This window comes from Alosa pseudoharengus, unplaced genomic scaffold (assembly GCF_046254945.1).
Source record: "Alosa pseudoharengus isolate Yale_2024_CS ecotype anadromous, Long Island Sound unplaced genomic scaffold, YU_APseudo_1.1 YU_APseudo_1.1_scf_10, whole genome shotgun sequence".
Taxonomy (NCBI): domain Eukaryota; kingdom Metazoa; phylum Chordata; class Actinopteri; order Clupeiformes; family Clupeidae; genus Alosa; species Alosa pseudoharengus.
In genome coordinates, this window is record NW_027468565.1 from 4,736,500 (window position 1) to 4,808,588 (window position 72,089).

At 40.9% G+C, this 72,089-nt stretch overlaps 3 protein-coding genes across 4 annotated transcripts; all 3 read left to right on the forward strand.

Moving 5' to 3' along the window:
• Window positions 1–13,093: 13,093 nt before the first annotated feature.
• On the forward strand, window positions 13,094–16,496 carry LOC143139150 (stonustoxin subunit beta-like). Its single transcript, XM_076299754.1, has 3 exons — window positions 13,094–13,970; window positions 14,453–14,499; window positions 14,742–16,496. The coding sequence occupies exons 1-3, from the start codon at window positions 13,951–13,953 to the stop codon at window positions 15,296–15,298; spliced, it is 624 nt and encodes a 207-aa protein (XP_076155869.1). The 5' UTR covers window positions 13,094–13,950; the 3' UTR covers window positions 15,299–16,496.
• Window positions 16,497–16,587: 91 nt separating this feature from the next.
• On the forward strand, window positions 16,588–33,694 carry LOC143109718 (B-cadherin-like). Its single transcript, XM_076272530.1, has 12 exons — window positions 16,588–16,593; window positions 24,721–24,876; window positions 25,306–25,459; window positions 25,834–26,006; window positions 28,102–28,230; window positions 29,514–29,627; window positions 30,040–30,284; window positions 30,841–30,983; window positions 31,970–32,194; window positions 32,477–32,701; window positions 33,238–33,348; window positions 33,690–33,694. Exons 1-12 carry the CDS (start codon window positions 16,588–16,590, stop codon window positions 33,692–33,694), a joined length of 1,686 nt encoding a protein of 561 aa, XP_076128645.1.
• Window positions 33,644–55,959, forward strand: LOC143142588 (B-cadherin-like). Of its 2 annotated transcripts, XM_076303583.1 has the most exons (17): window positions 33,644–33,735; window positions 33,938–34,187; window positions 38,877–38,994; window positions 41,792–42,009; window positions 42,616–42,756; window positions 43,620–43,775; window positions 44,525–44,678; window positions 44,996–45,165; window positions 46,083–46,211; window positions 46,446–46,631; window positions 47,970–48,214; window positions 48,647–48,789; window positions 49,851–50,090; window positions 50,380–50,598; window positions 50,975–51,108; window positions 52,232–52,375; window positions 54,292–55,959. In XM_076303583.1, the coding sequence occupies exons 1-17, from the start codon at window positions 33,731–33,733 to the stop codon at window positions 54,505–54,507; spliced, it is 2,868 nt and encodes a 955-aa protein (XP_076159698.1). In that variant the 5' UTR covers window positions 33,644–33,730; the 3' UTR covers window positions 54,508–55,959. The 2 variants fall into 2 exon arrangements, with proteins under 2 accessions (XP_076159698.1, XP_076159707.1); XM_076303592.1 differs by lacking the exons at window positions 50,975–51,108; window positions 54,292–55,959 and having other exon boundaries at window positions 52,232–52,305.
• Window positions 55,960–72,089: the final 16,130 nt, after the last annotated feature.

The window sequence follows — 72,089 nt, forward strand, 5'->3', positions numbered from 1 at the left end:
CATCAAAGACACTCATGGCCCATTGTTCATGGACTGTTTGGACTGACACAAGGGTGCACGCCGAACGCGGCCTGCCATGCACACCCTTTGCACTCGCATACACTTACACTGAAACAATGCAGACATATTCAAGTTTCATAAGAGGACCCTTCAACGGAAGAGAAACGCAAGAAAGGATGTATGCTGAACGCTGCTTTCCTTGCTCACACACACACTTACATTGATTATGGACTGATTATGGACTTTATAAAAAAAAAAAAAATTGTAAAATTGTTCAAGAATGCTCATGTTTATGGAATCTTATGTTAAAATTCAAGTCATTCAGACTTGAAAAGGGGGAATTGATAGCAATACATTTATGGTTAAAATGGATAATAATTTAACTTCAAGACTACTTTTAGTTAGCCATGTAACCCTTCATGGTTTTAAACAAAGACACCATCCCCTCCCCCAATGGAATGCTAATGTGCTGGTTAGTTACACAGGACAAAGGATATTACCTTGATATAATGTATCCATGTGTCATGAAATGTAAATGTATTCATGTTTGGTATCATTCTGATAGTCTCAGTACAAGGATTGTAATGATTTTATTGTGAGAATGTTTGGAACATTCTATAAGTGATATTTCTGATATATAAGATCTCTCCTCATGCTATTCAGATAGGTGTGAAGTGGGTGTGAGTAGGTGTGTCTGATGCCAACTGGAGAACCAATCATGTGGGCTTGTTCATGGCGCCATTTTCTTCTTTGTTTAAAGCATTTAAAAGTAACTAAACTGCAAGGTTTGTCAGATTTAGATTTTGGATTGTCAGACTAAGGATGTAGAGCGGAAGAGAGGAGGAGTTGGCTACAGGCCAACCTAGGCCTTTCAGGCCTGGGCTAGGCCTACATAGACCACAGACCATTTTTTGTACCCTCACTGCTTGTAATAGAATAAACTTGATTCCTGAGTTTTTCCTGAAGTTCTCCAGTCTAAGATTAATTTTAAGTAATTATTCACCACAATTACTTTCACTACCATACACCACAACATCAATATCAAATTTGACTCCCTGTCTGTTTCACCTACCAGGACTGCAAGAAATCTAGGAGTCGTTCTCGACAACCAACTAAGCTTCTCAGATCATGTTGCCTCAGTCGCCCGGTCATGCCGTTTTGCACTCTACAACATACGGAAAATCAGGACTTACTTGACTCAAGATGCTACCCAACTCCTGGTTCAGGCGATAGTCATCTCACGACTCGACTACTGCAACGCCCTCCTGACAGGTCTCCCAGCCTGCGCAGTGAAACCCCTTCAGATGATCCAGAACGCGGCAGCCAAATGTAATGCAATGTAATGTAATCTTAAAGTTGGCTATAAAGAGCATTCATAGCCTAGAGAAAACGATACATTTTTCTTTATCTGCAATGTTCCAGGAAGAAAGGCTTACATTTATAGGCTGTCCCTGTTTGATCACAGCAGGTCCAAGAAAACGAGTGGATATAGCCTAACGTCAATGCATTCTAGTTATGTTTCATGTACTTTATTTCATGTTGAGTTTTGCTTCCCAGCATGCATTGCGATTCATTTAGTATTTTTGGCTATTATTAGTTTTTAATATTTTGAAACGATATGGTTTGAACAATTTATCTTAGGCTAGCCTAGGCCTACTTTGATGATGTTTTGAACAATATCAATATATTGAATATGCTACGGGATATGCCCATTAAAACGTCGTATTAGTTTATTAAGAAAATGACACCGTAGATGTGAAAGCAGCACATCCTAGCCCGGTATAAATGTCCATGTCTACTCATCATTAGTGTAATGCATTCGGAGGACGTGATTTCATACATGTGTGAAAATATGAGGTGAGTGAAGATGATTGTGTAGTTGTAGAGCAAGTCATTAATGCGTGTTCATGTTCCGTCTACCTCTCTCCTAGCAACGCTGAGATTTACAGGATGTAATACCATACCAAATCGCGCTTCATGTTATTTTTTTTTTTTTACCATCACGGAAATATAAACGTCGCGTGCATAACGTCGCGGTGACCATTACAGGACGTCCTCTCAAAGTCTCGTGGACGTCTTTTAGACCTCCCGAACAGAGGTCCGCGGGACGTAAAGGGAACCCTACACAATGTCGAGTAGGTGACGTTCGCCAGGGGACCTTTAGGGGACGTCGCCAGGACTTTATTTTGTTTACTGGGAAGTCATCTGCTTTAGCCACTACACCATTTATCACTGCTGTTATAAGGGTCTGTGAAGACAGTGTCTTAATCAAAATTAAGTCAAGTCAAGTCAAGTCAATTTTATTTTTATAGCGCATTTAACATGCACAGAGTGCAACACAAAGCGCTCCACAAAACAAGACACATAACAAAAAGACAAAAGATGCCGGACGGAGCGGCGTAGTCGCCAGCGTTCCCGCGACATCAAGACAAACAAACAAATTTACAAAATAACAAAGATGCCTGATGGAGCGGCGTAATCGCCAGCGTACCCGAGACACCTTTTAAGACACAAAATTAAGCTACGGGATAGATCAATCATTGAGTCACGAGATAAACATCCACTTTGCAATTTTTGGTTAGGCGCTCCGGACACCAGGAACTACCAAGGAACGACACAAGTGCGACTGCCTAGGGGCAGTAGTCCAAACGACCAAACTTTGCGTCCTTGTTTGCGATTGAGAGTTCGAACTACCCTTTCTAGAAACACCAAATCCAAAAACGATGGAGCGAACTACCAAGGTTGTGACGCAAGTTAGCAAACGATGCTTTCTAGAAACGACCCGTTCCGACAGCCGAAATTACTCCTTTTGAAACAATGAGTGCCACGCGTTTGTATGGTTATATTGCTTGACAGGGGGAGGATCCCAAGCAGCTTTCAGCCATAGGGCTACTTTGAGAACATTTCCTAATTCACCCGACACTAATATTAAAAATGTTGAAAACTATTTCGGCATAGCCTATAAGCAGTTTAATTAAATGTAATGTTAGTTGTAAACAAATGGGCTACTTGATGAGGCTTGGCCTCACAGATGCGCTTGTGCCTTAGATGACAAGAAAAATCTTCATGATATAGGCCTATTAAATGACCACCCGATTCACGTTGGCTGGGGGGCAGGGGGGGCCATCAGTCATTTGTGCCCAGTTAATCCGGCCCTGCCCCCAACAAATCACACCTTCCCACCAGCTGTGACAGCTTAAAGTCAAGTCAAGTCAGTTTTATTTGTATAGCGCATTTAACGTGCACAGAGTGCAACCCAAAGCGCTCCACATATAAGCTAAGACATTGTCATTGACACATAGACTAACAAAGACAATAGCGGACGGAGCGGCGTAGTCGCCAGCGTACCCGTGACACCAAGACATAGAACTACATTTAAGAAATAACAAACGCAAAAGATGCCGGACGGAGCGGCGTAGTCGCCAGCGTACCCGTGACACCGAGACATACAAGAAGTCAAGAGGACTGCTAACTCACAGACCTATTCACAAACCGGTTTTGTGGCATTTCGCCTGTTTTGAAATCCTATGCGGCTACAGGAGCTTCCAATCGTGAGGAAGCAATTTTGCATTGTAGGCATAACTAACATGCAATAACGCCGCCAACCAAAACTAGGCTAATCATTGTCAACACCAAAGATTCTATAGTATAACCAGAGACGGTTGATAAAGCGAGACGATTCATAAGAGGGTAAATTCTGGCACGTTGTGACGTGGGGTTCGAAGCTGTCACGCCCATTTAGGAGTCTAGCGGGAGGTCCAGTGTGTATGTATTCCTATGGGAGAAATGAACATTTTCACGGAATATGACCAATCCCTTACGGCTCCCACACACAGCTGCGTGCATCGCGTTGCTGGAGACGCATCCCGTTCACTTTAAATGGGCTCACGTGATCCGTTGCCGAACTGAATTGTGGGTCCGTCGCGTCGCGTTTCTCCCGCTGCCCGCGTTGAGGAGTTCAGCTGTTGCTGCACCGACAGACGGCACCGGCCAATCAAGCCAATCTACGGACGGCACCAACCAATCACATTACGGTTTTACTTCAAGTAATTTACCGTCGGGAACACCCACTGGAATGCGTTGACGGAACGCAGCTGGGTGTGGGAGCCGTTAGCCCTACATTCAGCGATGTAAGTTTTGAACCCGTTTTCTAGAAGCCACATGTCTCCCTAACATTCCGACATTGAAATTGTATTTTCCAACGAAACAAATAAAGACAAAAATAGCTTTGTTCGTGATCTGTCACTGTCTCCTCAAAGCTCTTGTGCACAGCCACCTGTTCTCAGAGGCTCTAAACTCAGAGATGGTTGATAAACTAACCTAACATATTTTTTGCTAGAACTAGTAGACTACCACAAAGTTGCTGAACATATGTTACTTCAGGTTTGTTTGCAACAATATATAAGTTTAACCAAAGTTCTTAGCTGCTAGCTAGCTAGCGAACATTCCCATTCACTTTCCGTTTACTGTGCTAACGTTAGCTAGCTAGCTAGCTAGCTCGGTTAACGGGGCAAAATGAAATGATTCATTCCGTGTCCGAAAGAGTGTTTCATTGGCATCACACACAAACAATGACTGTAAAATAGTATACAAAATTATATGTATATGTTATTATTGCTTATTCAGAGAAAAGTTTATGTTTTGACACGCCTATTTAGGAGTCCGGAACTAGTGCCATTTCGTTCCATTGGTGAATCGTCTTATGATTCATCTTAGTTAACTATAGAATCTTTGGTATAACGCCACCAACAACAACCAAAACTAGGCTACTCATTGTCAACATGTAAATTAAATGTAACATTATTGTGGATCAAATTAAAATGTTGTCTTTTGCAAACGTAGGCATAGGCATAGTAACAGATTCATTTAATAATGTTACAAAGATACTACATCAATCAGGGATGGATTACTGCACGGGCCTACCGGGCCCAGGGGCCCAAGGGGTCAGGGGGCCCTAAAGCCCTGAAGCCCAAGCCTTTGCATGGAATCATTGCCTCAATATCAACAAATCAGGATGTAGGCTACGAATCTGATTGAATTTAGTATTGGCCATCCCCAAATTGCACCAGAATACAGGAAATCACATCAAACAAATTTAAAAAAAAATTGGGGGAGGACCCCCAAGCCCCCCCTCTCACATATATAACAACAAGAGGGGGGCCCTTAATACATCTGGGCCCAGGGGCCCGAAAGTTCATAATCCGCCCATGACATCAATCCGTATGTTTTATTAGGCTACTAGGCTATTTGTTTGGCCTTACTCTTGATTCATTTAGGCTAGGCCTTTTTATTCAGTTATTCATCATCTTCCGTCCTTGTGTAGCGCACGCATTCTCAGACCTGTCACCTGCCACTCATCGTAAGGGAGATGTTTGGAATCATTCCAGCGTTACAATCATCAGCCACTCAAGGTGGTCACTTCAGTCAAGCTTGTGCATGAGTAATAACGTCATCCATAGCAACGAAGACTCACTCACTCTTAGTCAAAGATTCTAGAGCGCTCAGCTCCAGAATCTGTTCAGGAGTTGTAATTTTTCCTTACTATATGCTAAGAGTAGGTCTGAAATAACTTAATAAGAGAAACTCCTAGCTAAAATCTTTTATTGCTATTTAGGAGTAGCCTACTCCTAGTGGTAAGATAAATGGCTTTGTGAATATGGCCCCTGGTGTCTAACCCAATGCATAGCCCATTTACACAAAATAATGGTAGAATATTAGGCTACTGATGATCATTGCTATTTAAGAACATGCAGTGCGCGTAGGGCACCAAAAGCTCGTAAAAAATCATCATACCGCACATTGTAGCGGGTCTGTAATTTAACCTACTTACTGTAGGCTGCGCAAAACACAGGCCTTTATTTTGGGCAAGCCTGCATTCGAGGCAGGCCTTCTGTTGAAGAATTTTATATAAAGCCTGCGCTAACAGTAATCCTCCTGCCCCCGATACCACAGCTGTGGATAGTGTGGAATGTTCAAGTAATAACACAATCCAATGTGTGTCTCAATTGTCCCCCGCTGACCACCTCACACATTTCTCTAGATTTTGCAACGACCTTACATGACACAATGCCATAAAATGCCAGTTTTTAGGACACAGAATAATATTTGTAATGATACCAGTTAGGCCTACGTTCAACAGTAACATAAGTGTAACGAGCTATTCATTGTCGAAGGTGCATGGTGAAGTGAAATTCTTACTTTGGAAAACAAACATTTGCCGATATCATTGGATAGGGGATAGGCCTACTTGTTTATTTTTTACGTAGCCTACAATAGCCAGTTCAGACAAAGCCGAAATTACTCATTTTGAAACATTTGTATGGTCATATTGCTTGACTTAAATCCCAGAGAGTAGGCTACCGCACCCCACAGTGATGGGCCTAGTGGTCTTACGCGTTCAGTGTGGGGTATAAACAAGCTAAGAATTTAGCGGTGTCACGTCTGCCTGTCACAGACGTGGGGAGCTGAAGCTTGGGATACAGTTACAGTAACAGTATTTTATTTTACCTTTTTATGGAATATTATTATTTTTTCACTTTTATAAAGGCTTTGTTTGAATGCTGTTGGAACAAATAGTAGTTGATTATAAAGGCAACTTTCTGTTGCAATATTCTGTGTGTTCTGGACTGCAGGCAACTTGTTAAGCCAGTGGTTCTCAAACTTTTTCTTTCATTCCCCACTTTGATCATTGACTGATGATAGTGGAGATAACGTGTTATCCCGAGGCCTTTGCAAGTCAGCATCTCCGACGGTAGTCTACCCTATTAAAAATATAAGTTTTCGATGTCCCAAACGGAGCCATACTTTATTGTTTTAACGATCTCTATGCTACTCACCAAAATACGGAAGCTTATTGCTGCCACACTAAAATAATTAAAAAGGCTCAGTATTATGTAATTACGTGAAAAGTTTCTTGTTATAACAATATCTTTTTCATGTTTTAACAAGATATTTATCACGTTATTACATGAAACTATCACGTTATTTCATGATACTGATATTTTCACGTGATAACGTGAAAATATCATGTTATTTCAAGATATGATATTTTTACGTTTTAACAAGATATTTATCACGTTATTACATGAAATTATCACGTTATTTCATGATACTGATTAGATACTGATATTTTGACCCTTCCCCACAGCCTTAGAAATGACAGCGATGACCTGATATGCAGGCTACCGAGCCAGAGCGGTCTATACATTCACCCACATTGCGTGAAGATTTGCATATTTATCAAAGCCCTTTCTCCCTCTTGTGTCAAGTTAGCGAAAGTTTTATTTATTGTGTTGATAAGAAGATAAAGCAGAACTATCAGGCTGTGTGAGCCATATATATACAGTCTATGGTGTGAGCAGGCTATCCTTCATAGAACCTCTCTATCGGCCTCCTTTTCAGCAGCTCTCTGCCGATACACACACATCCCTCTTCGCTGCTCCTCAGTCAGCTGGGAATTGACCACACACACAGCCTACACACTCATACACACATGCACAAAAACAAACACTCATCAAGCAGCACTGTAATAGCAGTCAGGGTTCAAGTTCATAGACACTAGTTATTATTTATGCCAGCCATGAGCTCTCGTGGCCTTGTTTCGTTTAGTTTCGTTATTTTGAAATAACGTGATCATTTCATGTAAAAACGTGATAAATATCTTGTAAAAACGTGAAAAAATCATATCTTGAAATAACATGATATTTTCATGTTATAACGTAAAAATATCATTATCATGAAATAACGTGATAATTTCATGTAATAACGTGATACATATCTTGTTAAAACGTGAAAAAGATATTGTTATAACAAGAAACTTTTCACGTAATTACATAATACTGAGCCATTTTATTTCTTTTAGTGTGGCAGCAATAAGCTTCCGTACCAAAATGTAGGCTTGGGAACATGATGAAGTATCCAACTGTCGTGTGTTAAATTATTGTGATTACGAGCCAGTGGTTTTCAAACATTATGCGTGACTCGGACATCTAACGAAATGCAACAGACTCATATCGTCCTCGCATTCGCAAAATGAGGACATACAGACTGCTCAGATAACAGGTGTACCTCCAGTTATGCACGGTTTTAGTCAAGTCATTTAAATGTGCTGGTGAAACGGTTGGGTACTCTATTGTTATTTAGGCTATCCCCTATTCACCTACGCCGTCAATTCTGTGGCGCAGTGCGTTAAGGCTGGCTGATGACAGCCGCCTTTACGCAGCAGTTATCCCCTCTCCAAGAGTTCGAATCTGGGTTAAGCCCATATTTTGAGAAATGCTGAATAGACCACAACCAATTTCAATTCTTCAACACGGTCACCGTTAGACTAGAGGGGAGAAAGAATGGGAAAAGATCTGGGCACAGTTCTTCCAGAGCTTCGTGCCAAGTAATAAGCGTTGTCGAGATGTTTGTGTGAATGAAACGAAGCGTATAGGCCATAGTGTGACATGCGTAAACCAATGGTGTAGAGAGGATGCCACAGCGTTTGTATATAGGCAATGTATATTCACAATACTTAGGCCTACTAAAATAAATAGTATTTTATTTGTATTGGTTGTTTAGAGTAAAAAAAAATCGGTCGGTCTTAACGCAAGTTTACAACCGGCAAGTCGGTCGGACTAAAAGGGGAAAAAAAGAAATATTTGGGTCGGTTCTAAATCGACAGGGTCGGTCGGGTTACGGCAAACGAAAATATTTTTAAGGATGGCCTGGCAGTGTTTTTTTGCGCGTCTGCAGAAGTCAGCCAAATATTAATGTAATTCTGCGGCATAAAGCAGATGTATTTGTTTATTGTACAGAAAAATACAAATGACATGTCAAGCAGTCAATTGACTACATTGCAGTCAAGAAGTAGGGCTAATTAATTTAAAACATTAAAGTTAAAAACGTCGCCAGATAGTATTAAATCGGCAACAACATTGTTTTCTGTAGAAGCCTACCCAAGGCTACAGATTAATTCTGAACAGTTATTTCTCTACTGGCTCAATTATCACACAAGACACTGTTTTGATTTGCGTAGTTGCGCTACACCCAACACTGACAATAATGTAGACAGCAAATTTTAGATTTCGATTTTCGTTACCACCGTGTAGTCAAGCCTTAAGCCATACCCAAGTAGCCTAAATCGAGGTAATGTTTAATTATGCATGATTTATTTTGTTATTGAATTCGTAGGCTGGGATTACTCTCGGCAACAATTATGTCTAATGGTAACATCCTGCTTTTTCAGAAGGGGCTGCAGGCAGAGCGATGTACAGTGGCAGAGCGACGCACAGTGGCTGAAAGTGGTACTAAAGCTTCACGCCTAGTAAAGGGCGACTGAAGTGGTCATTTGAAAGCGATGCCCACTGTACATATGCTCATTGGATACTAAACCCACAACATTGACGTTGTTAGCATCTTGCTTGCTGCAACAGTTGAGCTGATCTATGTACCTTGAAAGACCTTAAAAGTAAAGATAATGTGATACTTCCTCCCTCTGCAGTTTTGTCTGCTGTGGACTGACATCTGAGACTTGTGAGAGCCTAAACCAAGCTCTGCAAACAAAGGACTCACGTGTCCGAGAACTCGACATCAGCAACAATGACCTCGGTGAACCCTCTCCTTGGCCCTGGCTAACTTGAACTGCAAGCTACAGACACTGAGGTAGTAGAACATCAGCAAAGGGCCATTCTGGATTGATGGATACTTGTTTGCACTCAGTCACAGTTTATATAATCTTTAAATTATGGTTAAATACTGAACCTGAAGCTGATAATTCAAATAGATCTAATGAAGCATTAAAGTGTTTAAAAGCTATCACACTAACCACTAGAGATTATTAAAAAAAAATTATCGAAACATTTATAGTTTTTTTGACCAGGTTCACAATATTACATAATAATATTATTATGCCCATGTAAATCACAGGAGGAAATGGGAGGTTGTAAACCCATCTATATTTAAACTTGATCCATATGCTGCTCCCTATGAAAAGTAAAATGCTATTTAACTGTATGTTACTGCTATGTAAAATAGCTTACAAATGAGGCGGAGAGACTCATATCTTCAATCCAAAGTTACTGTATACCTATGTACTAGCCTGATAGCCTGGTGGAGATGGCAAATGTTAAGCCTGTTCACAAATGCTAATGCTAAATGCAAATGCGATGTTATAGAAATCATCTGTCCAAAAAGCATGCTTTAGCAACAGTAAAAATCTAGCTTAGCTGACATAATGTATGTAGCCATACAGTTGTGTTCTTTGTTTTCAGACTTGCCTGCTGTCAGCTCACATCAACGGCCTGTGAGGATCTCAACTTAAGTCTGCAGTCAGCTGATTCAAGTCTGAAACATCTGGACTTGAGTTTCAATGACATTCAGGACTCAGGTGTTCAACAACTTTTTGCTGGTGTAACAAAACTTAAGACCCTGAGGTGAGATCAGTGGTTTTTGTCTGAGTAAAGTCTTGAGGTGTTATTAAGGCCTTTTCTAATTGAAGACATTATCTATCTCATCTATCTAGATCTATCTATCTATCTATCTATCTATCTATCTATCTATCTATCTAACCTTGAAGTATTGTGATACAATAAGATATTGTCACATGTGACAGAGATAGATAGATAGATAGATAGATAGATAGATAGCTTGTTTTTCAATGCAAGGACATCCATGTTCCTTTGAAGAACACATGCTTTTCAAAAATCAGAAATACTGATTATTATTGTTATTATATACAGTAGGCTAGTAGATTAACAGTCTGTAACACTGATTGATCTTACTGCAGACTGACCTCCTGCAACCTTACAGAAGGGAGTGGCCAGTATATTGGTGAGCTTCTGCAGTCTCAAACCCTGAAAGAGTTGGATTTGACCAACAACAACCTAAAGGACTCCGGAGTGGAGCAGCTCCTCTCTAGAGGCTTGACCAGTGCAGACTGCACACTGGAGAAGTTAATGTAAGTCAGTGAACATCTGATGGAAGTATCTAAGTCAGGAAGTCTTGGGATATTATGTAGGTCTAAACATTACATCACTTGAGAGGGACGTACTGTAATTCTCAATCCTAATGGGAAAAACTATATTGATAAAAGCACAAGTGCAAAGCTTTAAGATGTTTTTTGAGAAGATATATGGGGCTTGTGTCCATGCATCATTGTCGTGCCTGAATAATATGCATACTGTATCTTTCTTAGCTTTACATATTGAGATAATAGTTTAATTTACCACACAAAATGTCCTGTAACCGCAATTTCAAATTCCATGTAGATTAAAGAAATGTGGGATCACGCTGAAAGATGAGAGCTGCTCTAAAGTTGTGTCAAATGCACATTTCATTTCATGACAGATATGTGTTCATCACCTAGTAGATGACTAGATGATATGAACAGAGATCAACATCTTCTAGATATATTACACACTTCTGGTCAAATGCTTGGGGTCACTTAGACCTTTCCATTCCACTCCATTATAGACAGAATACCAGCTAGATCAGTTGCATTGTTTTTTTTTAATCAGGGCAGCAGTTTTCAGATTGCATTATGTGCTTACATAATGCAAAAGGGTTTTCCAATGTTTTCTCAGTTAGCCTTTTAAAATGACATCAGATTAGTAAAAAGAATGTGCTATTGCAACATTGGATGAATGGTTGCTGATAAGGGGAAATGTAGATATTGCATTAAAGACCCGCCCTTTTTTTCTACAACAGCCGAGAACACTTTTACAATTATGTAATCTGAAAACTGTTGCCCTGATTAAAAAAACTATGCAATTCATCTCAGCTGGTATTCTGTCTATAATGGAGTGGAATGGAAATTTCTAAGTGAGCCCAAACTGTTGATCGGTAGTGTATAAGTACACATACGTGTGTGTTTATGTGTGTGTGTACAATATGCAGCATGGCATGTGTGGTGTAAATTTAAAGTAGAACAAAAGTCATAGTTGTCACTTGTATGTAAAATAGTCCATCTTGGTGAATTACACACTATGGTCTAATACTGTAGCTAAGGAGTAGTATGCAGCATCTGCGAAGCGTCTAGCATCACCTTTGTATATTTCTTTGTCAATTTAGCCCAATGCTGTCTCATTCTTTCTCCATTGCCTGTCTCTGCAGTCTTGCATGTTGCGCACTGACAGAGAAGACCTGTGAGCTCATCTCCTCTGAGCTGAAGGTAGAAAACCTGGCGACCTCCTGCTTGAGAGAGATCGATCTGAGTGACAATAGCCTAGGGTCCACTGGAGGGATTGCACTCAGCAGTGTGTTAAAGAACACCAACTGCAAGTGGGAGAAACTCTGGTAAGTGACTAGTAACTGTAAACGCCCAATATGAACACTCTTATCACAACAGGTTTGTAAGGTTAAACATCACTTAAAGTCTGGCATGGTAGCTGGCATAACCTTTCCAATAGGTGTTACAATGTGGCCAATTTGGTTAATATTACAGTACATGATAACTGATTACTGTAATACTAACCAATACATTATGATAATAACACAATGATGATGACACTCGGCGACACTAATTATCACTAGATGCTATGAGAGATTTTACAGTTTGCTGCTGTCACAAGGTCGGTTTGTTCGCCGCTCACGGGCCTCGAACCCGCCACCTTGACACACACACCAGCATGGGAGATGAACGCTCTAACCACTGAGCTAAAAGCCCAGGCTTCCAACTCAGCGGTTAGAAGCGTTCTTAAGGTTAGGGCTGTGAGGATTTACACGGGCAACTAGCACGCTAGCTCAGTCTGCCTCTGTTACACTGCTCTAACAGCTTATGACCATGTGACATTGACTGAAACATTGATTGAAATGAAAACATTGAGATGATGAACATTGATGACACTGTCAAATCAGACATCTACTGACTGAAGCATGATGCAATTTTGTTGATTCCTGATGTGCATATGGGCCTATTTTTGGGATTTTGCCCGAAATTGCACAGCGTCTATTGAAATAGCTCCTGTGTCCTCATACTGTGACCTATCATCAAATGCCTGGTATCCCCTGAAAGCTGAGACCTTGTAGAATTTTTAGAAACTGTCAGAATGACTCTGTTATGTACTGTCAAGGTGCTACAGTAGCTGGAATATTGCTTTCTCTTTCAGGCGGTTATGTAAATCCCTGGAAATGGCCACATTTCAGATGTGAAAGTCCCTAAAAGGGCCACTGAAACACATCAGAGGCCCACTCCCAGGTGTTGTGAAGATAAATATCTAAGGAAATGTTTGTACAATGAAGTATGACCCCTTTAGAGCCATTTTTGTGTGGAAATGCTCAGCTGGTTCAACCTCCACGTTCTTCTTCTTTGCCTGTCTTTTCGGCATGTTTTCTGCTTTCTTCTTCTTCAAAAGATCCAAATGATCCTTGAATTTACCCTTGGGGATCAATAAAGTATCTATCTATCTATCTAACTGTAAAAATTGCGACTGTATTCCTCTGACGAGCCGGTCGTACTAGTAAGCTATCGTTATGCACAACGAAGGTGGACTCAATTTCCCAGAGTTCCCCTCACCGGAGGTGGTTGTACCATACGTCATTCGAAAGGTCTACTCGTTGGCTACAAGACGATCTTTGAACCATCCTCGTAGCTTGTCATAGGCCAGAGCTATTGTCAATCAAAGCTAACTTATCCATTAGGCAGCTCGCATGGCTATCATGCTTCTAACACGTGTTTCTCGACAACGGTACGTCACACAAAGTTGTCACTGGTGTCTACGTACTCAGGAGAGCTTCCTGAACACGCTGAGTGGTGTGAATCCCGGCGATACATAGGATAAGCATACGAACTATGTGGTTTTCTGTCAGAGAAAAGTTATCGTTTGTTTTTTTACAAACTAAACGGTACTGTTTGGGTGGAATTATGCATCTTCTAAACGTAATGTCGACAAAACACGGTGGATATTCGGATTCTCGTGCTTCTTGTGAACAGTATGACACCAAGCATGTTGGGGTAGCCTGAAGCCCGGGATGTACACAAAGGCTGTAATGTGAGGAGACACGGTGGTGGTGGGGGCATTTGGAAACGTGACTAGTGATACAAATTGTAGGTTTTAGCCGTTCGGGATGGGTTTCATTCAGTCGACACGGATCTCATGAATCCTGAGGCTCGTGGCTTTCCAATGGTGTATGCCATGACTATGTAGCTAGCACAATGACTCGGCTACGATATACTTTACATTGAGATTAGTGATTGAACGAGTGATTTGGGTCGATACCGACCCTGTGCTATACTAAAAATTAAACCATGACTAACCTGATTTCCTCTAGTGCACTGTTGGAGTTATTCAGTTCTCCAGGGTGGTTGAATCTCAGGTCAAGATGTTTCATGTGGGATGGGTTTCTTCTCAGGGCGTTAGCCAGACCTGTACAACCATCTTCTTTAAAATTTAGTTTAGTCATTTCCTTCTATCTCTACCATTTCATTTTCATCTTGTGAATATTTCTGTCTGCTTGTTTTTTTCTTCTACAGGATCGAAGAGGGTGGAGAGTTTCGTTTGAGAAAAGGAGAAGACAGATGTACGTCTAAAATGTCATTGTTTACAGAGAAAAAAAAACGTTATCTTACATTATAACAGTAACCACTAGCAGGACACATACAGTACATTGTAAGAGCATCAATTATACCGGTAGTAAAAAAAAAGGCTAATAGCCTAATAAATGAATAAATGAATGAATTGATTAATTAATGAATGATAGATTTCAAAGCTAGATGATCTATAAAGTGATTCTAACAGCCTCACCTTTCCTTGTGTGCACAGATGAGTGTACACTTACCCCGGACGAAGACACCGCCCACCAGCGGCTCTTCCTGAAGGAGAAGAAGATCAGGTGGGGGGAGTGGGAGATCCCAGTCCCTCAGCTCTCCGACAGGTTTGACTGCCGGACGCAGGTGCTATGCAAAGAGTCGCTGACCGGCCGCTGCTACTGGGAGGTCAAGTGGAGCGGCCTGGTCTCCATTGGTGTGGCCTACGCTGGGATGGCCAGAAAGGGTGAGGGCCCTGACTGCACCCTTGGCCGCAACAAACGCTCTTGGAGTCTGGACTGCAGCGATTATAAGTACACTATCTGGCATGATAACAAAAAGACGGACATGGCACAGCCGCCCTCTGGGTGTCACCGTGTGGGGGTGTATCTGGACTGGCTGGACGGCACCCTGGCCTTCTTCAAAATCAAGACGGTCTCCAACCAGCGCAAGTTCTCTCTCCTCCACACCTTCAAGCACAACTTCTCCCTGCCTCTTTACGCCGGCTTCAGAGTCTGCCGTGACTCCTCTGTGTTTATCTGCCCACAGACATCACAGAAAAAGGCCGCGTAAACATACTACACACACACACACACTCACACACACACACACACACACATTCACACACACACACACACACAGAATAAGACCGCGTAAACATACTACACACTAGGGCAGCACGATTCATTTGTGAGCACGCCTGGTGCACAAAAAGCACAGCACCACCGACCGACTATGAAGCTCACCAGTCAGAATTTCTGTGACCCTCATAGACTAAGCACACCTACCTACCAACCAGAAATGGCATAGTCAAGGAGGATGAAATTAATATAAAAGTTAGAAATGTGACAAAATTAAAGGAAAATTCCGGTATTTAGCACTTTGAGTCCCTTTTCTGGTTTGTTTTGGATGAGTCTTCTAACAGAAATCAATGGGATTTTACAAAATGCCAAATAAAACAAATAAGACAGAAACTGTATTTCGCTGCGCTACTTGTTTTGGAACATCAACGAACACCACTAACCACTCGGTGAGTTGCACAGTTTTGAAAACGAACGTTAAGGGTTGGTTTAGGACTTGTTTGAGTATGCCTGTTGGCAGCCACTCTGAGTAGTCAAAGGCGATTCAAAACGAGTCAGAAAAGTCGATACAGGACCAATCGTCAAAATTTCGGTGTCCACCACTCTAGTTCATCCAAAACAAACCAGAAAAGGGACTCAAAGTGCTAAATACCGGAATTTTCCTTTAACTGTGCACGATTATTTGTAGCTTTTGCGATTAGGTAATTGCGTTGGTTCATACTGCGATTACGATTGCAATAATTGTGCAGCCCTACTACACACACACACACACACACACACAAAAAATATTTCAAAATAACGCTTAAGTAATCAGAACAAAACTGTAATTGATCTAATAATTATTTCCATTTCAAAGTAATATGAATATAAATTCTTGTGATGCTTGTTAATTTGTTTATGTTTCATTGGTCAACTTTTGTGATGGGCTAATGTCCTCTTGGGTGTAACCTGGCAATGATCTTGTTGATCCAATATTGCACAAATACTTTCACCAAACTGCATCAGTTTGCTTTTCTCAGTGCCTCCTTTTCAAGACAATTTGCTGTTGATCTAGCTAGTTTTAGACCACACAATTCATAATAATTATTGATACATAAGGTAACCATACTAATGCTAGATAAGATGCATTTACATTTTGCTTTAGGTTGAAAAAAGTTATCCAATATCTCAGAGTAAATTGTATTTGCTGATTTTATTTGTACTGAATGATCTTTTGAAATAAATGTACTCTAACAAACAGATTGAGTTGCCTCCATGACTTGTCGATGCTCAAATGAAATTATGACGGTGAGAACCAAATGTGAGAACAGTGATGAGGAGCAGAGGGATACACACTCCCAGAGGACTCTCTCTATTTCTCTCTCTCTCTGTGTGTGTGCTAGAGTGCGCTCAGCGTGGTGATAGTTTGTATGGGGGAGTTCGTTGTGTTAGTTATGTTTTGGGGCATGGACTTATCTCTGAAAGCCTTTGTTTTGTAAACAGGCAGCATGAAGGGCACCTTATCAGTCTCCTAGAAGGCCATTCACCTGAGGACAGGAGAGAATGCATACACCATATTATTTCAGTTTTGCAAAATGTATCATGTAGGTTAGCAAAGCAATGTTTTGGAGGTACTGCTGTGTCTGATGAGTGTGTCTATTGATCTGTTTCTAGATTGGCACTGTGTGTGTGTGTGTATCTCCTATTATCTGTGATGTTGTGTGTTTGCACATCAGACAGGTGCAGCTGTGGACCCACAGTAAACACCTGTGGGTCTGTCAGTGTGTGAGGTCACGTGTGCCTTGGACTGTGTTTGAGGAGCTCATTCTCACTAGTATTCCCGACGAGTTTTCCAGAGTCTCTCTCTCTCACACACACACACACACACCAGAACAGAGACAGGGTGCCCAGGGATTGGGCTTCTCTACAGCTCAGCAAAGAGAGATAAAGCCAGAGAGGGACAGTGGAGGGAAATAATCAGATAAAGAAACACTATAATGACATGTTAGATGGAGAAATAAAGAAAGAGAGAGAGAAATATATACTATATATATATATATATATATATAGAGAGAGAGAGAGAGAGAGAGAGAGAGAGAGAGAGAAAGAGAGAGGGGGGGGGACAAAGACAAAGAGACCAGAGAGAAATAAAAATAAGAAAGCAAGAGTTGGAAGACATTCATGTTCACTCTATAGTGGACATTGTGTTTGCAGTGTGGATAACGGCGCCATGGACAGAATTTTTTTGTTTTCTATCCTCTTTCTTCAGGTAAAGCCGGATTTGATTGAATAGTTTGTTACCTCTGATTATCACACTGTTTGGCATTAATTCTAATTCTCTGTTGTTCTCATTAGCATATCTGTGATATTAAGAGAAATGTATTTGGTGTTTACATTTCAAGATTGTCATTAATTTGACGTGATTATCTTTAGTAGCAGTTTTTTTTGTTTTTTTAGATTATCTTTAGTAGCAGTTTGGTTTGACACTTGTTGAGTTCACTTATCCAAGCTACAACAAATGTAGCAGATATTTCCATAGCCTATTCTGTTCAAAACCTTATCACAGACATTGTAGCAGACAGCTTTCATAAAGCATATCGGAACATTTCAGAATTATTCATTTAGTTTTAATAACATTTACAGTAAAGATGTATCATATGTTAATCAAATGTTTATAAATCATTTTACATAATTTTGTTAGTTCTGTGAAGTGCTATTTCGTGGTTCATTGTATTTTGAATGGCAAATTAGTCTTCCTGGTAAAGCACATTGGCTGTGGCAGCATACGTCACTTTTGGATGATGTATGAAGTACTTCAGTGTCTTGCATTTGTATGAAAGGTTAGAGTGACAGATGTGTTCAGGTGTTAGTCTGTAAAGCGCACTGTGCAAGAGTAGGAGAGACAAAAGTGTGGTATTGAGACACATATGAAAATGATTGTAAAAAAAAAAAACTGTAATAGAGAGTTGTTTACTTTACTTTAAGTATAACTGCAAACATGCCAAGCTTACCAGACCACGCAACTTCCTCATTTCTGTATTTACAGTAAACACAGATACTAGACTGGTTTGTTTTCTCATAAGTTGTTCCACCACATTTCTTTTCCAGAATAAGTGTGTTATAATCCCCCCCCCCCCCCCCCCCACACACACACACACACACATACACGCACACACACACGCACACACACACACACACACACACACACACACATATTACACACAAAACCCACAGTTGCTCACACAAAATGCAAAATGCCTCAAGTCTCCAGCAGAATGACACATAACATTCAAAATGTCATAAATACCTTTCTAAAGCAAACATTTGCCTCACATTATAAACACTTTTGTCATAATACAGTTTTTTTCAAATGCTTACACACTAAATCTTTGCTTGTCACACAATTTTCTAAACATGTCTTCCAAACATCATAACCCGACACCAAATCTGCAAAACCATACACTAATTCTCAGTGTTTGACTCAGTTTTCAATTGACTAAAACACATTTTGCAAAACACCACACACAATTTTCTACTTAACACACAAAAATCGAACAGGAAGTAACTTGATTTCATTTTTCAAACACAACCCATCAAAATGCCACACTAAATCACCAGTGCTTCACTCTCTCTTCACATGCGTAAACACTAATTACTTTACGGAACACCATCCAATAATTGCCTTAGTATAGGTCTATGAATAGATGTAGTCTCTATATAGGTATGGACCCTTTCAATCTGCTCCTAGAGGATTTCCGGTTGAAATATTCAGAACCAATGCTGATACTTTGAAAATTACAGTAATCAGACTTTAGCTTACAGTAATGTTCTACAAAAAGTTGACTTTAAAGTTTTTTACAACTGTTTACACACGTTTTCAAAACTCTGTGTCTATTTTTCAAAACTCCACACACAAAACCCACAGCTGCTCACACAAAATGCAAAATGCCTCAAATCTCCAGCAAAATGACAAACAACAATCAAAATGTCGCAAACACATCTTTAAACCAAACATTCGCCTCACATTACAAACACTTTTTTCAAAAATATGACATTTTGGATACATCATGTACACACTGTTGCTCAAAACCTAAAGCTCTTCTGTCTTAGGCTTTCTATAGCCTATGTATTTCCATACAACAGTGAAAGTTACGGTATCAACAAAGAGAAGTTAAAAATACACAGTAAAAATGCAAGCAATATTGAAACCAAAAATAGTGATTTTTCACAAATAAGTTGCTGTTGCGAATACAGTATTTTACAGCTAACAAGAAAAAAAGAAAAGCAGAATACAGTGACCATCAGATGTACATGGAGTTTTGAAAACACTGATTTTGCCTACAGTGTAAGACGGAAATGACTCCATACTATCAAATTGCTTTGCTTTTTCCAAAAACAAGTGTGTGTGTGTGTGTGTGTGTGTGTGGGGGGGGGGGGGTCGTGTACAGTATGTATATAGACCCTCTCAACTGCAGAAACAAACAATCCTAAGCGTTCCTAAGGCATTTCTGGAGGCACAGAAAAATGTATTGAACTAATGGTACTGTAACATGGGGACAAACAAAAATAGAGTAAAAAGACAAATTTTACATAAAGTCAACTTTTTGTAGAACATTACTGTAAGTCCAATTACTGTAATTTTCCTTTCAAAGTATCTGCATTGGTTCTAAATATATCAACCGGAAATCCTCTAGGAGCAGATTGAAAGGGTCCATACCTATATAGAGAGTATATCTATTCATAGCCCTATACTAAGGCAATGATTGGATGGTGTTCAGTAAAGTAAAGAGTGTTTATACATGTGAAGGGAGAGAGTGAAGCACTGGTGATTTAGTGTGGCATTTTGATGGGTTGTGTTTGAAAAACGAAATCAAGTTACTTCCTGTTAGATTTTTGTGTGTTAGGTAGAAAATTGTGTGGTGTTTTGCAAAATGTGTAGTCAATTGAAAACTGAGTCAAACACTGAGAATTAGTGTATGGTTTTGCAGATTTGGTGTGGGATTATGATGTCTGGAAGACATGTTTAGAAAATTGTGTGACAAGAAAAGATTTAGTGTGTAAGCAGTTGAAAAAAACTGTATGTAAAATTTGTCTTTTTACTTTATTTTTGTTTGTCCCTATGTTACAGTACCATTAGCTCAATACATTTTTCTGTGCCTCCAGAAATGCCTTAGGAACGCTTACTGTAGAATTGTTTGTTTCTGCAGTTGAAAGGGTCTATAGGGCTATATATGAATACATACTGTACACGACACCCCCCCCACACACACACAAACACACACACACACACACACTTGTCTTTGGAAAAAACAAAATCAGTGTTTTCAAAACTCCATGCACATCTGGTGGTCACTGTATTCTTCTTTGCTTTTTTTCTTGCTGTAAAATACTGTATTCGCAACAGCAAATTATTTGGGAAAAATCACTATTTTTGGTTTCAATATTGCTTGCATTTTTACTGTGTATTTCAACTTCTCTTTGTTGATACCATAACTTTCACTCTTGTATGGAAATATAGAAAGCCTAAGACAGAAGAGCTTTAGGTTTTGAGCAACAGTGTGTACATGATGTATCCAAAATGTCATATTATAAGTGTTTGTAATGTGAGGCGAATGTTTGCTTTAAAGATGTGTTTTTAACATTTTGAATGTTGTTTGTCATTTTGCTGCAGATTTGAGGCATTTTGCATTTTGTGTGAGCAATTGTGGGTTTTGTGTGTGGAGTTTTGAAAAATAGACACAGAGTTTTGAAAATGTGTGTAAACAATTGTAAAAAACTGTATTTGGGAAAAATCATTATTTTTTGGTTTCAATATTGCTTGCATTTTTACTATGTATTTCAACTTCTCTCTGTAGATACCGTAACTTTCATTCTTGTAAGGAAATACATAAAGCCTATGAAAGACAGAAGAGCGTTAGGTTTTGAGCAACAGTGTGTACATGATGTATCCAAAATGTCATATTATGACAAAAGTGTTTGTAATGTGAGGCGAATGTTTGATTTAAAGATGTGTTTATGACATTTTGAATGTTGTGTGTCATTTTGCTGGAGATTTGAGGCATTTTGCATTTTGTGTGAGCAATTGTTGGTTTTGTGTGTGGAGTTTTGAAAAATAGACACAGAGTTTTGAAAACGTGTGTAAACAGTTGTAAAAAACGGTATAACATTTTAGATATACATCATGTATACACTGTTGCTCAAAACCTAAAGCTCTTCTTTCATGGGCTTCTATATATTTCCATACAAGAGTGAAAGTCATCTACAGAGAGAAGTTGAAATACACATAAACATACTGTACAGTAGTAAGCAATATTGAAACCAGAAGTAGTAGTGATCCCAAATCATTTGCTGCTCTGAAAACAGTATGTTACAGCCAACAAGAAAAAAGGAAGCAAAATACAATGACCACCAATTTTGAAAAAACTGATTTGACCAACTGATTTTCAAAGAAAGAATTTACTGACTACTATCAATTTGCTTTGCTTTTTCCAAAGAAACTATTCTGTGTGTGTGTGTGTGTGTGTGTGTGTGTGTGTGTGTTGTGTGTGCGTGTGTGTGTGTGTTTTTCGGGGAGGGCAGTTGGCCGTGCATATTCATAGGCATATAGACCCTTTCAACTGCAGAAACAAACGTGCATTCCTTAAGCATTTCTGAAGGCACAAAAACAACATTGAGCTAATGGTAACTTGGGGACAAAAGACAAGTTTTACGTAAAGGCGATGTTTTGTACAATATGCTAAAGTCCAATTAATTTTCATTTCAAAGTATCTGCATTGGTTCTGAACATTTCAACCATAAATCCTCTAGGAACAGGTTGAAAGGGTCTATACCTATATTCAGTATAGAGTATATCTATTCATAGACCTATAAGTCAATGATTGGATGGTGTTCAATAAAGTAATGAGAGTTTGTACATTGAGGATTCAGTGTGAATAAATGGTGAATAAGTGGCATTTTTGCAAGTTACTTCCTGTTAGATTTTTGTGTAGTGTTTTGCAAAATTTTAGGAAATTGAAACTGAGTCAAACACTGATAATTAGCGTATGGTTTTGCAGATTTGGCGTGGAGTTATGGTGTTTGAAAGACATGTTTAGAATATTGTGTGACAAGCAAACATTTAGTGTTTAAAATGTAAGCAGATATTCACAGATAATCCATCTTTCTACACAGATGTCCAGATGTCCCTGACAGTCAAGAAACACATAGCACTTCAGGACATTATGTTTAAATGCCTTTTAAATTGAAAATATTGATTGAGTAAAAAACAGTTCAAGTAATGTCTCATAACTCTCATAAGTAATGTCTCATAAAGGACTTTTCTTTTTGTAGGGCCTCATCCTATGCGTGTGCTGTGAAAGTCAGCCATTACAGTCAGCTGAAGTCACCAACACACAGCCATATAGAGGCTATATCAGACAGGTGCGGAAAGTTATGTTCAAGTGCTTTTGTTTGTGTATGTGTGTGTGTGTGTGTGTGTGTGTGTGTGTGTGTGTGTGTGTGTGTGTGTGTGTGTGTGTGTGTGTGTGTGTGTGTCTGTGTGTGTGTGTGTGTGTGTGTGTGTCTGTATATGGGCATAGCCTTTTATGAAAAAAATAAATAAATAAATACCAACCCCTCTTTGCAAAGATCAGTGGTTTGTAAATGTGATATTTGGCAGCTTGGGACATGTCCACAAACTGACTGTCAGTGGGCTACGACTGGCAGGGCTATTGAAAACACAAATCTAAACAAAATTCTCCTTCATATCAGATGTGATAGGCAGTCTTGCTTTGTGGTGTAGGTGATGCTTTATGTACCCTTCAGTGTCAAATCATCTCTGAGAATATTTTAATCCTTTCTGTAAGAAATTTGATTGGTGGATTAAAATAATGAAATACAAATGTGTGTGTATATGTCTCTCTGTGTAAAAGAAAAAGGGAAACATAGTAAGAATATCAGCTTCAATAGTTTTAGCTTATATTCTGAATCTGGTCTTTCCTCCCCAGCTGAGTGGGATAAACCAGGACAATCCCAATTTTCCAAGCTTGGAATTCCCAGCATTACGAAGAGGGTTTGTCAGGAGACGGAGAGATTGGGTGATTCCACCAATCAGTATTTCAGAGAATGACAGAGGCCCATACCCCAAATCTGTGGTGCAGGTATGGAGAACATGCACCTAAAAGAGAATGAATGAATGAATGAATGAGTGAGTGAGTGAGTGAGTGAGTGAGTGATGAGTGAGTAAGTGATACTGATAGACAGTGAAATGAACAAATGTGGTTGAAAATGACTGGGATATACAGCCCCCTCAATTTATCTTGGTCTCATAATGAAAACAATGAGGAAAATCCAACCTTGAAGGGAGGTTCTTTGTCTGAGAAGCAAAAATACCTGCTGGATGATCCATTCATGACCCACTTTTAGTACTGGCAGAATTTGTTCTGAAAACGTTAAGTTGCAATACAGTTGGACGTTGCGTTGGAACAGCTCCACAATATGACAGACCCTCCACCATATTTATGTAACACCTTTGTCTGCTTTCCTCCCCTCGTCAGTCAGTTAGCGCTCACCTGAGTATAGACAAAGTCCTGCTGTGGCCATTCATGATCTAATCAGCAATATCTCAGAAATACTTAGCAGTATAAATATATAGGTTTTGCTAACAAATGCTTAGGCCCCGTTGATGTGGACTCTAAGTGGGTTGCCTTAGAATGGTCTTAGTATGTGTCGTCAGCCTGACAGTGATCGTTATGGATTTTTTTCTGCCTCTATTACCACCGTGCTCACTGTACGTGGGGGCAAGATAAACATAGGTCTCTTTGTCAAAGCAAGTTGGTAATCGGTAATTTGCATTTTACAATGGAGTGCGGTAAAGTTGAATTTTGATGAAAAAAAGGCTTCTGTTAAATTTTGTTTATACGATTTCCTGAGGTTTCAAATAGTTTTTGTTAAAATATTTTAAGAGATATTCTTTTTCCTCAGAATAAATTTGCTTCCCTTCAAGGTTGAATGTTTCCTTGATGTTTTCATTGTGAAATTAAGATCACCAAAAAGTAAAGTTTTAGACAACTTTACCCGGGGTGCCAATGCCAATACATGCAGAGGATGTGACAGAAATATTCTTTGTGTTCAAACTTGTTCACAATTGATAAAAAACCTACCTGTATTTGTCTAGTATCAGCTTTCCTCCTTGCGTACAGCAGTGAGTCTGGCTTGACCAGTGGTGTGTTACCTGGTTACCTGGTCAGGTCCATCTTTACCCATGAGGTGGCCATCAGTTACCATATGAATGAATCAATGACTCAAAGGATAAATGGATGAATAAATGAATGATTAGAAAGGTGAATGAACGAATGAATGAATGAATGAATGAATGCATGAATGAATGGATGGATGGATAAATGAATGTCTACCTATGGCAATGAGTGGCCTGACCAGTGGAATGTCCCCTGGTAGATCAGGTCCAGCTATGCCCGTGAGGTGGCCATCAGTTACCGGTTGGTGGGACCAGGAGCCGACCAGCCTCCCGAGGGCCTTTTCACCATTGAAAAGCGCTCAGGCATGCTGTTTGTCACCAAGTCTCTGGACAGAGAGAAAACAAAGGAATACAAGGTGCAGTACCATCTTACAGCCTGTAGGGGGAAGCAGATGCACTGTCCTCACACCCTACATGTGGTCATACTTACCTCACCTCTCGTGACAGCTACACACGCAAGCCTCACTGATCTGATATAGCTTGCACTTATGTATGTGACCACACTGCCACCATTCTCTGTCTACACGAAATATAAATTATGTTTATAATGTAATTTAATAAAATATCCTACTATTGAGGATCATTATCCAAGCCAAAATCAATGTAGGTCTTCACATGCCAGATCCACTCCACAGTGGTGATATCAGGGTTATAACCATATCTCATACATGGAATACATGAACGTAATAACTGTTTATTATGAGCAAAACTGTTTGTGTGTGGATATATATGTGTACCTGTGTGTGTGTGTTTGTGTGTGTGCATTTTCATGTGTGTGTGTTTAGCTCACAGCTCATGCCATAGTAGTAGGCACTGAAGGAGACCGCCCTGCCGAAGCGCCCATGGAGATCACCATCAAAGTGCTCGACCAGAATGACAACCATCCGACCTGTACCCTGGGCATCTTCCAGGGCAACGTGAACGAAGTAGCCTCCTTAGGTGAACAAGAGGCTGATCTACTGTCTCTGTCTTAGTAGGCCACAGAGTACATGTAGCAGGAGGAGCAGGATGCAGCAAGAATAGTTGTCAGGAGAGATAGGAGAGATGGGTAGAGTAACGGACACCTAATTCTTTATTTGAAATATTGAAACCTTCACAAACAACACACATTTACTAAATATATTTAGAGCAACATCATTGTTGAGAGCTGTACAAACTAGATACATTAAATATGTTTGTATGTCATGTAATGTATATCACATTGAATCTAATCTGTACCACATTTAACCCTAATTTGACACTGATGACACTATAAAATGGTGATATACTACAGTACTCTAGGTGATCACCTAAACTGATTTACCTGTTCTCAGGTCAGCCGATTGTACAGATCAGGGCAGAGGATCAGGATGATCCAGAGACGGAGAACGCCATGGTGAGGTACAAAATCCTGAGGCAGGATCCAGCCCAGCCCAACGCTGAGATGTTCTCCATCAATGAAGTCAGTGGCCTCGTCAGTGTGGCCTCCGTGGGGCTTGATAGCGAGGTAGGCACACCTTAGCATGTGTAAACACACTCACAAACAAGGAGGCATACACATACATACACACACACATATACACACACACATACATACATATACATACACAATTACATACACATACACACACATATACACATACAAGCAGTATCTCTCTCACACTCACACACACATACACACACACACATACACACACATATACACACAGACATACATACACATACACACACATACACACATACAAGCAGTATCTCTCTCTCTCTCTCACACACACACACACACACACACACACACACACACACACACACATACACACACAACCAGTATCTCACAGACACACACACACACACACACACACACACAATATACACACAGAGTGTGTCCATGTAGCTGGACAACTAGCTGTATCTCCATGTAGCTGGACAACTAATTCTCTTAGGCGTGCTGTATGTTTTATTAAGTGTGCTTGCTGAAAGCCTTTCAGCCCTCTTTTTTGGCCAGCTCCTGCCCCTAGGCCTTTTGAGATACCGACACCGTTCTAACTCTAAAACGTCCAGTCAGTACCGGTGTAAGTTGCTCGAGAAGATGACGTCACTGACCCTTGTCGGACCTCCTGGATTTCAGCCATATTTTTGATTTTAACGAAAGCAAAACTAAAGTTTCACAGGTCACAAATCTTCAGACTATGGGTCTGTTTGAAACGGAAGATAGCTGCCTACTGCCTCCCTCCCTACATAGAGAGCTGTCTCACTAGACATGACTTTGGATTAAATGCATCTTTTAAAAATGAGCGTAGCACTCTAGAATCTTTGGTTAACACTACGGTATGACGTTAGCAAAGGCTTGACGTTAAACTAAATTAGCTTACGTAAGCTAGCAGGCTAACGGTATAAATTAGTTTTACGGCCGGCAGATATGTCAGACCAGACGCTATTAATGGTTACAACAATGGCATAATCAGATAGTAAATTGTTTATTTTTCATCTCAAATCTACAAATCTAAGCAAAATAATGTCACACAAATGACATTTTAAACAGATTCAGCAGCCATTACCGATGTCATCCTCCATGTTTGTTTACCTTTCACAGCTGTTTCAGACGTTGCCGCAAGGGATTATGGGTAGGAGGGAGCATGAAGTGTGCATTGATGCTGCCTCCAAAAGTGACCGTTATTTGGGAATTCTAAAATATCTTAGAAGGCAGCAGAATTTGTTTTTTCGGTTTCGAACCGCACTTGCTGCCTCGCTCCCCAGTTAGATATCTTAAAAGGCAGCAACTTTACCTGTTTCGAACACACCCTATGCCTCACAAAAGTTACAGAAAGGATTTTTGATTTTCGAAAGTGTTCACTCATCACAGCCAATTAAAATCAGTCGTGAAGCCACCAAGCAGGAAGTGAGTTCATGTCTCAGCAAGGCTTTGATGTATGAAGTCCAGGCTTGGTACATGGACTTGGGACCCCATCTTCAGGACGCACAATACATTTGGTGTCTTTTGACCACTAGGAGGGCGCTATAATAATAGGAAGTAGTCTAATATCTCAGCAATGCTTCATGTATAGAAACCAAACTTGGTACATGGACTTGGGACCCCATCCTAAGGGACACACAATAAATTTGGTGTCTTTTGACCACTAGGTGGGCACTATAATCACAGGAAGTATGCTCACATCTCAGCAACACTTTCACGTATAGACATCAAACTTGGTACATGGGCTTGGGACCCCATCTTGAGGACACACAATAAATTTGGTGACATTCGACCACTAGGAGGGCGCTAGAGTTACAGGAAGATAGCTCATATCTAAGTGACACTCATTTCTCAAAACAAAACATGGTACAGGGACTCCATTGTGAGGGCACACATATAATTTGGTGCCCTTTGACCTAGGTCTCGCTGCAACTGGCAACTTGGATCAAGTCTAATTCAACGCACCATATTTCACTATCTGCTCCCGTTGGTGAACCGCACCTAAGCAAGCACACTTTCGCAGGTCCTCGGAAGTGCATTCTAGTTTTACATTATTATTTGTATTATACACTTGAGGTGATGTACAGTATATTGCTTAAAGACAATTAAGCTTGTCTCTGGTCCTCCTCAGACCCACCAAGGCTACAGGCTGATGGTAGAGGCAGCTGATATGGAGGGTCAAGGGTTGAAGACTACCTGCACCGCCACCATCTCCATCACTGACAGCAACGACCATGCTCCCAAGTTCAGTCATACTACTGTGAGTACATGCGAGCCACACACACACATACACCTGCACAACCACAGTATTCATTGCTGACCATTTGCACATGGTCTCATGGCCTAAGGCCCCATGAGTCAGTAGCATTAACAACAATAAAGATAAACTGGATCTGAGCCTATCAGCCACCTGTCTATGCAATGTTTATTTTCCCAAGTAGGTGCTGCTTGTGTGTGTATGAGTGTGGGGTTGACAAATATATTGTGTGTCCTGTGGTACACACCAGCTACATAAGGTTTCCCTTATGTAGCTGGTGTGTACCACAGGACATACAATATATTTGTCAACCCCACACTCATGCAGAGATATAAAGTAACTAAGTAGAAATACTTAAGTACAGTACAGTATGAATGGGAAGTATTTGTACTTTACTTGAGTTTTTATTTTTCTTCCTTCTTTTACTTTTACTTTTTAAAAGAAAATGTTTACTTTTACTCCACCACATTTTCATTAGCAGTAGAAAGTTGGCTAAAATAATGCGCGTATGCCACAGCCACAGTTTCCATTCAACATGTTAGATATTTGCAACCCCAAGATTTTCTCACTTGATGTTATCACGGGACACAGCAATGAATGAAGACTAGCAAATATAGCTAAGACATACAGTAGCACACTGGCTTATGTAGACTGTTTTAAGGAGCTGAATTAAATTAAAATTCCAACTGTTGTTGTTTGCTTTTCATTAACAGCACTTGTTTAGGCTTTCAAAGCGTGTTTATGGAGTGTGATGGAGCTGTCTTTCTAAACATGTTGGATAAACTGCTTCCTTTTACTTTTATAGGCCTATAAAAGTAAAAGGAAGCAGCACTGAAAAATGAATGGCAGCCATACCTTTGTTCAGGCTTCAAAGACATTGTGTATGAAGTGAAGGCACCACGTTTTAAGGTGCTGCATGAACTTAATAGCCTACGCAGTGAAGTTCTGACTGCTTTCTTTTAAAAGCATAGCGAAAGGAGGGGGTTGTCACCCCACCTGGCCTTGAAAGCTTTTACTAGTACTTTGTACTTCTACTTTTAGTAGATACTTTACAACTTTTATGCTATGTTTCTAGATTACTTTTACATTTACTTTTACTGAAGTCATTTTCTGATCAAATATCTGTACTCCTACTTAAGTGTGGGTTTCTGATACTTTATACAACTGTGTGTGTGTGTGTGTGTGTGTGTGTGTGTGTGTGTGTGTGTAAGTAGTACACTGGCTCCATAAGGGAGAACGTTGAGGGTGGCGTTGTGGTGAGGCTCCCTGTGACAGACCTGGACCAGGCTCTGAGCCCGACCTCAGCCACCACCTATGCCATTGTCAGGGGCAATGAGAATGGCTTTTTCAAAATCAGCACCGGACCCAGCAAGATGGAGGGCATCATCACTTCTGCCAAGGTAATAGTACCATCCTCTCACCCATTGACTTTTAACAACAGGAAGCTGCCCACTCCGTTCCTGGTTATCACCTGCTATGACCACCACAGCCAAGGTGAAGCCACAGTCTTCTCAACACTTAAGCACAGTGTTGTATATTAGGAGGCTCTATGACAGGCCTAGGCATGATATGGCAGTGCCTGGTAAAGTTAAATGTCAATTTTAATCTTTAGTTAGAGTAAATCACTTAATAAATTCACTCACTTTTAGCTTAACTATTGTTTGGAAGAAGGGACTACAAAACAGTATCCCTCACCTGTTATATAATTTTACCTTGAAATATAAACAGATCATAAATCAGTTGATTAAAAATTAGGAACTGAAGTGTCAGATGTGGATCACACTTTGAAGGTGTTGCACTGTTTCCTTTAAGGGTCTGGACTTTGAACAGAAGCGTAAACACACACTTCTTGTTACCGTGGAGAATGAGGTTCCTTTTGCTGTACCTTTGAGCACATCCACTGCTACTGTCATAGTAGAGGTGGAGGACGTGAACGAGGCACCTGAGTTTGTGCCTGAACAAAAACTCGTCAAAGGAGCAGAGGACATGACTGTTGGTACTGTGATAGCTGTGTACGAAGCTAAAGACCCTGACACCGCTAGAGAACAAACAGTGAGGTGTGAATGTGCGCACACACACACACAAACACACACACACACACACACACACACACACTCTCTCTCTCTCTCACACACAGACACACTCTCTCTCTCTCTCTCTCTCTCTCTCTCTCTCTCTCACACACACACACACACACACACACACACACACACACACACACACACACACACACACACACACACACACACACACACACTCAGATAGACATACAGTTAATACACAGATGAATACACATCCACATATAAAGAGACCTTCTTCCATCATAACTACCTTTCCCTTGCAGTAAAGAAAGGCAGGGGGAGTGTATTTAGCATTTTTCAAACTTGATGTTCATTTGAAAGGCTTTATAAAAACCTTAGTTAGAACACATTAGAGTACAGAGTGCAAGAAAAATAAAATCTAGTAGGCCCTAATATAAGTCTTATAGAAAATTACCCGTTGAGAAATATCAAAGGTAAACTCAAACTACAATTGTTTATGGTCTCTGTATTTAGATTTAATGCATTGTACACACACACATACACACTCTATATTGTTTAATCTGATGTACAGATATAAGATGTTGTCAGACCAAGCTGGTTGGCTGGAGGTGAGCCAAGACTCTGGCCTGGTCCGCGTGAGGAATGCAATGGACAGAGAGGATGCGCTGGTCAAAGATGGAAAGTACACTGTCATCGTCCTCGCCTACGACAATGGTGAATATTACTGTCACAGACTTGCACTCGGTTCCAATTCATTCCACATACTTCTGTCAGTACACTTTAAAGCAGTGCGCTGTGTGCATTGTGTGCAAACTCACGTAGTGCATGAATTTCAACAGGGTAGTGTCATCTCAAATTAAACACCAACTCTGTGCACTTAATGGAAATGATTATTGCAACATTTACGTTACTGGTGTCCTCTATTTGACAGTAACATAGTCATACTTTGTCAAAACATGAACAGTTTAATGTTATAACTTGTACATAAGTGTTTAAAATGGTCCCTCCCCTTTCACTATGTAGCCAAGATAGCAACCGTTGAGGGTGAAAAGACCTGCAGAAGACCTGAAAAGAGTGCACCATCTGGGTACAGCGCAGTTTGTGTTGTCTTAATTATCTGTGTGAACGGACTTATGCACTCCAATGAGGTATTCTAAGTGCAGAAGTACATGGATTGGAACAGAGTGTTGGTCTGCTCAGCCACAGCAGAATTGGGCTGTATGTTCAACCTGCACAGTCACTGAAGAAACCTCAAAAGCTAAAGGCTATACGATTAGAATGAGACATCTAGTTTAATATTTATACATTTATATTTCTGGGGTAGTAAACTATAGTTGACTTCTCATGTCATCAAGGTCCTAAACATTAAGTTAAGAGATTTGTTGAATATTTTTGGTCAAGTGCTGTATTGGTCAAGTATTTGATATGCACATTTCATTTGGCAGAGGCTTTTATCCAAAACAACTCACAGTGTAGATAGACAATGTTTCATCAGTATGTGTGTTCTTTGACTCAAACCCATGAGAGGTTGTTAGACCCTTGCTCTCACAGTTGAGCAAGAAGAGCACATACGGTATCACTAGATACGTACAGTAAGCAGCTGTGTTGGGGTTTTACATTAAAATATTGCAAAGTGGTGCAGCACTTACCCATGATGTTCTTCCTGTTGGATTGCCCCACCCCCTCCCTGTGGCCATCAGACCTGAGCCCTGCCACCGGCACAGGGACTCTCGTGATCGAGATGGGCGATGTGAATGACAACGCCCCCCTGGTGAAGGAGAGGCATGTGCAGTTCTGTTCCCTCGACCCGGTTCCTGTTCCGCTCACCATTGTGGATGCAGATGGACCGGGCAACGCCGATCCATTCACGGTCCAGCTGACGGAGGGCAGCCAGATCAACTGGACCTTAATCACCAACTCCAGCTGTAAGACCAGATCCACTGACAAGTCAATGGCACTTTAAACAGTAAATTATCGAAATCAGTCTGTTGGTGTAAAGTAGCAATGCTATTGGTTAGCAAACTCATCAAGACACATACTGGTACTTTCTCTTGTACGTATGCATAAACTCTCTCACACACAAAGGCCTACACACAGTCTCACACACAGATACAGAGTCCCTGCAGAATGCGTTTGAGATTCCCATATGCATACACACACACACACACACACACCTGTCTAACCTTCCTATGCTCCACTCCTCTCAGCTGGTGTGGTGAGTGTGCGTCCCCGCCGGCAGCTACCCTCGGAGGATTACCTTGTGGGGCTGCGTGTGTATGATGCCCATATGCTAGCGCAGGACAGCTCACTGCAGGCAGAGGTGTGCCAGTGCAGCGGTGCCGTCACCAGCTGCTTCCACCCGCTGCCACGCTACGTCCCCGACACTGCCGCCCTCTCCATGGCCATCCTGGGTGCCGTGTTTGTCTTAATATGTAAGCCTCCCTGTCTACAAGATCACAGAGACAGATGAGTTCATACTGCTGTAGCTAAAATACTAAAGACCTCCTGTCTACACTATCAGAGAGAGATGAGAGAGTTAAAGCTCAGATGTGAGTTCAGACTGCTGTAGCTGAAAGATCAAAGCCATCCTGACTTTTGGTTCATGAGAGAATTCTCACAGAGAACATTTTGACATGAGTGTTTCATTCTGTAAAACATCTGATAATTTCTGCTACTTGGATACTTGGTTGTATCAATTGTATGTAGTGTATTGACATTTTGACAAAATGAACCCTGGTTTCGAAATTATGCTAAAGCAATTGAACAGCACTGTGAAGCTTTCTGTGATAAGCTTACATTTTAGACATTACTGTCAGGCTGTCTGCTACTGTAAGTAAACAAATTATGCTCTTAGAAGAAAACAGTGTGTTCACAGAGTGGACCGTGCACCCAAACTGTTGATGATATAAATAACTGCTGCTAGTCCTGGGACAACTCACCTTAAATGACCCCTGTCCCTATTACCCAGTGCTGCTGCTCCTGTTGATATTCTTCATCAAGAGGAGGAAGAGGGAGAAACAGGAAGTCCTTCTGCCAAAGGAGGAAGTGCGAGACACACTCATCTTTTACAACGAGGAAGGTGGAGGGGAGGACGATCAGGTGAAGCAACAGACACAACCAATCACATTCAACAGCATAAACACAACAATACATTATATGATGTATTCAATCTGTCATAAAACTTAACAAGAATGGAACCATTCACTGTGTTCTTTTGATGTGTTTGTGTGTGTGTGTGTGTGTGTGTGTGTTTGTGTGTGTGAATGTGTATGTGTGTGTGTGTGTGTGTGTGTGTGTGTGTGTGTGTGTGTGTGTTTCACAGGAGTATGACCTGAGCCAGTTGCACCGTGGGCTTGATAACCGACCTGAGGTGGTGTGTACTGATGTGGTCCCCACACTCATGCCCTCTCTACCCTATAGACTGAGACCAGAAGAGAACGAGGAGATTGGGAGCTTCATCAATGATGTACGTCATCTGTCACTGTGTGCATGTGTGTGTGTGTGTGTGTGTTTCTTTTTCAATTCAAATTCAAATAGAGACTGCAAAGACACACCTCCTGTATTTCAAAAACATCTGTGTGTGTGTGTGTGAGTGATTGTATGAGGTGTAATCAATTTTACTTTATTCAGTAGTATTCACCGTCCCCTGTGTCTGTCCTCTCCCCCAGAACCTGGCGGCTGCAGACGGTGACACGACGGCGCCCCCCTTTGACTCGCTGCTGGTGTTTGACTATGAGGGGGCGGATTCCATCTGCGGCTCTCTCAGCAGCCTGCAGTCCAGCAGCTCCGACAGAGACCAGGACTACGAGCACCTGCAGCATTGGGGCCCGCACTTCAGGAAGCTCGCCGACATGTATGGAGGAGGCGAGGATGACGACGACGACGAGACATTGCCCGGGAGGAAGGAGTGGGTCTGAGGTGTGATCGGAGCTGAGTGTACCAAACCACATCTGACCAACAGGACCTCCACTCCACTGTGGGTGCCTTTCCCAAAAGTGTAGTTGAACAAACAGAATTTTTAACTGATAGATAATTTGTATCTAGTACATAGTACTTTGTTTCCACAGTGGTTGTTCAACAAGGCTTTTGGGAAAAGCAGTCTTGACTGACACTGAGACCCTCATGACCATTACCCTGATCTGTGACAAACTCTACTGGACTACACACTTGACTGGCACTGAGGTCCTTACAATGGGCACTGCATTATCTTTATAGTAAACAGGAATATATATGTAGGCCTAATACAGAACTTTCTCAAAGATATTACTGAGCTACAGTCTACATTAGGAAATTGATGCATTAAGCAATTCATTTTGGGTTCCACGTGGTTTTAGTGACAAAGAAAATAGCTTTTAGTGACTATGGAGGATTGACGTGTATTGTTTTTGTTCAGCGTAAATAGATAGCCTGATAAGGACAAATATACTCAACATTCCAGCACATTCTGTCCTGTCATGACCAGTGTTGGGAGTAATGCATTAAAAAGTAATGTAATTACAGTAATGGATTGTTTTTTGCTGTAATGCAGTAATGTAAGGCATTACCAATACAATTTCAGTAATATTTTACTCGGTACAATTCTCAGTAACTGAAGTTACTTTTTTTTTAATCCAAAATTGAGAAATGCTCAATTGGCACCAAAGAAGATTATCCAAGAATTAAAAAAAGTAATCTATGCTGGTCCTGGAATTTGATTGCCTTGTTTAGATGACTCTACAGTAGAAAGGGAATTTGAGTTATCTCTGCCATTCATGCAACAGATCAAACATGGTTAGGCTATACTTTTTATTTCAAGCAGTGAGATAAACTAAAATGTTGCTTTTACAGACAAAGATCGTAGTCATTATTCTCAAACTATTTGCATTAAGTCTACACCACTGTAAGTGGAAGGAAAGGCAACCAGCAATGATGAGAACCATTTAAAGTCAACATACAATTTCACTATGGCTATATTTTACTATATTAAGTTGTGAGTGACCTTTGGCCTTTGGGGCCTACATTGTCCCATGAGCCATAACTGCAACCATTATATTGTTCTTTTGTTAGCCTTAAGCCTAGCTCAGTCATTATGCCATACCACATCACCTCCTGCCGTGTAATAAGCCGCATTGAACACATGAAGATCTACTGAGAACACCAAATCCATATTTCCTGTTATTTTGGTGAAAGTAATGTAAACGTAGTGTAATGCCTTACAATTCAAAGACAGTAATATTGTAATGTAACAAATTACTTTGAGATGACAGTAACAAGTAATAAATAATGCATTACGCTTTTGAAGTAACTTGCCCAACACTGGTCATGACATTGGGCCAAAACAGTTTGTGTTGCCAAAGCTGTGCCTTACCTGTTTCAGAGGGAAATTAGAAGATTAGATTATTTTTTATACTCAATATTTATGTACAATTTGCATGAGTGTTACTGTAATGTGCAGGACAGTTTTTGTAGTTGTTTTATCAACATGTTAATGGGTACAGTGTTATGCTTTAGCGGAAATGCTACACATGTTTTTTTGTTAAAACTAAGGATAAAAAAATCATTTTAATTTGTGAATAGATCTAATAATGAAAGTGCTCATTCAAAGAATGAAAGTAAATAAAGCTATTTTCATGGGTGAATTAACATCTGGAGGTTGCATCCATAAACCTGTCAGAAAGTTAAGACTGATCTAATTTTAAATAATTAGGCCTACATTATTTACTGTAAACATTTCCCCCTAGAAAGGGATGGAAGGAAGTTTCCTCAAAACTAACAGCCTAATGTTCCAACCAACCCTGGCTTATAAACCCCAGTTTCTACAGAGAGAGAGAGGGGGGGTGGCTAATTTCCTGCTGTTGCACATTAGGCCTACAGATCCTTACTGGGTGTGGACTGAGGGGACATGTGTAGAACATTCACTGATGCAGAAAATCTACCTAGATTTGGTCAAACATCTCATTTTAAATGAGAGGCCTGTCCGCGTCATTTAACAAAGATAGCCTCACCTCCGTATGCCACCTTGTGCGGAGTCTAACATAAGCATAAAGTAGCAAGTAATATGGCCTAAGTAAGTTTAAAGGTAGGCCTATGTGTTTGAAAACACTTCGGCTACTCAGAGGTCGAAAATGTGCATTTGAGAAAAGAAAAAAAAAAACATCAGAAAAACATCAGGGTGGTTCGTTTGCTGAGACAACACCCGTAAAACATCAGGAACGTCTCCCGCTTTAGCTTATCACTTTTAAAATATGCACTTGTCTCCGGCCATAAATTGGAAAGCCCCCGTATTCCACCAACAACACACGGCTAATTAGTCTAAGAAATACAGTGTGTTGATAAGATTTCAAAACATGACACAAATGGTAGAAACATGTAGATAAGTCGCTACACTGTCCAGAAACGGCATGTTAAACCCCCCTTGCGTCCACTCAGTGTTCGGCTTCGGCTAGCCTATTAATGGGAAGCGGAATGTTGACCCCGCTGCTGGGTAGGGATGGGTTACGACGGGGAATAACATGCCATATAGCTGAACTGCTGCTAATCATTTACTGGCGACGTATCCGTAATTTTCGTCAGAGCAACAGTTAATGCAGGTTTTCCTACCTGTTCTTGCTTCTGCCGTTGCGCTATATCTTTCTTAAAAGAAAGAAACAACAAAATAAGAAACACATTTGAGATTTAACAATCAAGTTGGAATTCAAGCGCTTGGGCAGAGAGATGTGGATATACCCTATACGGACTTAATTGGCAGTGTTTAAGATTAATCTTTTCCCTCCTTTTCGGTAACACGGTTGGACTAGGTCTAATTGGGTTTGATCAACATCCATGTCCTCCTCTGTGGAGTAGCCTAAAACTACAGGTATTTGACCGTTACTTACAATCTATACCCTGGATATAGCCTACACACACTATGGGATTTGGAGCGCTGAGGATTGGATTTGTTGCTGTGTTGGTTCAGGTGAGACTCACTTTTGCTTTGTAGCCTACTTTAACACTTTGTAGAGCTACTTCATTATGCTTGAACTTGAAGTGGGGCAGTCATCAAAATAAATGTACACAACCTTTCTATTTTACCAACTTAATTTACAGAAATTGTTTTCTGATATTTGTTTTTGATCATAATTATCCATGGAAATTTTTCTGGGATTTGATTGGGGCATCTATGCAACACATTTTAAGTGCAGGTTATCACATTGGTGTGGTTTGTAACCTGTTGGAGAGGTTGAAAAGGAAATGATATACCATACCCCCATGATATACCATACAGCATATATATAGGATAACATTATTTTTATTTTTATTATTGCAGATACAATGCAAAATGGAAAAAAGTAAAAGTGTGTGATCACTTGAATTCCAGCTTTGTTATCTGTGAACAATGACAGTTTTAAATACGGTCATGTTGAAATTATATAGTAGAGAAGAATCTGTTGCATATTACCAGATCACCAAATTCATGATGATCACCAGCTGCTGATCATCATTAGTAAGGGTGTTTGATCTTGCAAAAATCAGTAACAGTAGCCTAACTAAAGACAAACTTTACAATTGAGTCTATCCTGAAAGGTTAAAAAAGCTATAAAAGAATTACACAAAATTAAATAAAGAATTTGAAAGAATGGTAATTCAGAAGTTTAGCTTATGTGTTGTTTTTATTAGTTAAATTATTTAAAAGATGCTTGACACTTGGATTGAAGACATGCACAGCACAGTGTGCTTTTGTTTTAATGCTTGCTGTTGTAAACAAGATAAGGTAAATTATATAATCATGACATCATGCTTCAGCTGCATAAATTCATATAATCCAGGAAGAATACAGAAAGTAAAAGTGTGATCACCTTGAAATTACACCAGTATGTAGACATGACAACCCATCTTCATCAAAACTACCTGAATTGTTACAATAAGGATTATATGTTCTAGAGAAGGAAACCATTCTTTTATATTACCTTCAGAGATGTGCAAAGACAATTATAATTCTTTATTTGTATTCTTTATTTTAACTAATCTAAACCTAAAGACACATCAAATCTAATCTTTTCTATTTCTTGTTTGCTGTTTGGTGTCTCATCATCATCATCATCATCATCATCAGTATAACTTTTAGAGTATCTAGGGAATAAAAGTTGTAATATATACAATATCAAAAGACTTTTCAAACCAAGAGAATAAATAAAACGAAGACCTCATTTGTAGAACTGAACAATTTTCAGTTTCAGTATTTCTGTGAGGCGAGCGTGACGTATTTTGTTTGTCTGTGATGAGTAGTTTGAATTAGAATAGAGTATATGTTACATACATTTATTTTGGTATTACCATAGCGGATCAACAACCAAACCTAATAAATAAAACACATGCAAGCTAACAATTTTGGTGGGCACATTAGAGTTTGGCAGTGATAGAAAAAAGGATGTATTTTATATATTATTTTATATATTGCATATTACTGTATGTATTCTTAAATGTGTTATATTCAAAAACTTTGGGGGGATTTACTACCGTAAGACGTAGGCTACCCAGAGTCTGTGTAGGCACAGCAGCACTGTGTACAATGCAACAATGCGCTGGAGACAGGCGCAGAACACATCACATTCTGCACCCAGCCTGACTGGTTCTGTGTTCTCTCCGAAGACGGTCTGTTTCAGATGCAGTGCAGAGGAGCAGCAGTGCTTGCCTGGACCCCTCCTCCAGGACTACACTTTCAAAGTGGCTCAGAGGAACCTGCAGAAGGACCAGGTGGTGGGGAAAGGTGAGTGTCACCTGTAGAGATACCAGGCGCTGGTCAAAGGCAGCTCTAACCTGTCCAAGGGACAGGTCTTGGGGTAGGATGATCTGACTAGTAGAAATACCAGATGCTGGGGACAGGTGAGTCCATCCTGCACTGTGAGAGGAGGTGAGCGCTTATTCTGACCCTGATACTGAAACCAGCCTTATCTTGCCTTGATGCGGCCCTTGGCCTGTGTGATCTGCAGTGTGAGAACCTGATCCATTCCCAGGCTTGAATATTTGCAGTGTGAAAAAAGTAAAGTACGGCTGCTCCACCACACCCACACCAAATCAATTCCTAGGTTTGAGTATCTGAGATAATCCTGATCTGTTCCAAATTCTGTGTAATCAACATTGTGAGAAGTCTGGTTCTGTGTGGCCCCAGGGCAGAGAGGTTTGATCTGATCAGCAGCATAACCATTCAAACCACAAGTCCCTGATTCGGGAACTAACTAATACCAACAAATTCCTTGGTCATTTCTCTTTGTTGCTGTGACTGTTTTTGGTCCAATCAGCAACATAACTAGACAAACCACAAACCCTTGATGTGTGCACCAACAGATAACAACAAACACCAACTAAAATCAACAATTTCTTTGGTCATTCCTCTTCGTTGCTGTAGCAGTTGCTCTGGCCATTTCTTAATAAGAGATACCTAGCAGGCTTTTTCAATAGTGGCCAGTACATTACACTAGCAAACTTTCTCTGTTGCAACTGAGCAATTATATTAAATATTATTCGAAGGCTATTTTGATGCCTCATTTTGAGCAAAACCAAGCAGCTGCTCGAGTTTCACAGAACACATTTTCTGAAATAAACTTGTGATAAAGCAAGAACATAATTGAGATATATAAATTATTTTGTAGATGTGTAATAAAAATGTAGCAGGTCCCTGCATGGGTTACACAGTGAGTTCTCATGAGGCTCTATGCTTGATTGATATTTGCCCTCATCAACTAGAGGAATAGTTTAGTTCTGTAGTTTAAAAACTGGCATCATTTTGATTTAGAGTGGTGATCAGTCAGTTTCAGCACTTCACAAAGAGAATATTTGAGTTTGGAGTGATTATTATCAGTTAGTTCTGAGCCTGTCTGTACATATGCAGTGCCCCATATAAAGAATGCAAGCGTTGCTCCCTGTAGGCTAGACGAGTTAAGTGTGACACAGCGGCTGCTGCTCTCGGTTGTGTTTACCTATGCCCCTCTCTGACGGCCGGCTCCCTCTCATAGAGCAAAGTCTGACTCCACCACCACTACGCCTGGCCAGCACATCCCCTCCAATTACGGCCAGACTCCCCCAACAGCGCTCATGTGAAACTAGAGTTGGACTACTGAAACACAGATTATTAACCCTGTCATTGAGCGGTTGTACCATAAAACATGACAAACGTTTAGATTAAAAGATTTATCATCCCTTAGTCACTGTCCATGGAGTGAGTGAAACATACATTCTTATCTTTGAGTAGCCTACCCACAAAGGAATGCTATTACTGACTCAATTTTAGGTGACTAATAAGTTAGAAGCAGACAGATAGAAAACAGATTGACTATTTTAGGAAACATACCCCATACTATCCATGAACAAACCAGCTGATGAAACTATATCAAATTGGTACTCATTCTTGCTGACTCTCTCTGTCTCTTTTATGGCCTGCTGGCGTCCATTTTGTTTTCCCTGAGCTGAGTCCTTTGGCAGACACGAGTATCCATTATCAACTTTATTTCAGGCAAAAAATGACTCCTTCAGACAAAAAGAAGTGTGATTGCTCAGTCTGGGAGCATCAGTGTGCAACAGCCATCATTAAATTACAGAAACTGTAATTATGAAGAAGAAAAACTCTCTTGGTTATCATTGTTGTCCAACACTTCCTGATGTCCGTGCCATTAGCTCAGATGCTCTCTGTCTGCGCTGTCTGCTGGCGTCCATCTTGCTCATGCACCTTCAGTCCAAACCAGACTCCTCCGAGTCATTTATTTACCGAGGTCCGCGGGTGCACTTTACGACTGGACTTAGGACAGCTTCACAGCTACAGTGTAGATTAGGCTTTTATGGCCAACTTCCTTATTGCTTTACTACATGAACATTGAACTGTGCAACCAGAGACATGATGCACTGTAGTGCAAGAGACACTACATGGGCAGTGTGCCCCAGGCGCTTATGCCATGGATGAATACCAGGATTTTATTTGCAAGAATTCAGGAGTTCATTTTATACCCTATATGGATTTTTCCATCTTTATCCACTAGGTTGCTTATTACAAGAACTGTTGTTTCGTTTCGTTTTTTCCAAAAGAAGTAGCTCTGGCCTCTCTTTTGCAGTAATCAGCAGCATATGAAAGTTGTAGTTCTGGTGCCTGTCTTGTTCACACACATCTTGTTTGCACACGGCCACATTTCTGTTTATTGCAGCGGAAAGCAGATTTGTAAAACCAAGCCAAAATATCTATGTACAAAATATTATTACTCTCTCTCCTGGTCACAGTACTTGTGTGCCCATGATATGCCCATGATGTGCAATTTAGGAACATTTAGTGGAAGTTACTGTGATATGATTTTAAAAGTAAACAGTTCGTAAGTTACTGTGAGTGTACTGTATATGACCTGATTTGAACTCTTCCGGTGGGAGTGGGTAGGTAGAAGCTCAGGAAGCAAGAAAAATATGAGAAACATGTTAAAAATGGGTTTAGCATGTAAAATGAGTAAAATGGAAAATGTTACCTCATAACCCAGCATTTGTGTGTGTGTGTGTGTGTGTGTGTGTGTGTGTGTGTGTGTGTGCAGTGCCTGTGTCTGGCTGTGAGCAGGGCAAGGCATTGCGCCTAAACTCGACTGACGGGAGGCTGGTGGTGGAGGGAGACGGAACGCTGAGGGTCAGAAACACCCTGAGACTTCCTGCCCGACGCCACACCCTCTCACTCTTCACTTCCGGGTCAGGGACCGACAAGCGCTCAGTGCAGATATCTCTGCAGTATGACCCCCTCAGCCAACCACACAAACAAGTGAGTTTGTACACTGTAAAAGACAAAAAGTCAGGGCTGTCCAATTTATCAAATTATATTATGTTAAAATTACATGAAACAGTCTAGTTTTGAATTAAACATAACCTTATTGTGTTCAAATAGTCATTCGAGCAATACATTTTTTTAATTGAATCACGCAAGGAAAATGTATATACTGTGAAAAAAATAAAAGAGGGTTTGTCACAGTTACTAAACCACAAAACAAAATTAATCAAGGTCATGTTTTTCTTGATGAAAATGAACACATGGGATACCTTGGTGTCACCATTTCATTGTCCCATGAGCCTTTGCAAGAACACTGAGTTTTTTTTAAAGAGGGTTATGCTTAGAGACCTAGATGACATATTCATGGAATTTCAAAGTGATTGTGTTATACAGGTGGCATGTGCTGAGAGTAGGCATTCAGATGTACTTAGTATTGCAACATCAATGTTAAAGGAAGATTACTTTGATATTTAAGACTTGTGCCACAGTATTCAGAATCTCCTCCTCTCTCCTTTTTATCCCTCCTTCCTTCTTCTCCTCCTCTCCTCTCTCCTCCTCTCTCCACCTCCTCTACTCACCTCCTCTCCCCTCCTCTCTCAGACGGACATGGCTCCCGCTCCAGTGGTCATACACTTCCCCCACTCCTCCTCAGGTTTGCACAGGAGAAAGCGTGACTGGATCATCCCTCCCATCAGTATCTCAGAGAACCACAGAGGGCCATACCCTTACATGTTAGTCAAGGTACAGGACTATTCATTTGCACAAGACTAAACAAAATAAGCAAATAAACTAAAGAAAACCGCTATAAACTAAATATAAGACCTCTGGTAGCACTTTACGGTAAAGGGAAAATAAATTAATTCATGATGTATGCATTACTTCATTCCTTTATATCTTATGAATCATCAGGAATTGACATGAGTTTATTGTCTTTCATTCATGACCTCATGCATGAACAGAACATTAGGTACAGTGGGAACATCATCGTGATTTATGATTTCTTAAGCATGATCATAATGATTACATGAAGTTAAGGTTAATTGCTCATGGGTCCATAATGTCTGTGGCCCCTCAACTAAAGTTGTGATTAATGACATGTGTTTAGAGAACTGCACAAGTTGTGTTTAAATCAGAATTTTAGCAATGATGACCACATTTTTTAAGAATAAATAATCATGACCCACCGTACCTAATGCTTTAGTTGATGTGTTATTCATGTATGAGGGCACAAATGACAAACTATGAACTCATGTCAATCCTTGATGATTCATGAGATATTAAGGAATGAAGTAATACATAAATCATGAATTAATTCATGAAATTGATGTACCCTTACTGTAAAGTGTTACCACTGTTGGTTAAACTTTAAAATGAAAATCATACTACATTCTGTTTCTAAAAATACTCATACATCACATACACCTACTCTTGTATATGATGCACATTGCTGTAGGCTCTATCACTGATACCTGTGATTCCATTCAATTAATATAGATGAATTTGGTTCAAAAATCATTTGGAATCAGTTTTATCTGTAAATATAATAATCCTATATTTTTTTTAATTTCATGTCATGGTCTGACTTATTCCTATTTGTTGGACAGATTGAGTCCAGTCTGCAGAAAGAGACAAAGGTTGTGTACAGCCTCTCTGGTCCAGGAGCTGACCAGGATCCTAAGGACCTCTTTAGAATCAGTGCTTCAACCGGCTGGATCGAGGTCACACAGACTCTTGACAGGGAAAGGCGAGAGGAATACAAGGTAAGGGAGAAAAAGGTCGATACACAACAACTCACCTCACAAGAGTTCAGGTCACAACAGTTTAACGCTTCAGGCATCAACACACATTTCTGCAAGTACTTATTGTACCAGTGAAAAGTTTGGACACACATACTAATTTATCGTTTCTTATCATTTGGGGTTTTTAAAATACAAGAAAATAAAGTTTTGAGTGTTAGATTTCTCAGAGTAGCCTTGGTTTACCTTTATGACTGCTTACCACACTATTGTGATCATGGCATCATCATGACTGAGAGAACTCCACGAGTGTGAAAAGCTGTCATCACAAAAGTTGTCTGCTTTGAGGTGCCATAAAAAATGTTCTCGTTTACACTATTTTGCTTACTACATGTGTTGTACAAGTGCAACTACATGTGTCACTTGTAGTGTCACTACATGTGTAGTACAAGTGCAACAGTGCAAGAATAAAGTCTACAGACCAGCATAAAATAAATATGGACATATAAGAGAATAATGTAGACAAAGTAATATAAAAACTATATCAGTGCAAGAATAGGTTGAAGCAATAGGGTTACAGCCATTGGACAAGTATTAAGTATTAAGTATTAAGTGTTATGTCAAAGTTTTGACCTTTAGTTTTGTTCTACAATGTACATAAATGAATATGTTTGTCCAAGCTGTCATCTGAAACTGTATCAGCCTCTACCACTTTGACCAACAGAGACAATATGGTAGTGAAATGTTCTCATCTTGTGTCTAAACCCTGTTAGCTCATAGCCAGAGCAGACGTTGTGGGATCAACAAAACCGGAGGATTCAGAAACTCCTACAGATATCATCATCCGCGTCATCGACCAGAACGACAACACACCAAAGTTTACTCAGGACACCTATGAGGCCACGGTGGAAGAGGCTGCTCCCGAAGGTGAATCCAGATTACCTCTGTTCATTTTACTGTTGTCAACAAAGTAACAATACAACAATACAGTGAATGTGAAATTGTTAGATTGTCTCTGCAGTTCTGGATGAGGTGAATGTAAGAATAGATTTGTTGGATTCAGGTGTTGTTTATGATTATCAGTTATATTTGAATTCATGAACAGTCTTGTTGGAATCCCTTTTTCTTGCATCTTGAAATTTTATATTATGCCTCAAATAAGGTTACATTTTGTTTGTCATGTTATCTTTCTGTGGCGTCTGACTAAGTAGATTGTTTAAATGTGTATCTTACGTGTTGCACAGGATTTGAGATTCTGCGGGTCAGCGCCACAGATGCAGACGAGCCAGGCAGTGCCAACTCTGACATCTTGTACAGTATCATAAACCAGGACCCTCCTCCTGAGGGCTTGTTCTTTATTAACCCCATCAGCGGAGGACTCCAGGTCAAGAAGACTGGAATACTGGACCGAGAGGTTTGTGGATGTGTGTCTGTTTGTGTGGTTGTGTATGTGTCTGTCTGTATTTGTATTGTTTATTTTGTTTAGCATAATACATGTTGAACAAAATAATAAAATATGATAAAATACAGATTTTGTCAGTTGCTTTGGTTGCATTTCTTGCATCATGATTAACATTTGCATAACTAGAAGCACATTTCTCAAAACAATTTGCGCAAACTGCACTACCTACAGAGTTAATTACCAGCAAAAGCATGCACAGCAACTTGGTCAAAATGCTTAGTTTATGTCTCAAAAGCAAATATTTATCTCAATCAATCAACATGTCAGTGCCATCTGAATGAAAAGTCCTTGTGTCACTGTTATAAATAAGATAGCCAAATGCTTAGCCTTGTTGTCAATATAACAGTTCTGCAGTTGGATGCCATGCCGTGTATTTATTGTCATACAAGAATAAAAGACCAGGCTGACAGCAGTTCTTTCCAAAAAAAGTGTAATAGAAATGGCAAAATCATACTTGACAGATTACATATGACTAGTTCAACACTTTTGCATACTGTATAATGACTCAAGCAATGAGCAAATGCCTAAATGTTTTTGGGGGACTATTCAACAGAAAATTGGTATAATGCATTTTGAGCAACATGACACAAGCAATTGATGATGTAAAAAACAGCACTTGTTTTTGTTCAAAGTAAAGGAAAAAATGCTTGTATGATGTGTATAAGTGACTAGATGATGTCGAAGTTGAACTAGTTGTTCTGAGATCTGAGAAATGCAAACAAACTGAGAAAAAAACTTTATTACAATATCACAATAGAAAGCTAAAGCATGTTGTACTGCATGTCTACATTTCATGATGTTACAATGCTGAAAGAAGTTGCAGTTGCATTAATGTGTGGTTGAGACGACTTGGTGTTGTTTCTGTCTAGACCACCAAGCGCTACACGCTCACCATCCAGGTGGCAGACGACAAAGGCCAGGGTCGAGCTTCCAGCTGCACTGTCCTTCTCACCATCACAGACAGCAATGACAATGCACCCCAGTTCAAACAGGCCACGGTGAGTGGGGAAGATGCAGTCGACTAATCAATCAATTCTACTTGAAATACTTGAGTTATACTTGGATTTAAGGGCAGTCTAGAGAGAATGATGGAAAATCACTTTCTGAAGGCCTTGGTAACTTGGATCAATTCATCTTGTATTAGAAAGTGTAATCTGAACACATTTGTGTGTGTGTGCGTGTGCATATGCGATTGCGTGTGTGCATGTGTGTGTGAACCTTTCTACCCACAGTACAATGCGAAAGTGCCAGAGAACGCTGCTAATGTGGAGGTGGTGAGGATGATGGTGGAGGATGCTGATGAACCTCATACACCCAACTGGAACACCAAGTACTCCATTCTCAGTGGCAACGACGCAGGCTTCTTCAACATCAGCACCGGCACCAGTAAAGAAGAGGGCATCATCAAAACAGTCAAGGTAACATGGCAACCCTCTTACAGAATCACATCTCATCTCAGTATCCCAATTTTGAGTGACAAAACATTTTAGTTCAAAGACCCAGAATAATTCCAGGGATCTTACTTTATGCCTGGTTTTTAAGTACAAGTGTCAAATAGGTATTTCTAAATGATTTAGAATGCTTAGAGAGATACAAGGATACAAGGATACAAGGAAGTTTATTGTCACATGCATATAGTTACTGGAAGTAAGAAATGCAGTGAAATTATGTCTGGTGTCAGCCTATTTGTGCATTAATGGGGGGGGGGGTAAAAAGTGCAGTAGAAGAGGGGTTTAGTAGATTAAGTGACAAGGGCTGCATAAAAAAGGTGGGGGAGGATTGGGATTGGGTGGGGGGCACCAACAAGGAGCACCCAAGAGCAACAGGGGCAAGGAAAAACTCCCTTACCAAGGAAGAAACCTTGGGCAGATCCACGGCTCAAGGGGCTAACCCAACTGCCAGGGGTCTTGGTGTGTGTGTTGGGGGGATGACAGGGGAGATGGGATAGTGTGCTGTGTATGTGGGGAGAGGGCAGTGTGCAATATGTGTGTTGGAGAAGCTTCCTCATGAGACAATGTGCTGTGTATTGGGGGGGGGGGGGGGGGGGGGCAGGGACTTACTATTGCAAGCAGAGTACTGTATGTATGATGTATGTGAGTGATGACAGTGAAGATGTGTGTGTGGGCGGGAGGGGAGTGGAGCAGTGACTGTGTGTGTGTGTGTAGTGTGTGTGTGGGCAGTGTGCTGTAAGTATGTTGGGGATGTGTGTTGGAGAAGCTTCCTGATGAAATAATGTGCTGTGTATGTAGGGGGGGCAGGGACTTACTCTTGCAAGCAGAGTACTGTATTTATGATGTATGTGAGTGATGACAGTGAAGATGTGTGTGTGGGCGGGAGGGGAGTGGAGCAGTGACTGTGTGTGTGTGTGTGTAGTGTGTGTGTGGGTAGGTGGGGGCAGTGTGCTGTAAGAGATGATTGACAGCCAGCACTTACACTACTTTTGCTTTCTAGGATATTTGAACCCTCTTTGCCTGCCCACTATGTTGCAAGGTTTGGGCATTGCAAAGCAATTTAAGTCAAGTTATCTGATGAGCAAACTTGTGAACAACAAATTGTGAAATATCCCTACATTTATTTTTTTACTTAATGATTGGTGAACATCAAATATCACACACGGGCACTGAAGCTTCTAGACAACTTAACAAACTTTGAACTTGAACACTTTCTTTGCATTTTTCTTTCTTTTCATTTTTACAGGATCAAGAGCAAATGCAGCTGCTTTACAAGTCTTCCTCTTATCTTTCGTGTGTTCTCAGGGTCTTGACTTTGAGCAGAACCGGAAATACACTCTAGTTATATCCGTGGAAAATGAGGTTCCTTTTGCGGTTCCCGTGCCCACAGCCACAGCTACCGTCATAATCGATGTGGAGGACCTAAACGAGGCGCCCGTATTTGTGCCTGGGGAGAAACTGGTTGTGAAACCCGAGAACCTGCAAGTAGGCAGTGAGATAGTGTACTACACAGCGACGGACCCAGACGTGGATATGAAGCAAACTATTTTGTAAGCATTACAGCTCAGAAACAGAACATTAAAAACTATTCTGACAAGCACAACGCCCAAACACATGTTGCAAAACTTTTACAGTGTAATGCATACCAAAAATCAGCACTGTAAAAGAACATTGAAAGCCAGTCGGTCAATAGTATCTATGTAGAACCTTTACTACAGAATCAGTTTTACAGTAAGCATCTACAGTTGTGAAAATAAGTTTACACACCCCTGTTGACTAAAGAGAGGAATAAAAAATCAAACAAGGGTTTCAGGAAATGGTCCGAAAATTATAAGACGTTCATAGTATGGACTTCATAAACTACTTAGGCTTACTTACTTGCTGAGCCAGCTGCCATGGAAATGTACATGTATACAGTAAGTGTGAGAGAGGTCCTCCCTCTCTGGAGGACGCTGTTCCTGCCTGACGTCTGTGTGTCTCAGGTATCGTGTGGGGATGGACCAGGCCGGCTGGCTAGCCATAGACCCCTCCAGTGGCCTCATCACGGTGAAGAGCCCCTTGGACAGAGAGTCGTCATTTATGATCAACAACCAATACAAAGCCACTATTTACGCCATTGACCAAGGTATGGTGAGTGGGCCATATGGAACACAGAGGCACACACATAGACACACACACACACACACACACACACACACATACATACATACTGTACACACACACACACACATACACACACACACACACACACACACACACAGACACACACACACACACACACACACACACACACACACGCACGCGCGCGCATAGTCATACGACAGACAGTCATCTGACAGAGACACTCACTGAGAGTCGCCAGAGTCGACAGAGACAGACTTAAGTAACTATCTCACAAAATGCATTGTTCAAATTCAAATTCATAATTCAATTGTAATTAGTTACAGTCACTGAGAAAAGTGTGATTAAGTTCCATTTACTTCTCAATATTTTACTTCTCAATGGTAATGATTACAGATTAAATCCAAATAGTTTCTTTAAAAAAAGTATGTAGACTATATAACATTCATGATTTGGCCTGCCATCTTTTCGCCCGACTAGACAGGCTTAATTAATTTCAGCAATGTGCTCAAATTTTGAGTTTTTGAGGGCCTTTTCTAGTATGCCAATCAAAAACTAATCAGAAAGTTACATTGCTTTGATGAATTAATGGAAATAGTTACATTACATACTACATTTTCAAAAGTAACCTTCCCAACCCTGACAGACTGACACTAAATAGGATTCATGCATTATCATACTGGTTATGTAACCATCCTACCTCTTTGGAACATATACCTCAGGTGGCTTTACACACCATGTTCTATTCTCTACACCTAACTAACCTATTAATTTATCATGTATACAGACCTTACTGCCCTGTAACTGACCCTAGGCAGATGGGTCAGGCCCTTGAGTCGTGGATCTGCTCAAGATTTCTTCCTACTGCATATACTGTATATCTCCAATTCTAGGGAGCTGTTCCTCGTCCCTGTTACTCATGGGCTCTCTCTGAATGTTTAACATTCTGTAAAGCGCCATGAGACATGTGTAATGTTTTGGCGCTCTATAAGTAGAATTAAATTAAAAATTGAAATTGACAGACAGACTGACAGACAGACTTACCCTCTCTTCATCACTCTGCAGCGGAAGACAGCAGCCACATCCCAGCCACTGGTACAGGCACCGTACTGATAAAGCTGGAGGACGTGAACGACAATGCCCCCGTCGTCCACCAGAGGGAGATCACCATGTGCAACATCAAGCCTGTGCCTGCCCTGCTCACCGTCTCCGACCTAGATGATGGACCTGGCCACGCCAACCCCTTTAGGGTGGAGCTCAACTCCAGCCTCCGCAGCCAGTGGCACGCCACCATGAACAACAATAGTGAGGAGGGGACAGAGAGAGGATGTGTGTGTGTGTGTGTGTGTGTGTGTGTGTGTGTGTGTGTGTGTGTGTGTGTGTGTGTGTAGGTGAGTGGGTGATTGGATGTGTGTGTGTGTGTGTGTGTGTGTGTGTGTGTGTGTGTGTGTGTGTGTGTGTGTGTGTGTGTTTGTGAGGGGCCAGATGATAATAATAATAAAAGTTTATATATGATGGTAGACTATTTTATTCAGCCCAGTCTATGTTCTAGCCTCTGCTGAACCTGTATCTAAATTCTGTTTTGTGTTTCAAGAGACTGGAATTCTGCTCAGCATGAAAAGTGCTCTGAGCCAAGGTGTCTACGACATCATGCTGACGGTCTACGACAACGAGGGCTTGGGTCAGGTGAACACACTCGAGGCCAAGGTGTGTGACTGCACAGGAAGTGACAACAACTGCTTTGAAATCCGAGGCGCGGGGTTTGGCCTGCCAGGGATCATGGGTGTTCTGGGTGGCATCCTCTTCTTACTCCGTAAGGGGACATCATTGTCTATGCTCTTCTAATTGAGATCTTCTAATTGTTTACTCTTTACCTTGTTAGGTAATGTTGTGATTACGTGAACGCTGGGGTTTACAAGTGCGTGTTTAGTGCACTAGTGTATGTTTTGTGTACCAGTGTGTGTTTAGTGTGCTAGTGTGTTTATTGTTCTAGTGTGTGTTCAGGGTATTAGTGTGTTTAGGGTGTTAGTGTGTTTATTGTTCTAGTGTGTGTATATTGTACTAGTGTGTGTTTATTGGAGTAGTGTGTTTAGTGTACTACACGTAGTGTGTGTTTATTGTATTAGTGTTTGTTTGGTGTACTAGTGTGTGTTTAGTGTAGTGTACTAGAGTGTGTCTTCCTCGTGCAGTGGTGCTGCTGTTGTTGATGCTGCTGGTGAGGAGGAGGAGGGTGGGGGGGAAGAAGGAGGTTGGAGCTGTGGAGGATGACCTCAGAGACGAGCTCCTGTACTACAATGAGGAGGGCGGAGGAGAAGAGGACAAGGTGAGGCAGTGACAGCCATGAAAACACATACTGATCATCGAAATAAACAAAGATTTCAGAGCAGCCACATAGCGTTCTAAAATCGTTGACTTTTTTTAGAGCTGGAAATGAATAAATGGCCATTGAAAAAACAAGATAGAGCTATCCACAACCAATTAAGCACCAAGTAACGATAAACGCTAATGACTATCCTGATAAACACCAATGCTTCCTGGAAATATATTTGTATAATTGCTTGAGTGGTCGTGGTTAGCCCTACCTTGTTTTTTTAATGTCCATGTATTCCTTTCCAGCTCTCCTTAAAGGGACACCAAGCAAGCCTGATGCTTTTTCTCTACGAAACTCCCCCTCGCTCGGTCTGAAGCTCTTTTCCTTTTCTTTGCGTCTTCCGTCAAGGGTTTTCGCTGCTTCTTCGCCAGCTCTGCCATTATACACATGTTTGCAACAATCTATAGCGTTTTGTTAGCCTGCCTCTGTGCTGTAAACTGATCCTGCTTCGGTCGGCGGGTAGGATACACCGAACTTGCAAGTGGGATATGCTTCCTACAGGCAGTAGGGGCGGGCGAGAGCCTTCATTCGCCCCGTAATGAGTCATTTAACCATATACCGACTTACGAAGATGATTAATTAACACGAAATCGTTGTCTGGTGTCCCTTTAATCTACAGCTCCTCCTTCAAGTTCAGCCTGTTGCTGACATAGGCTACTTGCAATCTTGGATACTGTTGAAGCTTCTATGTTGGTGTTATTTTTTGCACAACTGGCACCACCGGCCTCTACCCACTGCAACTTCAACGAATAGGCAAAATGGGAGTGGGGCTAGCTGAAGAGCTGTTATTGGATCAATCCGGTGTCAGTATGAAAAATGAACCAATGGGCCACTGTCCTTGCTTTGGGCCGATCGTTGGCAATCTAATTCAATTGTATATTCTATCAGCCCAAAGGTGCGTCTGCCACCGGGAAAACGCAGATGGCCAGTCCGCCCCTGATGCAGTATAAGGATAGGCTATAAACCTTTAGTATGCAGAGTGTAGGATATAGTATGAGGAATGGTGTATTGTGTGATAAGTATATGTACTTTAGAAATGTAACCCCCTCCCTCCCTCTCTCCTTTGCTCTCTCAGGAGTTTGACCTGAGCCAGCTCCACCGAGGTCTGGACAACAAGCCTCAGGTCTACCGAGACGATGTGGCCCCCACTCTCACTGCTGCCGCCCCTGTGTATCGCCGCCCCACCAACCCTGACGACATCGGCAACTTCATCTTTGAGGTTAGCTGGTTCTGTTCTACCTTATTGCATGGTTGTGTTGTTACAAAGGGGATACGATGGAAAGTGGTACTGAAATCTCCTACTGTCTCTGCCATTTTTGAGCTCCCTTGATCATTGATTTCTTATGGAGGTAGTTCAGGTTTGCAGAGTAGGTCAGTAGGTCAGATGAGGATCAGTAGCACTCTCATCTCCCTCATCTATGTTAAAACAAAGTAGAGGTCTGCGCGGGACTGATTTTTCAGTCCCGCTCCCGCAATATTCTGTCCCGCTCCCGCCCGCTCCCGCATTAATGTGTCATTTTTAGTCCCGCTCCCGCCCGCTAAAGCCCGCATGCAGGAGGGATAGCCTATTCAGTTTTTCTTTCTGTCTCACGAAAGGAGCACACACACCTGAGAAAGACTCCAGATGTCAGTTTCTTGGTTCTGAATGTAGGCTAACATCTGAAGTAGCTAGCCTAGGCCTAGTCTGGTGCCCTCTTCCTCTGTCATGCTTTCGATTTTTGAGTTTTGACATTGAGCAGCAGGAACAAATTGAACCCACGTAAACGACAATATAGGCTATAGGCCTGCTGTCCGTCAGTTATGCTTAAACCCCGTTTTTTAATGCTGCCTAACAGAACATCCAGCTGAACTATATGAACAGTACTTTAATCATTTCCATATTTAATTTTAAGCACATATTTAATTTGCAGGAGTGCAGTGAATCATCGGTTCGCACTCTTTTGCGTCGGGTCCTGCGGGTCTACCGCGGGAGTGCAGACCTCTAAAACAAAGGCCCCATTCTCTTTCAGTCAAAGCACTTTGAAGTCAACCAATGTTAGGCTTATTTTCCTCAGACTGCAATGAGGTTGAAGTAAGTAAAGTCAGTAAAATGTATTTCTAAAGTACATTTATAGACCGCTTACGCTAACCAAAGTGTTGTACAGAGTGCAAGTAAACAGATAAAAGTATGTATACACATACATCTACACATTAAAAAGAAACAGCAAGGGGCAAACACAGAATTACAGACAGAGCAAGTTGGACATTAAAGGGCCAAGAAGGCTAGCCTGGCCCCGCCCACCTAGATCTTCTTTCAGGGAGATTTAGTCTGAAATACCATAGTTTATAACCGTTTCCCTCACACAAGAAAAATGTCTTCAGTCAATCAGCGATGAGAAGGGAAGACGAAACCGAAACTTATTGTGATAAACAGAAGCAGCACCACCTGCTGCAAACGTCAAAAAATGCAGTTGGAAAAATGCAGAAATTTATTTACAGCAAAGGTAGACCCACATATATTGTTTCCTGACTGTTGATGCTGTTTATTGTCAGTTTGTAAAGTTCAGGCGAGGTAGGAAGTACTGTAACGTTAGAAATCTCTGAACAATGTGATTGGTAAGGCTGGACCAATGATTTCAATTAAGGTAGTTCCCATTGCGATGCAAGTGTTTTAAACGTTTCCCAATGGAGAGTCACCAGACTTTATTCACTTTGTGAATGAGTTTTGATAGCTACGTTAAAAGGCTATGTTAAGGTCAGAGAGTACAGGTGAGTTTTAAGCCCAGGTTTAAGCAGTGATGGAGGGGGTATTTCTTATGTGAAGTCGCAGCGGATACCACAAGTGTGGAGCAGATCAGTGGCACTCTCACCTCCCTTATCTCTTTTAAGGATGTTGGGAAAAACCCAAAGGTGGCATTCTTTTTCAGTTGAAGCACTTTGACTTCAATGCTTACTTGCTTCAGACTGCAATGAGGTTGAATGAATGAAGCATGTGCTGTTATATGGTAGTAACATGGAATAAAATCTTCAGTGGGGGTGCCTGGATAAGTAGATGACCTCGAGATGGAGAATGCATTTGCATTGGTTAGCATCCCGTATTCTGTTGTGCGTTTGAACTTGACTGTGACATTATGTTGTGTCTGTCCTCTCCCCCAGAACCTGGCGGCTGCAGACGGTGACACGACGGCGCCCCCCTTTGACTCGCTGCTGGTGTTTGACTATGAGGGGGCGGATTCCATCTGCGGCTCTCTCAGCAGCCTGCAGTCCAGCAGCTCGGACAGAGACCAGGACTACGAGCACCTGCAGCATTGGGGCCCGCACTTCAGGAAGCTCGCCGACATGTATGGAGGAGGCGAGGATGACGAGCTTTGAACACCAAGCGTCACCAAGGGTTGGGGTGGGGGGTCATTATGTTGTGTTGCTGTGTCCTGTTACCTTAGCTCTTTATCACAACACTGACATAGCTGTCATGATTACAACAACTAAAGCAACATTTCCGAGGTATGTTTTCATGGGAAAATAGTCTTGGTGTCATCTTCAAATTAATTTTGATAGCATACAGTCAAAGTGAAACACTGGTAAGCATGGCAGTCATTTCCACCAGCTGTTCCCATTTGCACTGTGTAGTCCTGTAGTTCCAGACAGGATGGGAGAAGTCCAAGAAAAGTTTATATAGCGTTACAATGACGTCTATATCACCAAAATACACCAGTTAGCATGCTAGCAAGCTTTTAGAAGTCCCAGTTATATGCTGTTGTCTTTTATGTCTCTTAAGTACTTTTAAATTGTTAGTTTGTTTTAATCTAAAAAGGCCCTCCTTAGTGCTGCTTTTCAAAAACAATACTGTATTAATGTCAAAAGCAGTGACTTTGCCTGTTTTTGCTGTATATTAGTTAAGTAGCCTACAGTAAAGGTTGTGTCATGTAAATGTACCACAGAACATGATATTTCCCGTGCTTTACCCCTGAAATTGCTGTATTAGTCACATGATGGGATGATGTTAAGTGTATTTCTTTGTGTTTGTGTGTCAGATCTGGCTTTAAAATGATAATTTTACAAGGGTCTTTAATCAGGGGGATTGTTAACAATAAGGAAAGTGAATGTGATGAGCATTTTAATTGATGTACCGTATTTTCCGGACTATAAGTCACTCCTGAGTATAAGTCGCATCAGTCAAAAAATGCATCATGAACAGGAAAAAAACATATATAAGTCGCACCAGACTATAAGTCGCATTTATTTAGAAAAGTATTTCACAAAATCCAAAACCAAAAACATATGTAACTGGATTATTGAGGCCAAAAAGATTAATAATGAAGACGAAGGAGTGAAGGCAGCCAAGAGGAGGACAGGAAGGTAATTGCAAAGCAAAAGTTTCACTGAAAGAAAATGCCATGTGGTACACCAAAATGTATCTAAAATGTGGAGAATACAATGCAATCAAGCATTTTGGGCGATGTGGAGTCACAAGCTGTCAGCAGATTAAATGCTCACGAGAGAGAAAAAGATGCAGTTTTAGACATCACTGAAGCAAGACAGGCGATAGGCCTAGGCCCGACGGTAATTGTAAAGCAATTTACAAAAGATTCACTGAACAAAAATGCTGATATGATACATGAAAATGTAGCTAAAATGTGGATAATTCAATGCAATTAAGCATTTTGGGCGATATGGAGTCACAAGCTGGCTGCAGATTAAATAGGCTACTCATGATAGAGAAAAAGACGGTTTTAAAAGGACGTGACCGAAGCTGAGGCAAGCCAGGCAATAGGCCTATAGGCCCGACGGTAATTGTAAAGCAATTTACAAAAGATTGACTGAACAAAAATGCTGGTGTGGTACATGAAAATGTAGCTAAAAATGTGGAGAATGCAATGCAATCAAGCATTTTGGACAATGTGGAGAGATAAGCCGCAGCAGATTAAATGCTTGAGAGAGAAAAAGATGCGGTTTTAAAAGGACGTGCAGACCGAAGTTGCAGCAAGCAGGTGATATTTAGAAATTGATTTCACAAAATCCAAGACTAAGAACAGACAGACTATGTAACTGGACACATTGAGGCCAAAAATATTGAGAATTCTACAGGGAATGTTGAAGATGAAGGAGTGATACAAGCAATTATTAAAGAAGAGTTTCTGCTTGAATTCAAAGTATCATTTCAAATTATTCAATAGGCTACATTTAAACTATACATTGCTCAACTGACAGCAGCACCACACAGTTACTGAATTTGCCTATGTGTAAAGAGCTAAATTACCTAGATTGTAGTAGACGTTAATCACTGTAAGACAACTGAAACAACACAAAATAAATAGGACTGTTGCTGGAAATATTTAATTCCTGTAGGCTATACTACATTGCTGGTTATCAACCTACATTTTGGAACATTATAGCTACATTAACTAATTATCTTTAATGTCTTATGGTTCACTATCAAGTTGTATGAAAGAGTGTCTGGATTTCCATCCACTTATTGCGAGATAAGAGCCAAAGAGGTCTAAGATAGCCTAAATTTAGTTATTTTTTAAATTATGCATGATTTACTTTTTTTTTTTAAATGTGTGGGCTGATGCCTGGCAGCAACAATTGTGTTTAAAGGTTATTGCTTCAGCCTCTAGCTCAGAAAGGGGCTGCGTGTGACTGGTAGCTTGAGAGCAACGTGTTGGAAATTCATGGTGTAGAATGATGACTTTTCATTGGCAACAATATTAAACCAACCAACATAAATTATTAAGAAGAGCTCTTTTATGAGTTAAATTGAAGCAAACTTATACTGGCTTTTATTTGTCCGAATCTGAGGCCCGCTATAAATAGGATCCCGGCCATAATTTGAGCATTTAAGTATGCACTGTGTGTTTTAGGCATAGCACAAGCACTAATCTCTGACTGAAAGTGCACAGGACTTGTGCATTTGAGAGCGCTCTCTCTCGCTGTAGACGGTAATGTTTCATGTAGGGTTCATGTCAGTTAATATAAATTAACGTTTAAAAACATGTTCAATTATATATTTTTTTTCATATATAAGTTGCACCTGACTATAAGTCGCAGGACCAGCCAAACTATGAAAAAAAGTACAACTTATAGTCCGGAAAATGTTTTTTAGATAAATATTTTTTATGCATTGGCCCAAATAATAGTTAGGTATGCCATATAGAAAGATAATATAAATATAAAAAATTATGAGGAACTTTTTTTACTTGTACATTCATTGGAGTTGTTTGAAATTCTGAAAAAGTGCCACAATAGCATTGCTATTTCTTGAGCAATTACACAATGTACTAATGTACTACTTTTAGTGTGGTGCCTATATGTGTCATAAATAAACATAATTACAACCTCTCTTCCTGTCATGTGTACTCGAGGTAACTGAGTCATACTTTCATCAGTTCTCCGCAGCTGCTTGCCAACCTCAAAGGGCTTTTGTTTTGAACTCGTCAGCCAGTCTGCGCCATCAGACTCAGAGTAAGACTCCTGGCTGAACTTCGACCCCAGAGGAGTTTGTCACATGAAGACGGAAGAGTGGGACACGAGAAAGAATTTTTAGATCAGTGTCGGTCTGTTCTTGTTTGTTATGTTATAGAGGTTTCGGGGATTATTGATTATTCTCCATGGCTCTTAATGAGGAGTGAGACAGTTACTAAGAATCTGCATGTGGATCTACAGTTAACAGACACAAAGGTGAGTCTTGTTAACCCATACGGTATGCATACACCATTATGGTACTGGAAGGAGCACACTGTAGGGTATGCTTACACTATTAGAGTACCTGGGGTATCATACTGGTATTCTGTGTGTGGGTATTTTTGTCAGTGTGCTCGTGTTTGTGTGTATGTGTGTTTATTTCTTTTTTTATATGTGAATGCATGCATCTGTGTGTGTCCTTTTGTTGTATGGGCTGGCAATAATCTGAGTACTGATAAGTGGATACTCAATAACAGTATAACAATAGAGCTGTAACAGCTGAATTGGCCATTGCGTCTGACCTGCCCTGGGCGTTCACTCTTCATTGGAGCAAGCTGCTCAGACTAAAGAGGTTTCAATTTGAATTTCAAGTCAGTATCTTTAACTGGATCTCATAAGAGTGTGTTAAAAACATGAGCAGTATGTGAATGAAATTAAATAGATACCCATAGCATAGGTGCTACTAACAGTGTATTATGTGCTCTCAGAAATGTCTGAAATACTGTAACTGTACTAAAAGTGACCACCAAGTCATGAAATGTAAGTAACAAATAGAGTGAAGTAAAGTATTTAAACAGAATATAAGATATGTTTGGAGAAAGGTATATCTGACAAATATGAATTGACCACTTCCTGTAATCCCAGATGAGCCAGAACATGTTTCAGGAAGGCCTGTATCAGGTGTTCTTTAAGGAACAGCCACGCCCCAAGCCCCGCACCCGCTCCCTGCTGACAAGCTCCAATCAGACTGAGGTGAAGGAGATACGATTGGCCCGCTGGTTTGGAGCCATAGTTAATGTCCGCCTACTCATAACTGGGGTGAGAGATGCTGTTATTATACTAAGTCAATTGCTTTGATTTACACCAAACATTATATTTATTACATAAAACCCAATGATGTTGTCTCTAAACATCTTGAAGGACAACATTTGGAAGTAGTCTTGTTTTAGTTGAGATGCATATGTCAGATGCAGGGCTTAGAAGAGAATTTTTCACATAGATCTCTTTTCCTTGAGGTCATCGAGTACTGTTGCTACAAAAACACCCTGAAAACAATCGGTTCCACCTAGCTGGAGTTGCTAAACGTGGGGCCCATGAACATGCCCCCAGAATGTAGCACTGTAGCTGAACATGGGGGCTCATGAACATGCACTGTGGGTGCTAGCAGCTCTAGCTGTTTGCTGCAGCAGCTGTAGTTAGAAGAGATTGTTTTGTTGTAACGACAGTACTCGTGACTTGGAGAAACAAAGATCCATGTGAAAAATTGCCGGAATTCTCCTTTAAGGACAATAATTCATAATTTCTTTAACCTTGCATGTCCCACCCGGTCGTGCCCTGAGATGACAACTAGTGTGCTCAGTTAATTGTTCTGTGGTGACTATCAGTGCGCTCAGGTGCTGTGTGACCTCTGACCCTTGTCTCAGGTGGTGCAGCTGCTTGGCGCGGTGGCCTGCATCCTCTCCACCATCTCCCTCTCCTGCCTCAGTTTCAACTGCTCCATCACCATGACCACGCCACTGTGGGCCAGCCTGTTTGTGAGTGAAACCCTAGACTCAGATCGGTCTTTGCAGCCCATTCCCATCAGACTGCTTTGGGCTGTCAGGGATTGCTCTGGAATAATTTACCTTCACAGGACATTGTAGCAGAGGCCTTCAATACTGTAGTGTATTTTCATGTGTGCTGCACGGCTATCAAATTCCATCAAATGGGTATCCATGGGTAACAAACTCCATGAGCCTTTTTATGTGTGCTCTATGGGTACCAAATGAATGACCTTGGTGTGACTAACTTCCTCTACAAAGTCATCAACTGGTACACAACAAATTGCATTTGTTTATGTAACTAACCGACAGGACTTGTTTCGTTTTTGGCAGATGGTCGTAAGAATGAAAAGTTGCTCAAACAGTGATATAGCAGCTGAGTGAGTGCATTTGTATATATTTTTTCTTACAGTACATTTTCTGCGGTTGTCTTGCCATTGAAATGCAGCGGAAACCAACAAAAATAAAAGTGAGATTGATTGAGATTTCCCCTTATAAGTTAACTGGGTTGAACTGAGTTGTTAAAAGTATTGAGATTCATGGCGTGTCTGTATAACCCGAGCACAGGTCATGATTCTGATGGGCCTCACTGTTCTCTGCCTCCTACTGGGACTAGTGGCTCTCCTCACCTTCACACTCAAACACACCAAACCAGCCACTGTTCAGCAGGTGTGTGAGGGTTTGTATGTGTGTCTGTATATGTAGGCTATATGTACACGTACATGTGTGTTCAGGATGCCTGTCTATATATGCTTCAAGTGTGACTACACCAGACATAAATCTTTCACAATAATGTATGTGATTCTAATGAATGATAAATGCTTATGAAAATCTTCTCTGTCTCTCCTCTCTCTCCGTTTCTGTCATTTGTTGCTGCCCCCTATCCCACCCTCAGCGTGCTGGTTTGTATGTGCTGAAGGGCAGCTCCATCCTCTTCATGCTCCTGTGTCTGTTGGCCTCGCTCTACACACTCTTCCTGACATGGAGGGGTCTGCAGCGCTACAGCGCCTCCTACAGACAGGACTACACCAGTGTACTACAGGTGCACAAACAGACCCACCATACCACACATGAACATTGCATGTATTTTCACTTATACTCTTGTAAAGCATTTGGTTGCATGCTTCCTAACTGACACACAGAGCACCCAAATACAAAGAGAGGAAATTCTTGACTTAAAATAACTCTTTATTCCAGGAACCCGATGACCCCACGGGCCCACTCTTGGACAGAGATGAATTCAGTCTGTAGAGAAGAAATTTACCCATTTTGCTTTGTGTGTGTGTGTGTGTGTGTGTGTGTGTGGGTGTATGTGTTTGTTTGTGTATGCATGTGTGTGTGTGTGTGTGTGTGTGAGAGAGACCTTTTTAACATTTATACATTCTTACAGTATATGTATCAGTCTTTGCACAGAATCTGAGCACAGTTCTTTATTTATTTTTGACTATCATCAAATTCCCATGCTGTGAGGATGCAGATGCAGATACTCATCCAAAAATGGCATTATTCCTCACATTAGTCTTTTTTCTATCATGATGTCAGTTTTTGTTAACTACTGGCAATACTTGACAGAGCTGGAAGAAATTACAGAAATACCAGAATCTTTGTAAAATCTATTAATTGTATATCAAATGCATTAAATTATAGCCCTTGTTAGATCACAGCTGATTCTTTTTTCTGTTGGTAAATATTTTTCATTCAGGGGTGTCCTGAGGCACTGTTTTCTAAATCCATGCTATAAGTGAAATATCTAGTGGGTGGGGGCAGCACAAACTCCAATGCTGTAACATTTCAGTATTTGCGAGTGACTCCAAATATAAATATATTACAATTCTAAATACCAGGTAATCACTTCTATATTTCTATAAAAAGAAGTGGCTGTATTTGTGTGTTCTGTTCCGTTTGATCTTATTTATCTGAAATCTTATTGCATTATTAATCTGGCTATTATTACTGTCATTTACAGAAACATGTTAACCTGCACTCAGGTTTATGACTTAAGTAGTAGGGTACGGCAAGGCCTATAGCCTTAACAACTAGCCTTAACAACACAGCTCGTTTAGTTAACAGCTAGTTAGAGAACATTAACAAGTTGAATTATTGGTGTAATTGTTAGAGAAACTGCCATCAATCAGTGAACCTATACTATAGGTCCCTAATGTAATTCTGTAACTTCCCTTTGGGGATGAATAGTATATCTATCTATCTATCTATCTAGGATTTTTTAAGGTCAGATGACCTCTGTGTTGTGAACCTGTGTGGTTACTCAGGGTAATTAGGTCACGTGGTGTTGATGGTGGCAAGAATCATAATATCACCTGTTTTCTTGCTAGTGTGTTATGAATTGAGAGGGGATGATGGGGGAAGCCTTAGCCATTGAGGCAGTGCAAGTGGACATGGTGTAAAGTACCGGTTGTTATATTTTATGTTGTACTATTAAACTGTTAATAGTTCCATGTTCACAGAATTAAATCTCGGATCCCGGTTTCAACTGCTTGTCGTTTTACTCCCAATTCCAAAGGCAAGTGTAACATTAAACAGGTTCCCCAATTACACTTCATAACATAAAGTTCCTCTTAAAGAGATAGCTCTCTATTCAGTACATGACATCCCCCCTTTACTTGGACATAAATTCTTACGAAATAAACATGTCTTCTTTCAGGGCAATGTTCTCTGTCATGAATACAAACACAACTAAAATGTCTTCTCAAAACGTACTGTTTTAAAGTTACCCACAGCATTTAAACTGGTTACTCATAAATCATCTGTAACATTTCAACACTGGTTATCAGAACTCATATGTAACTCATCTGCTTTAGTACAGCAAACATTTACATTGACAAAGAACAGTCAATTCTTTCTTTTTTTTAATCAAAACATGTGACTTAAGTCATGACAAAGTCTTTTAGTCTCTCAGGTGGTTTTCTGTGGCGCTGAGGCCTAAGAGGTGCAGGAGGGCTGCTCTGTTCAGCTGGCACAACAGGATTACTGTAAGTGTCCATAGCTGGTTGTTGCTCTGGGTTTGACCCAGTCTCCCCGTTTCCCACTTCTTCTGTTCCATGTAGGTCTGTAATGTATTTCTTCACACTGGTTGTGTTTTGGCTGTACTGAGTTCCGGCAGGTGATTCCACGGTTACTTTGTTCCCGTACTTGCTTACTACTGTATGTGGTGTTTTGTTGAATGTTGTAGTGAACTTATCCACTTTCTCCTCCCAAATTGACGCTCGTCTGAGAAATTGAGTTTTGGATAATGTTCAGCTTCGGCAGCTTTACACTGAGGAATCCTAGAGACGAGTCCATAGCAACAAGTTCATGTGTTGAATTTGTTATTACCCAGTGTGCTTTGTTGAATGGTCTCAATGTTTTATTGTTTTATTTCATGTGAATACTTACTAGAGGAGTAACTTATTTCAAGTAGGCAAATGCAGTTGCAGGAAGTGTGCATTTAGTTTCCATGCTTATTGTGTTTCCACAACAATGTTAGTGAGTAGCCTAAATCTACTGAAATGGCCACCATCTTGGTGAAGTGTGATGTGTAAGATCAGAAAGCAGAGGTTGATTTTAGAACGGTAGCCTAAGTCAATGTGATTTCATAGCGCTTAAAAGCGTGGGCGGAAGGTATCGACAATTAGTGGAGGAGGGTCATGTCTCTTTTGAAAATACTGCTGGAGTGTCGATGAAAATTTTCTAGCAGGCAGGGAAGGGTCATGGAAGTTTTGATTGAAGCTCTCAAAATCCCTCTGGTGGCCCCGGTTATTAATCACGAACAGTCCCTAACCGAGTTGCCCAGTTAGGGGCTCGTCATCACTTTTGTCGTAACGTTGTAGTTCGTTTGTAGTCCATGTGGCCTTTAATGTCCAACAGTTTTAATGTGAACTTGGGAATTTGCTGTTTTTGTCACTTGAAAGCTGCATATCTTTATTCACAAGTGTCTTACACTATATTTTAAGCAAATACAGTTGTTTATTTAGGATTAGAGAGTGTATGTTTTAAACTTTGTTGTGGCATCCGTGTTTGTCACACATTCCGACAGCAAAGCACATGAACACTTGCTGTGGGAAAAACAAAGTAGCCACGGGGGCGGTCCTTGTCATTCCCAACTGCCATGAATGCACCATAAGTCCAACTCCTCATCGTGTCAGCTTGACCCTGCCCCCACCCCTCTACTTAAAGCCTGCTCCACATCCCTGTCTGAACCCATTACATTGATTGTTAACACCTGCCTCAACTCTGGTGTGGAGCCTGCTGCCCTAAAGACTGCTGCAGTTACACCCATTTTCATAAAACCTGACTCCGACCCTACATTACTATTAAACTACCGCCCTATCTCCAACCTCCCCTTCCTGGCCAAGGTACTGGAAAGAGTGGTGGCCTCACAACTACACACCTTTCTTAACCACCACGACCTGTATGAGCTCTTTCAATCTGGCTTCCGCTCATGTCACAGTACAGAGACTGCCCTTCTACGCATAGTTAACAACCTCCTCCTGTCTGCTGACTCTGGTTCATTTAACATTCTCATTCTCCTTGACCTTAGTGCTGCTTTCGATACCATCAACCACAATGTTCTAATCTCCCGTCTGTCTGCTATTGGTGTTTCTGGCACAGCCCTCAATTGGTTTCAGTCATACCTCACCAACAGAAAGCAGTTTGTAACACTTGGTCCACATCAGTCCTCCAAGTCCCTTGTCACTCGTGGTGTCCCCCAGGGTTCTGTACTTGGGCCCCTCCTCTTTCTCATATACATCCTCCCTCTTGGCCAGATTATTCGCAGCCACGGTCTCAGGCCCTGTTTACACGACAACGCTCACAGGTGAAAACTGCGAAATATTTTATCAGATGTGCCTTTCGTTTAGAGGGCGACAGCGTTTTGGGGGCTTAAAAACGCAAAAAGGTGAAACCACCCTCCAGAGTGGAATTCTTGAAAATGCTCCACCGTCGCGTTCCCGTCTAAAGGGTAAAGACGCAAAAGTCTACTCACGTTGGCTCTTGTCATGTACGCGTTTACGTCACAGTCCTGGAAAATAATGTAGTGCCGACGAGAAGTTAGGTGACGGGGAGGCCAAAACTCCCGGTAATTTATTTACTAAGGATGTTTATTATTTATCTAAGGATGTACAGGCTAGGAAATGGGCAGCAGGAGGTGTCCACTTAAAACAACAAACTGATCACTGTGAATCACGGTTTCAATCACTCGTCATTCACATTCATCGACCAACAACGCAACGCAACACTATCCTACTGACTCGTAGCCTGCACTTCTACTCTGACTAACCCCCTATTATATTCCCTTATCAATCATAACCTATCTGAACCCCTAAATATTCCCCCCGAACACCTAGCCTACCCCCAATCAAAATACATCAGAACTCTTTGACACATTCTATGACACAGGAGGGAGAGGGAAACACAACTCTCTCACGCACACACGCGCAAACTTGGTGGTGTTGTGTGGCAGTGCTTCACACTACCACCTAGCTGCCTGGCATGCATACTACATCGGATTTCACACACTTTTGCGTCACCGTATACACGCAGATTTCTGTCAAAAAATGCTCGTCTAAACGCGGAATAAAAAGTGAGGACGCAACGCCACTTTTGCGTTTTCTCTATAGATCGTTTTCGCCTCAACTTCCACTGCTATGCAGATGACATCCAACTCTATCTTACCACTCCCTCTCCCTCTGACCCCCCACCATGTTCCCTCACTGACTGCCTCTCTGACTTAAAATTATGGATGCAAAACAATTTTCTCAAGCTCAACACAGACAAAACCGAAATTCTGCTGATTGGCCCTAAAAGCATCCTCACCAAATCTCCCCGTCTCACTCTCAACATTGATGGCTCATCTGTCCACTCCACCCCTGTTGTTAAAAACCTTGGCATTCAGCTTGACTCCACCCTTAGCTTTGATCCTCATATCAAATAATCACTAACTAAGATTGCTTTTTTTCACCTCCGTAACATTGCACGCCTCCGACCCTTCCTCTCTGCTAGTGATGCAGACTTTGGTTCACTCTTTCATTATGTCCCGTTTAGATTACTGCAACTCACTTTTCCTTGGTCTCCCCACTAAAACCCTTCAAAGACTACAATATATTCAAAACTCTGCAGCCAGGCTCCTCACCCATACCCATGGACAGATTATGAACTTTCTGGCCCCTGGGCCAAGATGCATTAAGGGCCCCCCACTAATTGTCGCATGTGGGAGGGGGGGGGGTTGATGTGATTTCCTGTATTCTGGTGCATTTTGGGGATGGCCAATACTTTAATTCAATCAGATTCATAGCCTGTTGATATTGAGGCAATGATTCCATGCAAAGGCTTGGGCCCAAGGGCCCCATGATCCCTTGGGCCCCTGGGCCTGGGCCCGGTAGGCCCGTGCAGTAATCCATCCCTGCCCATACCAGATGATCAGCACACATCATCCCCATTCTCCATCAACTCCATTGGCTACCAGTTCCGTCCTGGATCAAATACAAAGTACCACTACTCACCTTCAAAGCCCTCCACAACCTTGCTCCCCCCTACATCTGTGACCTCCTGACCCCTTACACTCCTTCCCGCTCACTCAGATCCTCTGACCAAAACCTCTTGGCTATCCCCCGCTCCAGACTCTCCACCCTGGGTGGCAGGTCCTTCAATACCTTGGACCCCAAACTCTGGAACTTCCTCCCCCAACCCCTTCGTGCCTGTCCTTCTCTTCCTTTCTTCAAAGCACATCTCAAGACCTTTCTGTTTAATGATCACTTCTCCTCCACACCCAACACATAGCTCCATACAGATAACTTGTCTTTGTTGTATTGTTTTGTTTTTTTGTTATTGTGTTTCCCTGCATTTGTCTGTGTTGTATTGTTTTGTTTGTTTTTTATTGTGTTTCCCTGTCTTCCTACTATGTAAAGCGACCTTGGGTTTGAGAAAGGCGGTATATAAAATAAACATATTATTATTATTATTATTAAGACTCTCTGCAGAGTAAACTGTTTTATTGACAGTGTGACAATGCAGTTTGACTATCTTGTTCAAGAACAATGGCGTAAGGACCTGTCATTCTGATTGCACTGACAGTTTCACTGGCATAAATGCTTGCCTTTGAGACATAACCAAGTATTTTAGTATTTTAACCAATATACACTTGCACTATTTTTTGAGAAATGTTGTGCAAACATTAATGATGATTTGAGAAATGCGCCAAAGTGACTGAGAAAAACTGTATTAATTTTATTATTTGTTATTGGCAAGGAAGTCTTATGTTTTGCTTTACATTATTCAAATGTCAAACAAACATCCAGCAATCAACATTTTCTTAATGCAGATCATAATACTGATTGGCAATGCTGATTTCTCCCCTAAATTACAGTAGGTATACTTCCTTCTCCAACATCATCTTGAGGTGACACATTTTCACCAGCAGATGGCGGTGTTTATCCAGAAGTCTAGCTCAGCCAGGCGTCTCAGCAGGATCTGCATCCAATTCAGTGGACACAGATTGCAGGTGGTGGGGTGGGGTATGGGTTGGTGTTGTGCAGAGATCCCCTGCCTCTGCATATCCATCTCTCAATCTTTCCCTCCCTCCTCCCTCCATCCCAGTCCCAGCCGTCCCTGTGTGTCTGCGTGTCAGTCGGTCGGCAGGAGGTCTGGTTGCCAGGCACCTCCAGTGGAGCCATAAACTCACACGTGTGTCCCTGCAGCCTCCTGCAGCTCCAGCCTGTTCCCCCTCACCTACACCCAGCCAGGGAGAATCACATTTCACACAGAGACACACTGAGACAGACAGACAGATAGACAGACAGAGAGAGGGAGAGAGAGAGAGAGGGGGAGTGAGAGAGATGAGGTTGACAGAAAAGAAAAGACATGAGTAGAGAGGTAAAGGCTGTGGAAAAGCAGCAGTTTTATTTTCCACCTGAACGTGAGACAGAGGGCTTGTGTGTTTCTGGATAAAACCTGAGTGCGGCGTTTGAAACCTCAGAGGCTGAAATGGTAAGGTATGCAAATCATTTCCTGTGCAGCTGATTGGATGATAATTGTGCCAGTCAATCTGTTTCGCTTGATGCAGTGATGATTTCATTTGTCAGTATGCAAATACCATGCAAGCGTCTGTGCTGATTGGTTTGTTGTTTTGTCTGTCATGTAGGCATTTTAACAGGACACTGATTGGTTGCTTTATTCAGTCACATGCTCCTTTGAAGCTTGTTTTAATTAGCTGTCTCCTGATTGGTTCATTTTTGCAGTGGAAGGATAATGGTGCTGGAATGACCGATAATTAGGCTGGAGAAAGTGGGAATACAAACTCTAAAGGTTTATAAACAGCTCATTGGTGAAATTGTCATAAAACAAATAATGTGTAATTTTTATCTGTCTTGATGTATAATCACATCCTTTTTATGTCATGACATTTTTTTTCTGAGTGCAAACTTAAAAAGCAGAAAATGACATTTTTTTCTGAGTGCAAACTTAAAAAGCAGAAAATATGGAAATATAATTTTCTTATTGAGTGAGTGTGTGTGTGTGTGTGTGTGTGTGTGTGTGTGTGTGTGTGTTTGTGTTTTAGATCCTTGAGAGAGAGATCGTTGCATGTGTGAAAGAGAGAATGCAAGAGGGATGGATCCTGGTGTGTGTGTGTGTGTGCGCACGCGGGCGCGATTCTACTTTGACAATGCAGATCAGCTTTGTCCATGACAAGAAGAGGGTGGATTATGGGTATTAATATGAAAGAGCACACGCCACCACCATTGTGTTATTTCTAAGGGACAACTGGCTTCACACACACACACACACACACACACACACACACACACACACACACACACACACACACACACACACACATACAGGAAGAGGAGAGAGGAGAAAATAAAAATAGGAGGGGAAAGGGCAGATGGACAGAAAAGGCTGGAAGAGAGCAAGAAAAGGTTGAGAATAGACTTTGTGTGTGTGCGTGCGCGCGCGTGTGTGTGTGTGTGTGTGTGTGTGTGTGTGTGTGTGTGTGTGTGTGTGTGTGTGTGTTTGTTTGTGTGTGACAAAAAAAATGAGATAGCCAAATGAGATTGTGAAATAAAATGCACTGTTTCAAGGAACTTCAAATTTACACAACATATAATATGAAGCATATCTTTTCACACCTGGACCATATCATGCCCACACACACGCACAGCCACATACAGTGAAAGACAAACAAATACACACACAGATAAACCCATTTACAGCAATGCACAAGAACACAGACAGCAAAAAGCACAATCAAATAATATAAACATGGAAATGGAAACGTTTTCTATAAAAGTTTTTATTTATTTATTTATTTTTACTATTTATCGCTGACACTAACACGCAAAAACATAACTAAATGCTCTGTCATCCATTACAAACTGTGTAATTTGGTCATGAGAAAGGTAGGTAGCTATTTTGTCTCACCTTACATACGGTACAGCTATGTTTGCAGAAAGCTAGCAGTTGCCCGGTTGTGTTGCAGGACATGGGAGAGATGCTTTTGCAGTAACATTGTGGTTCTGCTGTCGTATTGCAGCAGTACATATTGCAAAGCTACTTTTACAGTGGCAATGGGAATTAATGTGTGTGTTTCTCATGTGGTGTGTTCTGTGTTGTGCTCTCTCCGTCTCTCTCTCTCTCTCTCTCTCTGTCTGTGTGTGTGTGTGTGTGTGTGTGTGTGTTTGTGTATGTGTGTGTGTGAGTGTGTGTGTTTCTCTGAGTGAATGAGTTTGTGTGTGTGTGTGTGATTGTAAATGCGTATAAGTATAGAAAATCTCTGTGAAAAGCACACAAGATGGTTTGGAGCTTTGTGTGTGCGTGTGTGTGTGTGTGTGTGTATTGCACAGAAGTGAATGGGGTCTGCGGCCTATGGGTGATCCTCGGGGAGAGATGCAGTGCTGTGTGAGAGAGATATGATCACCCAGGGGGACACACTCTGACACACTGACTAAGGTTTATCATTTATGTCACACACACACACACACACACACAGAGAGAGAGAGAGAAAGAGAGAGAGTCAACACCCAATCTCTCACACACATAGATTAAAACACTCACTCAAAACACTCAAGAATACATTTACCTGAGTAGACAGATTTAACTCAAGGTAAAAGTCCAGCCTTATGGCAATACTGGGTTGTTGGACACAGAAGAATTGTTTGTCCATGTGGCTGATTTTGATCATCTTCTTCATACACAGTATTTGAGGGGCAAATGTCAGATTTACAGCTCTAGATGTGACATTCTATTCAAAAATATGTATTTTGTTTTTCCTGTGCAATTGTATGGTAATTGCACAAAAGGTCTATGTTTATTTCACAATTTTTGGTGTAATCGGAGGGAATGCTGAGTATGTACCACAACCCTTTGGCAAAAGTAATGAAACAAAGCATGTACAAGGCAAATCTATACTGACATTTTTCCGTATAATTAAATATTGTCAATTCTAATATTGTTTTAATGCACCACAGCCGTTAGTTTATGTAGATAAAATTAGCAGAGCTGAATTCATTAATCGCCTTTTGCCAAAAATTCGTTTGGCAAAAAAGTTACCATTTTCTTTGATTATACGCAGTGTAAAACAGGAGAAAAAACTAAGGACCAACTGGAAACAACTACATCGTTAAATTCAGTATCCTTGATTTCACTTTGCGCTTGCATGGGTGTGTGCGCGTGCTCGTGTGTCCCATTGTCCTGAGATCTTGAACTTGACCTTGCTCTCATAGGCCATCAGGCAGCTGGGTCGCGCTTTTTTGGGCCATCTGCCCTCTAATGCCTCCCCGTCACCAAATGCGACGAGACACAAACGGCCAGCCTGCGTGCAGACACACACCCAGCAAAGTGCGCAAATCTACCCATTCCTTCGCCCGCAGAGCTGCGCACATATTTCGGTGGACCTGGCACATCCCTGGAATTTAATACAGATAATTTATTTAAATCTATACATTTCCATTGCTTTTTAGTCTTCTAAACATTCTTTGTCAATCGTGTTTTGTCACTTCAAAACGAAATGTGTTTGTTTTAATTAAAGTATTTGCTGCTGATATAGGCCTATCTACAGAGCTAATAATTATTAAATCTGTATTGGACCTATAAGTGATACTTTCCCTGTTATGGGTTCATCATGCAATTAAAGTTTTTAAAAACTAGCAAATAACAAAAATCAGAAAGATTGTTTTTCCACCCCTAAAATTGTGTGTGTGTGTGTGTGGGTTTAAGGGGAAGATTAAAGTCAGCAAATTCGTCACATTTGTAAATTCTATAATGTCTGGTTCACTGTTGTCTTAACAGTCAGCATTCCTTCACTTGGTTAATTAATCCAGCCAATTAACCCGCTTTGGGGGCTAATCGTGTTTAATTAACCAAATGAGATGATGTCTAATTATTGCGTGCTAATTGAGGCCCATTACAAAAGGCGGGTTTGTTTACTGACGCCCCGGCCATGTCCGACAGCCCAGCGCCGCCAGTAAACAGCTTTGGGCGCATTCACATTTAAATGAGATACACACACTTTTGGCACAGATGCGCGAGGACACGCGCCAGCATATTAAACACAGCAGGCTAGAATGTGTCGGATTTCGGCTGTTGTCTTTTATGGCGTGATGTTTCAATTTTGGTTTGCATTGGTGTTAATCTCTATATCTTATGTTCAATGATCATAGGCTACCTTTATCAGTTTGAGCTGAATTGCATTTGCCAAAGCGATATAGCCGACTGATAGGACTTTTTATCCCCCAAAAGTGACAAGAAATACGAAGGAGGAAGTTTAAGGCTGTATGCAATGAAAGTGACAAATAATTGTATTACTTTTTCCCAGAATGGAATTGTGTAGCCTAGGCTATTATATTGAATTTACTCACTCACACGAAAAGTGAATTCGAAAGTTCATCAACGTTTCAACAAATAAAAGGACAAATAAATAGGTTATAAAATGGACATTTTAAATTCCTTAAGGATAATATCCATATTGAAGCGGAGATGGACATAATAGTGTCCTGGAAAGACGTTTAAGAATGTCCTAAAATAAAAGTCTTGCAAGGTTGTTTGCCTACCCAATCTTGCACAATCCAGCAATTCCATTTACAACATATGCTAGTGCAAAACCACATTTATTTGTTTTTAGAGAATTAATACTGAAACGTGTTCGGCCCACTTTGCAGGTATATAACAGATATTTCAAAGTGAAACAAGTCACATTTGGTTCTTTCGTTAGGCCTGTAGGCTGTAGGCTACGTCTGTCGGAGGAAGGTATTCTGTCCGCTTTTGAATGTCACATGATTGACACGAAATTAGAGCAATTTTAAAATGTATTTATGATTGGACAAACCATGAGCCCAAAGATTAAAAAAAAAAAAAAAAAAAAAAAAAAGTAAAAAGTCACCATTTTATGTAATGCGTTCTTTGGGATTGTTTTACTTTGTATTGTTTTAAATAATTGAATAAGAAAGTTATTCAAATGAAGTCCTGTGACGTGCAAGGCTGGGTCAAGTTCATAACCCTTGACCGCCTTTGTCTGGCTGGTTCGTTCGTGCCCAACGTCTGGCCCTGAAAAATACTTAGTCCATCTGCTTTGGACTATCACCGACTGTTTATACATAAACAAAATGATGGACAAAACATTTATTGTTTGAATAGTTTCCCCTTTTTCAGGCAAACATATAGGGTATTTCTTATTTCATAAAGACATACATATAGGCCTATATTAGGCTATTCCTATTATTTTAAATCCTATTGTTTAGAATG

Bases quoted from the DNA above. Each gene is read 5' to 3' on its own strand.
- LOC143139150 (XM_076299754.1), top strand. From the start codon at position 13,951: ATGTACACAAAGGCTGTAAT. The intron at 13,971-14,452 runs GTGAGGAGACAC...TTTCTTCTACAG, and splicing joins ATGTACACAAAGGCTGTAAT to GATCGAAGAGGGTGGAGAGT. The intron at 14,500-14,741 runs GTACGTCTAAAA...TTGTGTGCACAG, and splicing joins GAGAAAAGGAGAAGACAGAT to ATGAGTGTACACTTACCCCG.
- LOC143109718 (XM_076272530.1), top strand. The intron at 25,460-25,833 runs GTGAACAAGAGG...ACCTGTTCTCAG, and splicing joins GAACGAAGTAGCCTCCTTAG to GTCAGCCGATTGTACAGATC. The intron at 32,702-33,237 runs GTAAGCCTCCCT...CCTATTACCCAG, and splicing joins TGCCGTGTTTGTCTTAATAT to TGCTGCTGCTCCTGTTGATA.
- LOC143142588 (XM_076303583.1), top strand. The intron at 43,776-44,524 runs GTAAGGGAGAAA...AAACCCTGTTAG, and splicing joins AAAGGCGAGAGGAATACAAG to CTCATAGCCAGAGCAGACGT. The intron at 51,109-52,231 runs GTGAGGCAGTGA...TTGCTCTCTCAG, and splicing joins GCGGAGGAGAAGAGGACAAG to GAGTTTGACCTGAGCCAGCT.